Raw genomic sequence first — 72,089 nt, forward strand, 5'->3', positions numbered from 1 at the left:
CTTGTAACACACGAACTACTGAGAAAAATACAGCACCATTCATCTCATTGAAAGATATGTTTCTAATAAAATACGTTATAGGTTATATCAGGCTAACACTTTTATGGGTAAAAATGATAAACTTCAGAAAAAAATATAAAAATGATTATTTGAAGGCATTGGAAGGCAACCAACAGAAGGCAACTGAAATTGAAGGGATATTAATTCTTCAAAGAAGTGAAATGTATTAAGATTCATGTCATACAACTTTTCACCTGAGGGCACTTTGCAGTCTGCACTGTGGAAGGCATCTGGAACTCAATCAGAAAGCCATAGTCTTAACAGCTTGAGGAGTTAGAGGATGGAGTCTGGGGCTCCAAGAACAGCTGGAAATAGAAGAAGGAAATCCTGAAAAGGAGGGGGTCACAGTGGGAGACAGCTCTAAAATCTGTACATAAATTCTGCCCACATCATTGGTGATAAGGTCCGGAGATCCCCAGGCCGGCACAAGTACCCTCCACACCACCGCCACTCACCTTTTTTTTTTCTTTTGGCCCAGCACATTGGCCTGGCACGAGCACTCTCTGAAACTCCCCGCCCACCTTTTTTCTTTTCTTCCTTTGTTCTGCCTGAGGGTTTCTATTTTGCAGGTGCAGAGGGCTTGCCCTGAGCAAGAACAATAACAGGAAGCCAAAATGGTCGATGCAGTTTGCAGATGACAGAAGGGACACCATTTTCCTTGAAGGAGCATAACCAAACATTCTGCAGTTTAAGGCAAACATCACGAGTAGAACCTTCACCCTACCCTTCCCAGTGCGCCCTTAAAAATCCCCCTTCCATGTTGGTATGGGGCCAGTGTCTCCTTTATGCGCCTGACCCTTTCCTCCCTTGGAAAGAATAAACACTTTGCTTCTCTGGCCAGTGTGGGTAAATTCTTTTGCCCCCCTGTGTGTCACCCTGGCAATGGTCACCCTGACAAGTGGTTGATCCCTGAATTGGCATGCTTGGTGGAGACTCCAAAGAGCTAAGCAAAAAGCAACAGCTGGACTGCTGAAAGAAATGAGTAGAAATTTCAGTTTGAGTTGAACTCCTGTCAAGTTAACAGCTTACTAGAATAAATTAACATTCATTAGAGAATGATGACAGAATCTAGAGTCTACAACAAATCATCCAAAATATCCATTATGTGATTAAAAAAATTAAGACATATAAAGAAACAGGAAAAGCTGACCATAGTCAAGAGAAAAAGCAGTCAATATAAACTGACTTCAAGATAACCCACATGTAAGAATTAGCACTAAGGACTTTTAGGCAGTTATTATACACATCTGCAAGGATGTAAAAGAAAATATACTCTTAATAATTTCAAAGTTGAGATATCTCAAGAGTTATGGAAACTCTGAAAAAAGAACTGAAAATTACAAAATCTGAAATTAAAAAAAATATGCTGGTAGTCTTCTCAGCTGATTGGAAATGGCTGAAAAAAGTGTTGGTGAACTTAAAAGCAGATTAAGAGAAATTATACAATCTAAAGAACAGAAAAAAAGGAGTGACAAAATCAACTAAGCCCTACTTACCCTTGGGACAATATCAAAGAGTCTAACATACATGTAAGAGGAATTCCAAAAGACAAGGAAAAAGATAATGAGCCAGAAAAAAATATTTGAAGAAATAAAAGCTGAGGTGTTCTCCAAATTTGGTGGAAAACATAAACTTATAGATTCAAGAAGCTCAGCAAAAGATTTAGATAAAGAAAATCACACCAAGACACATCATGGTCAAACTCTTGAAAACCAAAGATAGAGACAACCTTAAAAGGGGCTAGAGAATAATCATGGTGAAATAAAGATAATTTCAGATAAATGAAAACTTAGAATTTATCACCAGCAGATGTACATTGCAAGAAATGTTCTTCACAGTGAAGGGAAATGCTACTAGATAGAAACTCAGATCTTCAAGGAGGAATGAAGAGTACTGGAAATGGTAAATACATGGCTAAATATAAAAGTTAATATATTGTTTCCTTTTCTTAATTTCTTTAAAAGGCATATTATTTAGGCAAAAATTACATGCTGAATAGAGGCACTTAAACATATATAGATCCATTAATTATGAGATGGATTACAGTTAATTATGAGAACTGTAACATACAGAATGAGGGCAAAATGGAAATACACTTTTGCAAGATTCTTACATTTTATGTCAAATGGTACTATATCAACTCTAAGTACACTGAGATAATTTAGTATGTTGTTCTGGTTTGCTAATGCTGCCGTTATGCAAAATACCAGAAATTGGCCTTTATAAAGGGTATTTATTAGGTTAAAAAGTTACAGTTCTGAGGCCACAGAATTGTCCAGATTAAGGCTTCAACAAGGGGATACCTTCACTGAAGAACGGCCGATGATGTCTGGAACACCTGTTAGCTGGGAAGGCTTATGGCTAGCATCTGCTGGTCCTTTGCTTCCAGGTTGTGTTTCAAAATGACTTTCTCCAGAATGTCTCTGGGCATCTGGGCTCCTCTATGTCCTTGCTTCTTTCTCCAGGACATTTCCCTCTAAGCATCTGGGGATCCTCTCTTAGCTTCTCTGGGTCAAACGCTGGGCTTCATCTCTTAGCTTAGCATCTTCAAACATCCTCCTATCTGCATCTCCAAGCATCTCCAAGTGTCTCTGTTGGCTCCAGCTCTGGAGCTCTCTTAAGGAGTCCAGTGAACTAATCAAGACCCATCCTGAATGAGCAAAGTCCTCACTTCCATGGAAATAATTCAATCTGAGGTTCCACAATAATCAACAGACTAATCAGTCTGACCCCACAAGATTGCATTAAAGAATACAGTTTTTCTGTGGGGCATAATTTATTCAAACTGGCACAGTTGTGTACTGCAAACTCTAGAGTAATTACTGAAAATTAATGTAAGGAGGTATAACAGAAAGCCAATGGAGGAATTAAGATGAAATATTAAGAAATATGGAATTAACCAAAAAGAAGGCTGGAAAGGAGGAACAGAGGAAAAAAACAAAAAAAAAAAAAAAAAAAAAGGATTAAATATATAGCATACAAATTGCAAAATGATATATTTAAATCCAACAGCATCAATAATTACATTAATAATAAGTGGGCTAAAAATTCTAATTAAAAGGCAGGTATTATCAGACTAGAATTTTTTTTTCTTTCAAAAATCAAGACCCAACCCTATGATATACACAAGTACAAGAAATAAATGCACTTTAAATATAAAGACACAAATAGGTTGAAAGGAAAAGGATGATAAAGGATTTACTATGCAAACAATAACCCTAAGAAAGCTGGAGTATTAATATCAGACCAAATTAGATGTCGAGCCAGGAGTATTGTGCTGGTTTCAATGTATTATGTCCCCCAGAAAAAGCCATGTTCCTTGATGCAATCTTGTGGGGCAGGCATTTTAGTGCTGATTAGACTGGAATCCTCTGAGTGTTTCCATGGAGATGTGACCCACCCAACTGTAGGTGATAACTCTGATGAGATAATTTCCATGGAGGTGTGGCCCCACCCATTCAGGGTGGGCCTTGATTACTGGAGCAGTATATAAGCTAAGACAGAAGGAGCCAGCTTGCTACAGCCAAGAGGGACACTTTGAAGAATGTTCTAGAACTGAGAGAGGAGCTTCAGCTTACAGAGACATTTTGGAGACGGCCTTTGACGGCAGACTTTTGCTCCGGAGAAGCTAAGAGAGGACAAACACCCCAAGAGCAACTGAGAGTAACATTTTGGAGAGAAGTGAAGCCTAGAGAGGAAAGTCCTGGGAGAAAGCCATTTTGAAACCAGAACTCTGGAGCAGACACCAGCCACATGCCTTCCCAGCTAACAGAGGTTTTCCGGACACTATTGGCCATCTCCAGTGAAGGTACCTGATTGTTGATGCGTTACCTTGGACACTTTATGGCCTTAAGACTGTAACTGATTAACCAAATAAACCCCCTTTTATAAAAGCCAATCCATTTCTGGTGTTTAGCATTTGGCAGCATTAGCAAACTAGAACAAGTATTAATAGAAGTTAAGAGGAAAATTTCATAATGAAAAAAGGGTCAATTTATCAGGGAGAAAATCTTAACTGAGTACACAAAAATCATAACTGTATGCACCTTACAACAACTTCAAAACTGAAGCAAAAGCTCACCAAACTGGAAAAAAAAAAAAAAAAGAAAGAAAAAGACAAATCCACAATCGATGGTTGGAGAAATCATAATACCCTGTCCTAGTATTGATTTTAGAAGAACTAGACAAAAAAAATTCATGAAGATAATAATAACGACTGAATTGATATTTTGAAAACATGACACTGAACTGCAGAATACATATTCTTTTTAAGTGCACATGGAAAGTTCACCAAGATAATAGATCATATGCTGGACCATAAAATATCTCAATAAATTGCAAAATATTGAAATCTTAGAGCCTGTTCTTTGACTACAAGGGAATTAAACTAGAAATAAATAAAATATCTAGAAAATCTCCTAAATATTTGCAAATTAAACAACACAATTCAATAACTTAAGGGCCAAAGAAGCAATCCTAAAAGAAAAATATTTTGAACTGAATGAAAATAAATGCACAATATATGAAAAACTGTGGAATGCAGATAAAGCAGTGCTTAAAGGATAACTCATAGCATTAAAATGCTAGTACAAAAATAAAGGTTGAGAATCAATAATGTAATCTTCTACTCTAACCAGCTTAAAAAAACAAAAGGAGGAAACGAAAACCCAAGTTAGTAATAAAGAGCAAAAATCAACGAGCCAGAAAACAGAAAATCAATAGGAATAAAAGCTGGAGTTTTGAAAAGATTAAAAACAAAGATAAACCTCTAGCTAGGATAGTTAAGAAAAAAGAGAAAATACAAACCACAAATATCAGAAATGTCTGAATAAATACAAGGTCCCTGTTCCATGTAGCGGGAGACTTGGAGGTGGGGGGGTGGACACAAATGTTTAATATTTCTACCGATAAACTCTATGAGAGGATGCGGGGAAGCCAAGAGAGACAGCGTTAGGTTTGGGCCGGAGGGGAGGGGGCGGGGCGGGAGACTCTGTGTTGGTAAATTACCTCTGGTACCCCCACCTCTCAAAGAGTGACACCACGCCTTCCCCGGACCTTGGAGGCAGGTGTCGGCCCCGCCACGCCACGCCACGCCCAGCCGCGCCCAGCCCACAGCCACCCTGGCCCTTCCGCGCAGGCGCGGGGGCGGTGCGGCGCTGAGGCGCGAGGCGGGGCGCTGCGTGGGGCGCTGCCTGAGGCGTCACGGGGCAACCGAGTGGCCCGTCCGGAGCTGTGGGGTTGTGCGCCTCTGAGGTGACGTCGACCCGCCGCGCCGTTCCCGTTTCCCCTTCCCGTTCCCCTGAGATGCCGAGCCCTGACCCGGGCCTTTTCCCTCCTTGAGCCAGTCCTAGCACTGAAGGGGCAGAGCGGAGCCATGGCGGAGCCCTCTGAGCCCGGCCGGCGGGCGTCCGCGGGCGACGGGAGCCCGGAGGAGGAGGGGGACGAGGAGCGGGAGCCGCTTCTGCCGCGGATCGCGTGGGCCCAGCCGCCGAAAGTCACCCCGGGGGGCGCCGTGAGGCTGCTGGAGGCTGCCGGGGAGGAGAACACGGCCTCCCCTCGCAGGGCCGGCGACGAGGAACTGCTGCTCTCGCCCGGGGACGCGTCCCGTTGCCCCTCCTGGAACCTGAACGTCTTCCCGGCCTCGCCCAACGGCCGCGACCATCTCTCGAATTCAGGTGCGACCCGGCCCTTCCCTCTTCCCCGCGTCGCCGCCGCCGCTCAGCTCCTCATCCAAGCCCTTCCCGGCGTCCCTGCTGCCGGCACTTGCGTGCACGGAGTGGCTTCCCGCTCTCGCCTTCTCAGTCCTAGGAGCCGTTCCCTGGCCATGCTTGGTCACTTTGCCTTTCTCTCTCTCTCCCGCGTTTACTCGCACCGTTTCCATGACGAGCCAGAGGGGTTGGGGGCTGTAGACTGTTTGACCCAAGGCCTCTGGTTGTCGTAAATCTCAGCGCCTTTTGGCCTCCCCCAAGAGTGAGCCTAAACTTTTGGAATCAGACACCGAGCAAAACTGAAAACTGTGAAGTGATCTGAGTTGTTTGTTGAAATCTGAACTCGGTTTTGGATTGAGATCCCTCAGCTCTCAAGAAAGTTCCCTGGGTTTTGAAATGTGCGAGGTGGATGACAGGAGAATACAGCAAGAATATCCAGCTACCACTGGGACACGTTTCAAAAACTTTTTGTTAAATGTTATTGTGACGTTAGCCAGAAGGGGCAGAGGCTGTTGAATTCCTGTACCTGTTACCTCTCTTGCAAAGTTTTTGTGTTTTTTTTCCTTTTTTGGGAGAGTCGCATCTGTTCTTCTGCTTAAAACACCTTTTCGACTATAAAGCTAATTGATAACTTCAGGTGAAAGAGAGGGTAATGGAAACGATGTGGAAAGTTAGAAAATTTTAGGACTGCTATTCCAGGCCTGGATATTTGTTGATGGGTTTTTCTTCGTTTGTTTTGTTTTGGGCGTGTGGAGTCGAATTAGGCTAATTTGATGGTAAAATAGAGTAGGCTTGAAAGTGTCTCAGCTAGAGAGGACACAAGCTTGTTTGTCAACTGGTGGTGATAATACCTAAGTTGTGGAGTTAACAGGGATTAAATGAGATAGATGGTGAGTGCTCTGTGCTTGGAGTATCACTCCATAGATGGCCACTTAAAAGCCATAGAAATGTAGTTATAATTAATTCATTTTGGTTTTTCTGGAGTTAGTAGACTTCACATGCCCTTCTACTAGTACACTAATGTGCCTTCTATAAATGAAAGGATTTTGGATAGAAGGAATCATTCAGATTCTGTTTGAACTTATGTTCAATAATATTCTAGATAAATAAAGATACACAAAGGGAGTAGTTTTTCCAGTTCTAGTGTTTCATGATTTTATAGCTTTAGCAAGCTGGTCTGATATTCTCTTTTGCTATCATTATAATGTTAGCTAATGAATGCATTGACAGTACATTTGGTAGAATAAGCAAGCAGAAAGTTGGAACCAGATCACAGATGACCCACATTCACCTAGTACATTGACAACTTGGGCATATATTACCTAGAACTAGTCTGTGAAGTAGTGTGGCTAGCTTGCCCTTTTTTTTACCAAAGTTACCTTATTGTTTGACTGGATTTTAAAAAGACCTGAAGCCTTGAAAATGACTTTGTTCTGTAAAACTGAGGCCTTTTGTAAACAAAAAACATTAAGGCTAGGAAAAGTAAAAGGGGAGATAGACCATAGTAGTTAGAATACAAATGGATTATTAAAAGAGAATTCCTACCTTCTTTGGTGGTCGAAATTTATATCAGTGTTTATAGTTTAGTAAGGTTTCTTTTTTTGTATATTTCATTAATTCCCCCAACAGCACAGCAAGATGTTACCCTCATCCTTGTGAGGATTGAAAATTTTTTAAAAACTAATGACTAGTTCATAGAACTTTGGAGATAAATTGTTTGCCCAAAGTCCAATATCCAGGAAGTGTTTAAGCCAGGACTTAGCCTTGTTCTTTATCTTTTTCATAACTTGAAATTTTTCCATTTTGCTGTAGATTCCTGATGTTAGGAGATAATTGTTACTTTTGATTATTTATTATGGAGGTTTTATTTTTAGTGGGATACCAAAATAGTGTTGACTTGTAAAAAACTTTTTAAAGAATTTCAAGCCAGCCTCCTGAACAGGCATAATTTAACTAGATTTAAATTTAGCTAGTTTTAATGAGTCTGTTAGATTGTTTTGCCTTTTCCATCCAATCTCCATGAAACCACCACTCTAGTTCCAAAAAATTCTTGCATTTAGATTAGTATAGCATCATTTTATGATGCTTTAAGTATTTTGTTTATGTAAGTAGGAGCTTTATGTACTTCAGCCAGTGGAAGAATGTCATATATTTGTCATCTTTGTTTTAACAAGGTATTTGACAAAGTCTAGAGCAAGCTAAATCATAGTGGTAATTCTTTGATCAATGTCAAAGTAGAAGGATTTGTGCCATTCCCTGTGTTAGTTATTTTAAGCAATGAAGTAACAGTAGTTATTCCCTACATAGCAGTTATGTGCTGGGTATAATTCTGTGTGTTCACTTATATTAATTCATAACTAACTATGAAATACTATTTCTAGTTCCATTTTAAGGAAGCACAAAGAGGTGAAGTGACTTTTCAAAGATACCAATGAATAGAAATCAAGAGGGCCTAATAGAAATACTGGAAGGCCTAACAATTAGAGAACAGTGTTAGAATCCACAAAAGAGTTACCAAACTAAAAGAAAATGTTTATTTGCAAGTCAGTTAATGATTCATGATGGCTTATAAATGTGTGAACAAAATAAAATCATTTAAAAGTAAGGAAGAAAGATGAGACAAATGGATACTAGGAGTAGCAAAATAAATGAGATGGAGGCTAGAATAAGAGAACACAAAGTGTATATCAGACACTCGCAGGCAGCCTACAAATTTGATTTTTAAGATTACTGAGCAGCCAACTTGAGGGAAACACAATCACTGTATCCACAAAGTTAAAACAAACTGGTTGTTAAAAAACACTGACAAAGGATAACTTGTGCATTCACTTGCAGAACAATAACTTTGTGATAAAATTTAGATGAATTCTGTAAGGGTATTTCTTATACTTCCAGAAGCCATTTCAGTAGAGGTATTTCTAGTGGGTGGTGCTTTCATTATTGCTTAATTGAGGTTCAAGACATTGATAACCTGGTTTAATTTAGATGAAGATATTAGACAATCCTCCATAACTGAGCCTTTGAAAGAGTGAGTAGCAGTGTATTGGAGATTATTCTTCCACCAGTGCCTGAAATAGAGCTATTCTTTGTTTTCTGTTTATTGCAGACACATCATTCATCAAATATTTGATTGCCTACTGGGTGCCCATGGAAATCAAGGCATTGGGGAAACAGTGGTGACCAGGTATCAAATGGATTCCCAGTCACCAGCCTTGTCCCCACATAGTTTTATAGCCTAATGGAGCAGACAGTCCAATAAAACAGTTAAAACAGACTGTATAAGTGCTTGGATAGGGAAATCTAAGAGTTCCATCAAGGCATAGAACCATGCCTTAGTTTAGGGGCCAGGGAAGATTTAGCAGAGGAAGTGGTGTCCTGACCTGAGGGATGAGTAATCACTGGAACACAGGAGGCAGGGTTCAGTTCAACGAATTTGTGAGCACCTACTTTTTTTTTTCCTTAAAAATATTCTGCTCAGTGAATGGGGAGAGATCATTTTGATTTATTTATTTAAAACTAGCACTTGGTTGGTTACCATATGTACTTATATACAACTAAATTGAAAAGTTAGGCAGTGGGTTCTCAATGCATTTCCTATTTTTACTTTCTAAAGAACTGTAGTAACTCTTTACAAGCTTGGTGCTTGGATAGTTCATCTATATTAACAGGCAGAAGGCAGAATATACAGGTAGTCATGGGTGGGTGGGTAGGTATGGTGCTGGGGGCTTATGAAGGTTCTTTTCTGATTGCTTCTCAATGAAATAGGGAGCTAGATCATCTGCTGAGAGAGAGTATGGAAAGAAGGTTATTGGGAGTTCAACAAGAGGAGAAGATGTGAGGTAGTTGCCACAGGAGTGTAGTATGAGTTCCTGGACAGCACAAAGAGCCCACCTGAGGTTTGTAGTGATGAATTTAAAATGACACCAGGCATTGTGGTTGTGTGTGTTTCTCTAGTCTAGTTCCCAGTTTGGCCGCCCTGTTGCAGAAAGAGTAGTGGACAGTTGTATTTAACCAGGGTTGAGGGATTTTGCCAGGTGATGGTGATGACTGGAGAGAGGAAGAGAATGATTCTATGATGATTGACCATAATTTAAGCTGGCCAAAGAGGGAAGTAAGGTTACAAAGGGAGTGAAGACCAGTGAATAACATGGTAGATCAGTGTTTTTGTAAGACCCAGTGGGATGGAAAAATTGGAGGGTTAAGAATTCTAGAGGGAGTAACCTGGAAAGATAGGAAGTGCTTGACATTGAAAGTGTGGGGAGTTAGTAGGTATTGGTAATGTCAAGATCTGAGGTATGACTATGATGTAGGCTGAAGTAGGATAGAGGACAAAACCCTTTGAGGAGAGGCTTTCAAAGAATGAGAGGCATTGGTGTGATTATTTCAGCAAATAGTGCAGTCTTTTTCCATGTGTCACTACTTGGATCTTAAAGAGAAATGGGGTTAGGAGAAAAATGGGAGGCTCAAAGCAGCCCAAACAATACTTGATTACATTTTTCTGTTCCTTAATTTCCTAATGCTAATAACTTCATCAAATATTACAGCTCCATACTATGAGCATTCTCATAGCTGGTCTTTCTTCCTCATATTTTATGTTAACATTGATTTTTCTTAATGCAGTAATTGGTGGTACTTCAGAGATGAATGCATTCTTGGATGATCCAGAATTTGCTGATGTTGTATTGAAAGCAGAGCAAGCAATAGAATTTGGAGTTTTTCCAGAAAGAATACCTCAGGGTTCAAGTGGAAGTTACTTTGTGAAGGATCCTAAGAGGGTAAGAATTTCACAGAACTACTAAATATAACAGAAATTTTGGAAAGTACTCATTTAAATTGAAGTCATTGTGAGTAACTGAGTGTATTTTCCTAATCTGATTGCACCCTCTTTTCAAAAGAAAGGTCAGTTTTTTTTACTAGCAGCACTCTACTGTTTAGAAATAGAGCTATTTATTTTAAGTCATAGTTAGTTATTCTGTTATTTAATATTTGGTTTGAGGCATTTATTAAAAACTCACATTCAGCTGTAGATTTATTGAGCTTATATTTATAAGTACTTACCTTACAGTAGCTTATAATTGTATTACCCAAGCAGAGTGGGCTTTTAAACTTTCAAAACTTATCTAATGTTGTTTTCAAAGTGCTTGATTTTTTCCAAAGGTATATCTTACCTTAGGAATATTTTTTCCAGCTTTATGCTGGGGGAAGGCAGCTGGGCAATCTAACTTTTGAAGGCAGTGGAATGTGACAAAGTGAAATGAATCAAAGTATTATTTTACAGCAGAAAAGAGTAGTTGTTATGGAACTTTGTTCTACTTAGTGTAGAATTTTTCAGAAGTCCTTGTTACCTTTTCTGAAACTTTCTGAATGATGCATAACCAACAGTCCTTTTTCAGGGGGAAGAAAGATTATAACTTCACTTTAATTTTTTGCAAAGGTTGAAGTTATATTTTAAAAATGATTTTAGAACATTGTCTTTTTTGAGAGCATATATGTAGGTAATACCAATCTTGCAGTCTTTATTACAAACTTCATTTCTTAATTTGTTCTTATAGAGTGTTTACTAGTGCCTCAGATTTTATTGCAAGATAGAACAATTATATACTTAAAATTATAAGATTTTTATCTCTTGTCTAAAGATAATTCAGCCTCTAGATTTAATGTGAATGTATTTTATTAGACCAGTAATAAAGATTACAGAGACTTTTAGATATCCGTAAGTAAATCTTTCTCTTATATTAAGAGAAGAGAATTTATTTTAAATTGGTTCATGAAAAAATTGGAAAAGGATTGGGATGGAAGAGTCTGACAGCATATCCATTGTATTTTGGAGATTGTCATTGGATTTATTAGTTCATTTAACAAATACTTGAATACCTATTATGTACCAGGTAATGTTCTGAGTACTGGAGATATAGCCCCAAGAAACAAAATCCCTGCTTTCTTAGAATGTACATTCTAGTGGGAGAAAATAAACAAATAAACATATAATTTTGATATTAATAAGCATTGAATAATAACACTGTTTGTTCTAGAGTAGTAGTTTTCAAACATTTTTAAATCAGTGGAACACTCTCTTACAAAGTCCAGTAATGTAAAACAGATGAAATCAGAGTTGATAAGCTCAAAGTAGAATGGAGTCTTGAGACCCTGCCCTCACTTCCTTCCCCTATGGCTTCTCACAGCACAATTTATAAGCCAGTGACCCAAAGGATTATTGAATAAGAAACTGTAAAAATGTGATAGGAACTAAATGTCTTAATATTTGGGTGTTATATCCAAATTTGTGGTGAGAAGCAGTAGACAAGGATTTATCAGAATGCAATTTATGGATCATTAATTGAAAGTTTAATACGATTTATATTCTTTTCCCTTATAGAAAATTATTGGTGTGTTTAAACCCAAATCAGAAGAGCCTTATGGTCAACTAAATCCAAAATGGACTAAATATGTTCATAAGGTCTGCTGCCCTTGCTGCTTTGGCAGAGGTTGCCTGCTTCCTAATCAGGGATACCTTTCCGAAGCTGGTGCCTATCTTGTGGATGAAAAGCTTCACCTGAGCATTGTACCTAAAACAAAGGTAAAAGGATCATTTGTTTTTAATCTTGCACTTAAAACTTTCAGCTGACTTACCTGTTAACATGACATTAATAATTCCTAATGACAGAGCCTAAAATTGAGTCCCCCCCCCCTTTTTTTTTGTAATCCTAGAGTCATGAGGGACTAGTAAATTGACACTAGTTTAGATCCACAGAAGTGTCCAAGGGAATGTCTGTTATTCATGCAAGGTCAAAAAATGGTAAAGGAAAGATCATCTAGAAAGGAAAAAAAGATCAGGGATCTAGAGATTCTAGTAAAGATAACTAATGTGCTCAAAAGACTAGTGTTTTCTTTTTAGCCTTCATAAATTTTTACTTAAAGACTTACTCAAAATGTTCATTCCTATTTCTGTATTTCAAAACTATTTCTTTTACTTACAAATTTTAGATTGCTTTTAGAACTCTCTCAAAAAGAAATTTGTGCTAGAAATTCCTTGGCCTTTAAATATTAGACTCTCTGGGCATTTATTATATAGGATTGAGCTTTACTCATTTGCAGCATTAGAGTGAGTTTTATGGTTTATATGAATAGAAATACCATAATGTAAATTCTGACCATTTTGCCACACTTTATGTTTCTAGGTGGTTCGGCTTGTCAGTGAAACATTTAACTACAGTGCAATTGACCGAGCAAAATCAAGAGGCAAAAAGTATGCTTTAGAGAAAGTGCCAAAAGTAGGTAGAAAATTTCATCGGATAGGACTCCCTCCTAAGGTAAGTTACTCTGATAAGCTTTATTTGGGGGGCATCTTGTTGAATCAGTACATATCTCCTGAGCTGCTTTGTGCTGTGGACTGTGGATATAATAGAAAAGAAAAAAGGTTTTTTTCATGTTCAAAGAGGTCATAGTACACAAGTAATTTCACTGTAAGATGATAAAGCTGTTAGGATGATAAATTCAGAGAGCTCTGAGAGGATGGAAGAGGGATGCCTTAACTCTGTTTAAAGGGCTAGGGAATGTTCCCAAGAAGAGGCTGCATCCAAGGCTTTATAAAGTAATGATTTAAAAGCGCAGGTCTAGAATCAGAGTTAGAATCCAATCCCAGCCTCTCTTTCAGTTAAGTAAGAGACTTATTCTCTAAGTTTCAGTTTCTATAAAATGATGATGATGATTAAAAAACTATCTCTAAGGGTTGTTGTGAGGATAAAATGAAGAAATTCATGTCAAGTACTTGGTAGTGCCTAGCACATACTGAAGGTTTAGTGAATGGTAGCTCTGTTCGCTACATATTAGATTTTGTTTTTTCTTATCAGTTTTTTTAAATAAATCTGAGAGATGATTAGCAGCTAGCTAGGCAAGGTGGGCGTTAATGGGAAAGCATTCTAGACAAATGATGTGCAAATTAGGAAAAGCTCTAGGCTTTGTTAAAAATACGTTTGACCTGCAATTTTGTGTTGTTGTTGCTATTCAGTAATATAGATAAGAGAATTTGCATAGAAATTCCTGGTTTAACTTTTTTTTTTTTAAATTATACTCCAAGTAGGCAGGATGTTTGAAATCTGTTTACAAGGTCTGTTATTCCTTGGGTAAGCTGAAGAAAGTGTGACTAAAGAAGGATATTATTATTTCCATATTTATGATTGCTAGTACTTAATTATAAGGTTTTAGAGAAAACCTTTAGGAAATCATTAACATTTCATGCCAGTAACAAAATATAAGAAATAAATTTTCTTTGTGGTGATTTGTTTGCATTTATGAGAGAGACTAGGTTACTCATAACTGTGTGTCATTGCTGCGTAAATTTGTATTTCCTTCCTTAATGAATAATTAAAATTTTTAATGTTAACATCTAGAATTTTAGTAATAGAAATGCCTTCTGAAATGGATGTATCTTCAAGGAAAGGATTTTAAAAAAAACACTATAGAGGTTATGATTAACTGATGAATCCTATAAAATTTTTGACAGTATCTTGATACCAAGGTCAAAGTATCCATTCCTTTTTTTTTAATAAAATTTTTTACTCTATTTTATGTTGTAAAAAGAATCTTGAAACTTTGTTCACTAAGACAAGATTGTACTATTAATAACCAGAATAGATGTAAAATTAGGCCTCTACAATTTAATTCATTTTAATGACTATTTTTAGAAAACAGCATTCCTAAGAGAATCACCTTGAGGGCACATGTTTATTTTCTTATTTAATTATCCTGAAATAGCAGCTGTGCTCCTTGAAAGTCTAGGATTGAGCATTTTTTTGTTTGCTATTTGTTCTTTATGTTATTATTTTAAATCAGTATATAAATTTCTTGATAAATGTGTATCTAAGTAAGTGCTAACTCTTCTGTTTTTCTTCTTGTATGTATATAATGTATTTCTGTGACGGTACTGCTGAGAAATTAAAAAATAATCCCTTTGTTCTAGTATTTTCTTTTCTAACTATAGTTCTTAAAATTATAGATTGGTTCCTTTCAGTTATTTGTTGAAGGTTACAAGGAGGCTGAATTTTGGCTCAGGAAATTTGAAGCTGATCCTTTGCCTGAGAATATTAGAAAACAATTTCAGTCACAGTTTGAAAGATTAGTTATTTTGGATTACATCATCAGAAATACAGGTATTGAAGTACTCTCATTTGTTCGCTCAAATCTTGCTAGGTTTCAAATTGTATTCAACTCTTGTTATCCAGTCAAAGACATAAAATTTTGATGCAGAAGTCTTGAGGCTGCTTTCTGTACCTGCCTTAGAAATCAGGTGAAGTACTGACCTTCTGGGCAGAATTAATCCTGTACTGTGGATTCTGACTCATAGCAGGCTTCTGTCCAGGTGATGGAGATCAGTTCCTATCTCCTAGGAGGGAATTTCCTAGCAGCAGGACAAAATCAGTTATTCTAAATATCTGCAGAATATGAATAATTTAATCTTAATTGTATAAAGTATTTTAGATGTTTATTTCTACGTTATGTAACTGTTAGTATGGTCTATAAATATAAATTGTCCTGCTGCTGGAAGGACATATTGATATAAATAGTACAAAATAGTGGTTCCAAAATGTGATTCCTTGGACTGGCTATGTCACTATTACATGGGAACTTGTTAAATATGCAACTTTTCAGACCCCTTGCCCCAGACCTGCTGAAGCAGAAGCTTTGTGTGTGTGGCCTAGCAAGCTATGGTTTAATAACAGGTTACTTGAGTGCATCAGATATTTCTTATGCTTTCTGAAGTGTGAGAAGTACTAGTTCAAAAAATATTTTCTCATTTATATTAGTTCTGAAAAAGCATTATATAATTATTTTCTAGATTTACCTTCTTAATGAATATGACTTTAGGTAATACTAAAATTAGTGTAAAGTTTCAGAGTGCTGTTATACTGACATTAGGTGAACTTACCTAGAAACTTGCCTGGAAATTAGGGGTAGATACTTTTTCTTCCTGAGGTGAAAAGAACTATCTTTGATTTTATTAGCTTTGATGAATAACTTTTGGACAATAATTATAACCTCCTCACAGGGTGGATATGAGGATTAAATGAATCAATACATGTTAAGCACCTACAACAGTGTCTGGCACAGAGTAAATGCTCAATAAGTATTAGCTAAGATTTGTGAGTTTTTTAATTTGTATGTGTTATATTGGATTCTTTAAATATGGTAAATATATGCCACAGAAAACCAATGAAGTTCTTGATAATCAAGATAATCTCCTAGGTAATCAAGATAATCCCCTAGATATTAAGCTGTAGTGTCCATAAAAATGAATTAATTAATAGGTTTGTTTGTTTGTTTTCAAAGACAGGGGAAATGATAATTGGTTAATCAAATATGAAAAGCAGAGTGGTGGAAAGAACATCAACAGTAAGGTAAGGGAATAAAATATACATGTGTGCACACAATCAAATTTTGTAACATCTTCTTTAAAAGAGGCCTTGAAATTTATTCTTCACCGTTTTCTCCTTCCTTTACTTAGATCCTTGGTTTATATCCCTTTTCCCCTTCTTTTTCTCATGCTTTTTCTTTCCTTCTCTTGTTTGATTGCATTTCTTGATCCTATTTTTTATTATCTCTGTGCAGCTTTATTTTTTATTTTGTGTTAAAATAAAAAAATCCTATCAGAACAGAATGTTTTAGCGTTTGGGAAATTTGTTGTAGAACCTTCAGATTTATTTTGCTTTTATGTAAGAAAGGCTTTTGTTATTTTTGGACAACATAGGTTTCATTTATTTGCTTTTTTTCTGAGTCTTAAGAATTCGATATTACCTCTATAAAATGGTAACTGTGTGCTTTACCTATGAATCATGTCCATTGAAATTTTTAAAAAGAACTTCTACTTATAAGAAGCTAGTTTTGATTTACATAGTAGATGTCAGAATTACAGACTATCAGAATTATAGATTTTTTAATTCATTACTGTCAACTCTGTATCCAAGTTCAAATTTTAGTTATTTACATCAACAATATTTTCAGAATAGTTTTACAAATTTAAAACAATCTAGAATCCTGTATTTTATGCATGATTGTTCCATAAACCTACAACTTCTCTAATAAAAAAAAATTCTAGACATTTGAGAAAATTTTAACTTATTTAAAAAAATAATAATTTCCCCAATATTTATAATCTGTATGTTCTCACTCAACACTTTTAAAAGTTTGTCCTTTTAAGTATTTATCAAAGAAATTTAAAAATATACATTTATAGTACTTAGCAATAAAAAAGAATAAATTGGACACACCATAACGGATGAATCTTAAAATCATGCTGAGTGAAGGAAGTACAAACAAAGGGAACAATAACATATGATTTCTTTTATATAAAAACTAGAAAATGCAAACTAATCTCCAGTGACAAGCAGATCAGTGGTTTCCTGGGAACGGGATGGATGGCTTCAAAGGAAACTATGAAACTTTTGAGTGGTGGTTTTATAGTTGTATACATCTGTGAAGACTCATCACATTGTACACTTTAATATGTGAACTTTATTATATGTAAATTATACCTCAATAAAGTAGTAGATAGAAAAAATAGAAATAAAAATAACTAGCAATTATAGCAGAATTGGGTTTAAAATACACTCATAAGTATACGTATTTATAGTAGCTCCTAAATTTGGTAAATCTTGAGCAATTAGATTTCTTGAAAACTTCATTCTTTTGCTGTTAGTATTTTGGGTGTTTTCATTAAGTGAGATAATTGATAAAAACAAAGAATGTGGCATATGTTCATGGGCCTTCATAGTAGTCCTTTTTTAATTTAAAAGCTACCTTTTTAAACTTTTGTTTTTTTTTAATAGACCACTTAATGACGGCAACTGTCTTTTGTCTTTAATACGAAATATCATATAGTTAATAAGTTATCTAGAACATTACTTTTTAAAGTGTTAATGCTATTCCCAAGTCTTCTTCCTCAAAGAAATAAAAAATGAGGCCATTACTCAGTTTATGCATAAAACCAAATTTTTTAGATTATAAAATTCTTACCAATTTTTATGACAGTCTCTTCATTTCCAGGGTGTATTCATTTTCTTTCTGCCAACTTTTAATTTTTGTAAGCTCTTTGGAATGAATCTCTTTAAACCTCAGTAATTATTGTAAATATTTTATCCTTTGGAAATAAATAAGTTTTTTTAATCAACATACCATTTTTCTCCCCCTTTAGGAAACAAACTGGATTGCTGATAAAGAATCGCTTATTAAAATAGCTGCAATTGATAATGGTCTAGCATTTCCTTTTAAACATCCTGATGAGTGGAGAACATGTAAGTATTTTAGAACCTTCTGATGGGAAGGGAACAATTTATGGGTATCAGAATACCAGAGGAAAAACTAGGTGAAGTATAATCATTCATTAAGGTATTATTTTAGGCAGCCGTCATGTGGAGATGTATACTACATGGGTCTTGTCCTCTATTATTTGCCTATCTTTGAATGACTTGTGTCTGGTTTTGATTTTTAGGCTTATATGCTTAGCCCTTTGTAAAATGAGTTTCGTAGCTTTCTAAGTTTTTAAATATATAATACATGGAAATTATTTTATTATTTTGATAGAACTGTAGTTTAAAGTTTTGGGTAGAATAAATTGTAAAACACTTTAGGCCTCACCCCCTTCCCTGCTTATTTTAGTGAGCTGTGCCTTATTAACTGCCTTACTAGTTTTTTCTGTGGTGTTGGTCAGATATGTTACATCTTGAACAACTTTTAGAAATTTTTATTTTCCTTGAAATTGTCCATGACATCTTGAGTTTTAGATTTATGGGTATAAAATTGTATGTAGAATTCTCTTATAATAAAAAAAAAAATTCTCTATGCATTTTAAGTTTTTAGGGGTAAAATGAAATGATGCCTGGAATTTGCCTTAAAATACTTTGGGGAAAAAAAAACAATAACCAGGGGGTTTAGATAAAGCAAATTTTGTAAAATTTGGTAATCATTGAATTAGCTTATGGGGAGTATAGGAGTTCATTTGTGTAATACATTTTAAAAATGTAAAAATACTTTCTATAATTATTCCCCCTTTTTAATTTCTTCTATTCCTTAGTGGACTTTTATATAGACTGCAAAAATTTAGCAACTTCTGACACCAGCTGCAGGTTACTACAATAACTTCAGACCCTTTTAACAGAACTCTTAAATACCCAGAGTTAGGCTGGACTCCACAGGTTAAGGCTGGTTCTCTACAAGATTGCTCTTCAGATGCAAGTTCTGGGACACAGGCCACTGACATTTCTGACCAACTGGCTGCAAATTCAGAGGTTCCCATCAACCACCTTGAGTTTGATAATTAACTGAAACAAACCACAGAATGCACTGAAAGCATTATACTTAAAATTATAGTTTTATTTCAGTGAAAAGGATACAAATAAGAAGCCAAAAGAAAAGACTAGTACGGCAAGGTCTGGGAGAGTCCCAGTTGCAAACCTCTTACATTGTCCTCTCTACATGGAATCAGAACACAACAGCCTCCCAACACATCCATGTATTTGAATCAGTCATGGAAAGTCACCTGAGCTTCAAATGTCTGGAGTTTAGGAGTTTCATTACAAGGCTTGATTGGTAGAATTATTGCCCACATGGCTCAACTCATTCTCCAGCTCCCTTCCCCTTCCGGAGGTCAGGGAGGTGGGCTGATATGGGCTGATATGATGTGGCTCAAAGCCTCAGTCACATGGTTGGTTTTCATAACGTGGCCAGCCCCTTACCCTAGTTCTACAAGTGTGGCTGACCCCACTCTGTGCCATCTGTTTAGCATAAACTATCAGGTGAAGTCCACCTGTCATGAATAACAAAAGGTACTTCTATACTAGGAAATTCCAAAGATTTAGAGATTTACTCCCAGGACTTAGTGATACTGAACAAAAGCTAGGTTCTCTGCCCTGTGCACGTAACAGCCAATATATTATACCGAGGTTTCAAAAAGAGAAAGTTTTTTGCTAAGCACAAAGCAGGAGATCAGATGGCCTATGGGCCCAAAAATCTGTCTCCCCTGAGTCTAAGAAGTTGAGTTTTTGTGGATTCAAAAAAGGGGAGTTGGAGTTGTTACCATTACAGTAGCAAGTATAAACAGGGCTGAGACTAGGCTAGAATAACCTTCACAATAGTAAGTATGAACAGGGCTGAGACTAGTTTCAGTAATTTAAGGTATTAACTTTTGGCTATTCTACAATATACTAGAAGGAAAAAAAATCTATATAGAGACTCAGTATTCATAATGATTTGTTAATTCTTAATTTCTTGGTTACAGTTCCTCCCTTTTGGGTTTCAGGGGGTAACTGGCATAGGAACAATCTGAAGGCTTTAAGTCTCTGAAAAATAAATTTAATAAGTGCATTGAAAATTATATTTTAAATAAAAAGAAATGTTATGATTAGGTGATCAATAACTATGTTATATTGGGGAAATAACTTTTTATAAATTTTACATAAAACCAGGGTGTTCCTTAGGGTTTTTAGGAATACTGTAAAGCATTATTTCTTTTCCCCCTTTAGATCACAAATCCGTTGCTAATCCCATGGTGTCAGGGAGGTACCCCTGGAAGTCATGTCCCACCGGTGGGGGGGAGGGGGAGAAAGTAATGATTTTATTTGCAGAGCTTAGCTTAGAAAAAGAGAGAGAAACAGAGACATTTGAGCAACACAGAGATTTTCAGGAGGTGACTCTTAGACATTATGTCATTACAGAAATAAATTTTCCTTTTATTAGGTAGGGCTCATATATTTTAGAGTAAATTAGGAGCCCCTATTGCTTGAGAGATAGTAGGAATTCCCCAAGTGGGGAAGTTTTATAGTTGTTCTGCAGTTCCTGAAGGGATCTTGCAAATACTTTTTCATTTTATGTTGAAAACACTGAAATACATCAGGGTATTACATCAACTTGTATAGAATACTATGATCTCATTTCATTTTCTAGGTTCCATGTCAAATAAAGGTGAATTAGGTTGTTCAAGTAAATTGACTATCAGGTTAAGTCAGATAATGTGCCATAGAAACTTTATGTTTTTGGAAAAACTTAAATCTTTTTTTCTTCAGTCTCTCATAGAAATTAAAGTTTTTAAAATACAGTTAATATCACCTTTTACCCTGTATTTTAATTCACCTTCTCAACTAGATAAGCCCTGTTCACTTTAATTGATTCTTTTTTTTAGCTTTTTAACAGTTTTTGTACGGATTTGTCTTTTTAGAATTAATGCTGCTTCTTAGTACCTTAGAGCTGAAGAACTTGAACTAAGTCTTAGGTGTCACACAGATGCCCAGAGTTCCAGGGAGCTGCCAGGTTATACACAAAGAGCAAAATGTCTCAGAATTTAGAAATAACAGTTAAAGCTCAGGAATAAATATGACTGCTGTCAGAGCTTACAGTCTAGGCCCTAATTTTCTTATAACTATTTTCTAAATGGAGCTCGTTCCAGAAATAAAAACATTTGACAATTGACCTACCTGTATTGGGATCATCAACCTCAAACTATAGCGGAAGTTTTGTCCTGTCTCACTTTTACACATTTACCAGGGTTATGTTAATTAACAGGTAGGACACAATTTATATACTTGCCTAGCTTCTCTTTAAAAATCTCTTTTTGTTGAAGATGAAGTTATGATTTATAGCTGACCACAAGTACTTTTAGAGAAGCATTAGAGTAAAATAGTGTAACTGACAAGGAAATTTGATTTCCATGATGTGTACCACTCTTCTAAGAATAATTAAAACCATGACTAACAACATTATACTGTTGTCTAGCATCTTGCAGATCGATATCAGGATATAACATGGACAGTAAGAACATTTCAAGTCTTTAGGAATTTTATACAATCTAAATATATGAGTAACATTTCATCCATACAAGTTTAACCAACAGAAGATTAGAAAATCCCTTTTAATTTTAATAACCATTCCCAAACACTTTTCATGTAATATGTTAAGCTGTTTTTAGCAACTCGCTTTTACAAGATGGAAGAATAAATCCTTTGCAGCAGTTTGTATTTAAAAGTGAGAAGGCTTGTCTTCTGAAATAAAGGATGAAAGGTCAGCATAAACATCAACAAGGGATATTACTCTGATGATGTAGAACCTTGGTGTTCTCGACAGAGTATAACTCAGATGGTTAAGAAAAGTATTTTATAACCTTTCTATTAAGAGCAGACCAACAATCTACATTATTTTAACAGAGAGAAAACTAAACTGCAGTTTTATATGGATATGCAGTTTGACACAAAAGCTCGTAAACAAAATATTATATATAAGCCTATCAAATTTTTGATCTGCATTGACTATGACAAAATTCACTTTCACAAACTCTACAACTTTCCATATATATTCAGGTCTTGTCTTATGTATTCCTGCCTCTTATTCCATGAAAACTAGCCCAAGCCACACTTCTTTTTTTTTTTTTTTTTTTTTTTTTTTTAATCATCATTTTATTGAGATATATTCACATACCACGCAGTCATACAAAACAAATTGTACTTTCGATTGTTTACACTACCATTACATAGTTGTACATTCATCACCTAAATCAATCCCTGACACCTTCATTAGCACACACACAAAAATAACAAGAATAATAATTAGAGTGAAAAAGAGCAATTGAAGTAAAAAAGAACACTGGGTACCTTTGTCTGTTTGTTTGCTTCCCCTACTTTTCTACACATCCATCCATAAACTAGACAAAGTGGAGTTTGGTCCTTATGGCTTTCCCAATCCCACTGTCACCCCTCATAAGCTACATTTTTATACAACTGTCTTCGAGATTCATGGGTTCTGGGTTGTAGTTTAATAGTTTCAGGTATCCACCACCAGCTACCCCAATTCTTTAGAACCTAAAAAAGGTTGTCTAAAGTGTGCGTAAGAGTGCCCACCAGAGTGATCTCTCGGCTCGTTTTGGAATCTCTCTGCCACTGAAGCTTATTTCATTTCCTTTCACATCCCCCTTTTGGTCAAGAAGATGTTCTCCATCCCACGATGCCGGGTCTACATTCCTCCCCGGGAGTCATATTCCACGTTGCCAGGGAGATTCACTTCCCTGGGTGTCTGATCCCACGTAGGGGGGAGGGCAGTGATTTCACCTTTCAAGTTGGCTTAGCCAGAGAGAGAGGGCCACATCTGAGCAACAAAGAGGCATTCAGGAGTAGACTCTTAGGCACACCAAGCCACACTTCTTAGACAAGCTTGTCAAATTCACTTCCACATAATTCTACAACTTTCCATATTCACTCAGACTTTGACTACACATTCACAAGGACAAAACTACACACCTTTTCTTAACAAAGCACACTCTGCATACTTTACAAATCCACATACCTTAAGTTACCAAAAAGATCTTTAATGCTGTCTTTAAGCATCCTACAAAACATAATTATTTTAAAAATAGTTTGTCAAAATAATAACTTAATTTCATTAAACACAAACTTACATTTTTCACCATCTTAAAGATCTAATAGACATAATGCTAACTTATTATATCGGTTAATTGTATAAATTGAGGGAGAACCAAATTTACCCAAGAAGAATAAAATTGTATTTGTTTGGTTCAAAAGTCATCATAAAAACAGGAATAGGACTAGATTTTGTCACTGCATTTTTGCAGCTGTGTTTGCCCTTTTTTTTCTATTGGAGGTTTAAAAAAATCTCTTTGTTTTCTTAGTATTTCTGAAATTGTAAATAACCTCAGAAGCATCAAACGCTGAAAAATATGCTACAATTGTTTAATTTGTCCCAAGCATAAATCCAGGAAAACTCTTCCATAGCACTCATGAATGTTTTCCTTTACTTACTGAAATTTGGCAATTAGATCTTCTTCAGTTACCCCTATCCTAAGGGTATTTATACTTTAATAATGATACGTTTATTGCAGTTACTGTTACAAAGGTATTCTTAGAAAAAAAATAATTTTAAATTGGGGAATTCTCTCAGAAAAGAAATGACCTGTTCCACAACATTTACTCTGTACCTACCATTTCTAATATCCAGGCCCAGTAGAAAGAATAATGAATTAAGCCCATGCTTCTCCCCCATCTTTCTGCACCCATCTCTTCCCCCATAGCTGGTTCATTCATATTTGACCAAGGTGTAAGAGGCCCCTGAGGGCAGGAATAGATGAAACAGAAAGAATGAGGTCTGCTGTGTTGAATCTGGTTTTAATAGTTTTAAATGAAGGCAATAGGATTTAAGACCCATAAGATGGCCTTAATATTGATGAGAGTTCTTATGCCCTTCTTTAAATTGTTTCCAATTATTAGATATATGTTGCCTAAAGATGTGACCCAGACAATTGAAAAAGTTTTTGCGTTTGCCAAGGCAGCCTTTGGGAAATCCCAGGGGGCAGTTTCTTTCCAATGTCCAGGTTTACAGTAATTAAAGTACTAATGCTTTGAACCCTAGTACCTAGAGGATTTTTTTTTTTCCTTTTTGGGACTCCAGGAGTACTAATTTATATATATTTTAGTGTATATATATGTGTGCGCATATATATGTGTGTGTTTTTTATCTTCAAGCAAATTGAAGAGAGCGCTGTAAGAATTTTTTGTTAATTTGCTATTTCCATCTGGAGGTATGAAAATATACATTGGACAAGAAGATAGAAACAAATAGAAAGTTAGACTCACAAAAAAACAGAAACACAGAAATATGCTTTTGAGAGAGACAAGTAAAGGATTGAATATACATCATTTCATCCCATTTCTACTCTCTTTTGTAGATCAACTCTTGAAGCTAGATTATGTTACAAAAATAAACTACTTTTTGTTTTTTTTGTAGGCTCATAACAAAAATCTTTCCAATGTTTCAAAATACAGCCCAAAGGGCTACATTCAGGAATGCTATTGGAATTAGAATTTCCCATTTTAAAGAATTTCAGTAATCAGTAACTAATTAGGAACACTTGAACAATTTAAGTGCAGTAACACACCAACTGACAATTTAAAGAGAAATGTAACACCCTCTCTCTCTCTCTCTCTCTCTCTCTCTCTCTCTCTCTCTCTCTTTCTCTCTTTCTCTCTCTCTATATATAAAACACACCAATTATTGAACAGAACACACCAATTAACAAACAGGCATTAAACTCTTAGTATATCTAAGTAACACACCAATTAACAGGTATCAAACATTTAATTCCATTATATACAATTAATTGTTGGATTACTTATTTTGCAAGAATAAACACAAAAACTCAGGTCAGGGCCTTGAACTCCATGCAGAATGGTACTCAGAAATCAGAGAGGTGTGGAGGTCAGAGCAAAGGGGGATTGTTCTGGAAGTGGGACCCAGGATCTTAAAACCCAGGTCCAGGGAACTCGAACCTCTGTATTAACTTCCCGATCTACTTTTACCTTGGTGACCCACTCACCCAATCAGATGTGGACCTGGAACTGGAAACTCTTTCTTTCTTTGAAGCTTTAAAGCTCCAAGAACCTGGAGTGCAGGCAGAGCAGGAAAAAACCCAGTCACCAAGCCTCTAGACTAAGAGTCTAGCAGCCAACGAAAGGCTCTGTTACCATGCTTACTTGTTCTGCCGGGGCAGTTGGACTTCTTACCTCTTAGGGACCTTGTCCCACTAGAGTTGCCAGATTGATACCAAACAAAAGTGGGGTTCTTAGCCACATACACATAATAGCTAATATATGACACTGGGGTTTCAAAGAGAGAAAGAGTTTATTGCTAAGCATCTAGCAGGAAATCAGATAGTCTGTCAGCCCTAAAATCTGTCTCCTCCAAGTCTAAAGAGTTCAGGGTTTTTATGGATTCAAACAAGGGGAGATGGAGTTATTACCATTACAATAGAATAAACAAGGCTGAGACTAGGCTAGAGTAACCATTACAGTAATAAGTATAAACAGGACTGAGACTAGATTCAGAAATCTCAGGTTATTAACTTTTGGTACAATATACTAGAAAGAAAAAACATTTATATAATGATTCAGTAATCGTAATCATTTGTTAATGGACAAAAACCAACCAAGTTCTTTATTATACTACAAATTTTTTCATCCTTAGACTTGCCAAAGGTTTATTGTTAAACATCGGCCTTTTTTTTTTTTTTTTTTTGCTTTTTTCAGAGACGGCTTTTGATTTTATTGACCAGGTTTCCAGTTTGTTTGTTTGATTTTCCTCTCATTAATTTGTGTTTTTTCATTATTCTGTTCTTCTATTATATTCATTCTATTTTGCTTTCTTATAAATGCATATTAGACTAAAATTTTTTCCCTTGGTTTCATTTTGGCTGAAGTACAGATTGGATAGGTGCTGCTCTGTTATTCAGCTTTGATATTTATACTTTCTGATTTCCTCTTCCACAGGAGTAGTTAGAAGTGTTTTGTGTGATTTTTAAATTTCTAAGTCAGATAATTTTGTGTCCATTTTTGTTACTTTCCAACTTCATTGTGTTGTCATCTGTGAGTGTGACCCATGTGAATTCTGCCTTTTAAAAATGTTAGTAATTCCTTTGTAATCTGAGGTATGGTCAATTTGAGGGACTGTGTTTTTTTCAAAAATGTGTTTGGGCACGAAGTTGTTTTCTCTCTCTGCTAATTAAAATTTGTTAGTTGTTAGTCAGATCATATCCTTGACATGTATTTTGACTACTTGATCTCTTAGTTTTTGAGAATATGTTTCCCACTGTGATTGTGGTTTTATTAATTTCTTGCATTTCTATACACTTTTTTGCTTTATATTTCATAAGTATAAAGGTCCATTTTTTTTCTCTCCTTGATGGTTTGTTCTTTTATCAGTGTGAAATATACCCTACCTATCCCATCCCAGTATTTTCTGCTTTTCTTATTTTATCTGTTGAAACACTACTACACTGTCTTTCTTTTTGTTAGCATTTACCTGGTGTTATTCTATACTTTTATTTGTAATCTCCATCTATCTTTTTGTTTTTGGTATGTGACTTATAAAAATCTAGCATTAGCTGGATTTTTTTTTTTTTAACCCAATCTGAGATTCTTTCAATAGGTGTCCTAGACTCTGTAGTTTAATTCTCAACAAACTAGATATGTTTAAACTTTTGCTGCCATCTTGTTTTATTATTTTTTTCTATTTACTATTCATTTAAACTTTTTCATTCTTTTCTATCTTTTGTTTGACTTACTTGAGATGTCTTTGTTCCATTTTATTTTTTCCTTCTAATAGTCTGAAACCTATATGCAAATTGGATGGGTTTTTTTTTTTTTTTTTTACTATCACATTGAAATTTTAATAGCAAACATTAAGATTATATAAACATTATATAAAAAAAACACAAATCGATATTGCCTGGGACCGTTGTCTCGTAATTCTTGAAAACACATAGGATTTGAAGTTGAAAGATGGGAGTACAGATTCAGGCTCAGACATTTAGAAACATTACTTCTTAATGAAGTCACATTATTTCTCACCTATTCAATTTCCTCATATATAGGTTAGAATGGTGATCAAGTGAGATAATGCCTGAAAATTTGCTCTATAACCAGGCTAGCACTATTAAAAATGTTGTTATTCTTATTGTAGCTCCTTCCAAAATCAAATGAGTTTCTGTCAGTAGAGGCTGTACCAAAGGCAATCACCAAATATATTCAGCATCTTTTGTCTCTTGTTATGCTTCAACTTGGACATTTCTTTGTTGTCTTTCTTTGTTATATAAAGCCATTGACTTAACCTGTTTATCTGTCATTCCAAACTCAAATGAGAGTGATTGATGATCTTGTGGTGTAGTGGGGCAGTTGTTTAACGTAAACTTTGCCCAGAGAGTGTCCATGAGTGATTTGCTGACTAATTTTTTCTTCGGATTTGCTGACAGCTTTCTTCCCTTGTTGCTCTTCCTCCTTCTTCCCATTTCTTCTCTCCCTTCCTTTCATCTTTACCATGTTTCCTGTTTGATTGTTCTGGATTTTGATTGCAAGATGTAACTGATTGTTTCTGTATAGCAAGATGTGAAGATTGAGTAGCACCTGAGCCTTTTTCATGTGTCATGTCTTGGAGAGGTTGCAGGTAGTCTGGATATTGTGCATCTTGGGCTAAAAATTGATGCATTGAATTCATGGTCTCCTCAAAGCTCATGTCATGGATGGTTCCCTCCAAAGGTGGATTTACATTGTGGTTGGAGACACTCCAGCAATTCAGTGAACTAGATGGGCCTGCATGACTTTTTGATTTTGTGACTTCATCATCAGCTTTGAGGCCATGCTGATTTAGGTCCATGACTGTTTTGCTTTGAGTCTTTTGTCCCAGATATTCTGCTTGAATCTTAGAGATAAAATCCTCACCACCAGATTGTTTTACCTAAGAAAAGTCCTGGTGGATTTTTTCTTTAATAACTGGTTTAATCCGTAATTCCATTACAAACTTAGCTTCACTTCAATATGTACTTTATATTTGTGCATTCAACAGTGCTCCAATTAGGAAATGATAGGAAATATCTGAGAATTACTATAAGATTTTTTTTTTAATCAGAAAAAGTACATTTCTAGGGTCCCTGAGTGTTTGATTTTTTTTGTTTTACCCATCTATGGCAGTTGATGTATCAGGAGCTTTTAACATATTAATCACTCTCTCTACCACAGAAAACTTCCTTCTCAGTGGCTTCTAGGATGCCATCCTTTTCTGGTTTCCTTCCATATCAGTGGCTCACAAATTGCATTTTAAATGTGAAGTTGAGTGCCTACAATACACCTAAGAAATTTTATCAGACGTGCATTAAAAGGGGAATTGGTATTGAGGATACGGTTTTTTTGTTTTTAACTTTTAATTTTGAACTACTTTCAGACTTATAGGACAGTTGCAAAAATAATACAAACCCCATACAGAGAACCCCATACAGAGAACTCCAGTGCATGCCTTCCACCCCACTATACCACATGCATCAATTTTAACATTTTGCTGCATTTGCCAATTTATTTTATCTAGCCATCAATCTGTCAGTTCCTCTGTCTTTTGACCCACCTGTCTAGCCATTTATCGATCCATTTTCTAAACACTTGAGTATAGGTTGTATACTTCATGCTCCTTGAACTCTTAATGCTCCCATGTACATTTCCTGATAACAAGGATATTCCCTTATGTAACCCTCCTAAATGCAGAAATTTAACATTGATATAAAGTGTATAGTCTATATTCCAGTTTTTTCATATGCTTCAAAAATGTCCTTTTGGGCCCCTTTCCTCATTTATTAGATCCTATCCAGGATCATTTATTGCATTTAGTTGTCATTGTCTCTTTAGTTGCTCATTCTTTTTTTTTAATTGTAGGAACATATGTACAACATAAACTTTCCCATTTCCACCACTGCCAAGTACATCATCCAGTGGGATCACTCATATTTACGCTGTTGAGATACCCTCACCAACTTGCATTACCAAAATTTTCCCATCTTCCCAAACAGAAATCCCACATACTATATGCATTGACTCCCCATACTCCCTGGCCTGCTCCTCCCCCACTACTGTTATTCTGATTTCTGATTCTGTGAGCTTGCATATCTCTGATATTTTATTTGTAGTTACCATGGTACTTAAATTTAATATTCTAAATCGGTAACACTCTTTGTTTGCTTAAACTTGTATTCGGAAGTATTCTGACAGAGCTTTTCTTGCATGCCAGGGGCTGACAAAAGGAAGGGGGGCACTTTGTCCAATCTTTGCAGATTAACCTGTGCAGGCTCTCTCCTTCAGAGATTATCCAATCAGTGGGTTTAGAAACTAGCTCCAGGCCAAAGTATAGGGGTCTCACTGATCTCTTTTGCACATCCCTCTTGTTTTGGACATGTACAGGAATTCCCCTGTTTATGTGGATAGAAATGTCTCCTCTTCCCTAGGTAACAGTGTCCTTGGTCTGGGCACTGCACTATATGTCTTACAGTCAGCAATCTGTTTCCTAAGGCTGGCACTCCACTGCTCTCCCACAGTGTTCTGTAGGACAGTTCGGTGAGCTGCTTTCTACACATGGGGGCTAGTTCTGGGATGGCTAGGCCCTCAGATCACCATCAGATGGACTGGGCCAGGCATACAAGGCTCCCAGCATATGCATGAGGTTTCCTTCCTCTGGAACTGGGGCTAGTGGTCTGCACTGGGAGTGTGGTGGGCTCCACAGTGAAGGGTGGGGCAGGGACCAACCAGGATACCATGAGATCCTACTGCTTTCCAGTAGCTTTTTTTTCAACTCAGCACTCACTCTGTTACTGCAATCCTTTAACTATTTTCTGCAGCTTTGAGAAATGTGTTTCTGGTTGTTCAAAGCTTCTGTTGGGGCACAGAGCCTTGGAGCATCTTACTCTACCATCTTGATTCGGGCGGGGCCAGAATATTGTTTTAAAACTGTCATCCTGATAGTTGAAGCCGTGGTGGTGTTTGCTATCACTCAGAGAAATTGTGGCAAACAAACACCACCACCTAGCCAAGTACATAATTACTCAGTCAACATTTAATGAATGCATACTGAATGAAAAAGAGAAAAGAACTAAGTATAGAATCTGGGTGAACAGTGACATTGAAAAGGGGAGGAGAAGCCAGCGAAAGAGACCGAGGTAATGGCTTAAAGATAGGAGGTAAACTTTAAGAGAGTGGTATCACCAAAGTCACAGAGAGAGGTCACCAAGGAGATAATGAAGAACAGTGCCACTTGGTACAAAGAGATTTAAGTAGCATGAGAATGGCAGTGGGTCTTTGAAGAGACTGTTAGGAGAGGCCTGGTATGGTCGTCTTCATGGATAGAGAGTGAATGGTGATAGTAGAAGCTTATCATGAGTTGAGGGTTAGTTACTGGAAGTAGAGAAATAGAATAAATACATTCCTTTTATGAAATTGGTCAGGGAAAGATAAAAGGGAAATTCAATTATAGCTTTAAGGAGATGTGGGCCAGAGGAAAGGCTTTCTTTGGTATGGACTGTGTACTTACAACAGTGCAAAAACAGGTAGACACAGGAAAAGTAAAAGGAATGAAGCTAAAGGCAGATTTCTTCCTCAGGACTTTGTAAATGGTAGGATCCACCAAAACTGAGCATAATCATTGGATGTACCCATAGTAGCTTTATGGATGATTGTATTGTCATAAAGCCTTATACTTCCTTGTGGGGATCTGAATATGCACCCTCTCTCTAGAAGATCCAACCACTTTACAAATCTTTCTTGTCCTGACACTGAATACAAATAGATTTGTCTTCTTGGGGGAAAATGAGTTGGTCCAGAGTCATTAGTCTTTCATCCCTCAAGCCATTCACCTATTGATCCTATTTAAAAATTTAGAATGTCTTTTGTATACAAATGAGTGATCAATTCCTGATGATTTGTAGCTGTGACAGGCAGGGAGATCTCAGCCACAATATTTCATATGGTGCTGTGAACAAACTCTAGGTATCCCTCAATTTCAAACCCAGAAACCGGAGATATTCAGATATATTTTTTAAGATAGGGCTGTTTGAAATAGACTATCCAAATTCTTTTTACAGAAACCAAATTGGTTCAGATAATACTCTGCTATGTTTTACCATCTGAATTGGTTATCCAGACTCTTGCTGTCCAAACTTGAGATTTGGATGGTTGTACTCTAATTATCTTCTTTCTTTCTTTTCCTTCTTTTGAGAGAACCTAGCAGTTGTATGAAAGAGCCAGGATAAATGTGAGTCTTATTAAACCATTTTTCCCCCGATTATAGAAGAATACTTTTTTCTGTTAGATCCATTTCACTGGGCTTGGCTTCCTCAAGCAAAAGTTCCATTTTCTGAAGAAATAAGAAACTTGATTCTACCAATTATTTCTGACATGAACTTCGTGCAAGATTTATGTGAAGATCTTTATGAACTTTTCAAGGTAACTAAATTTTTAGTTTTAATTATTGCAGAAAATGAAATCTTAAAATGAGAGATTTTCTTAGTAGAGCTAATTTGCAATTTACTGTTTCTTACATTGTTGCCTTGTAAAACCTGATACAACAAGGGAATTAGCAATTTTACTTTTCAGGAGCATACATTTGTGAAGTTACGTTTGACTATGAGTCTTCTTTGAAGTGAGGCTATGTTAAAATTTGAGAAGTTGCATTCTTCAAAGGTTGAATTTTTGCAGAGTTCCCCTGTAATTTATAATACATGTAACCTTCTGCTGGGGTATAAATAAATAAAACTATGTGATCATTCTGAGGGTATACCAAAAATGCTTCAGGTAAAAATACTGTTTTTCATGTTATTAGGAAATTTTTCTGATGACCTTATATGCTAGGTTGAAAGTTATTCTCAAATATTTGTTTCATAGATCTCAATATTTTAGACTTAGAAATGTTTTCTTTCTTTCTTTTCTTTTTGTAGACTGACAAAAGATTTGACAAGGCCACTTTTGAAAATCAGATGTCTGTGATGAGAGGTCAGGTAGGTCACCTTTTAATGATCATATTCATTAAGAAAAAAATCCCTTTGAAATAATTGTCAGTTTTTTTCTTTACTGTGACCCAGAGTTGCAACTCTCAATATTTCCTGCTATGCTGAACCAAAACAGCTCAAATTAGAAATGAAGTTGATTTAAACAGTGTCTTTCTCTGTGTTGTATTATAAAGTAGGTATTTTTGACCTTGTCGCCTATTGTTTATTTAGCCATTGTGTTTTCCCCTGCTTTGAATTCTCTGTCCCCATTTTGATAAACTATTTCTTTGAATATCTGTCTTTCTCCTCCTCAAATCCACTTGTTTGGAGTTTTAAATGCCAAGTTCTGTTGCAGTATATTATTTTCCTCCTAGACCCAAAACAGATTAAGAACCACTGCAGGTTAGACTGAATAGCTGGGGAACAGATCTTAGTGGATGAGGAGTCTAGAACCAGGGAGCCTAGCTTGGAGGCTTTTTTAGTAGTTCAGGCATGAATGAAGGTGTCAGATGATCAGGGATTATAATTATGTTGCTATTTGAGATCAGTTTTCAAGCATAGATAATTATACCCTAATTTTGACCTTTTTGCTTGAAACAAGTTAACCTGAAATACTTATATGCTCAATCTTCTGGAATTTTCTTATCCCATGAGGATATCTTTTTCTTAGAAATGCTATTTTTTAGAAATAAATAATAAAAGCCAAAATAATTTTTAAGCTTGCATTTTGCATTAAAGTTAACACATGAGGAATTCTAATTTAAATTTTAGAAAGCTTATCTGAAAAAGGTATAGCAAGTTTCCAGTACTGAGTTCTTTTACAAAGATACAGCAGCACTGTTTCTAGTTTATTTATATCCTGTCTCATTCACAAAGGAGTTGAAGTATTATAAAAATGCATATAATAAAATATAAAAATATAGGGTAAAGATCAGGGAAAATAAATAAAATGAAGATATCTTGGTTATAAGGTTGTACACATTTGTTTTCATTTGATTTTGAGCTTTCTGATAGCCAAAAAGAATCATATACCCTGGTCATTTATATGATTGAATAATTGTCTGATTTTAGCCATTTTTTAGCAAAGCTGTTCTTAAAAATCAGGTGATATTCTGAATTCTAACCTAAAACAACTCTTATGAAGGAAAATGAGGCTTAAAAAAAAACAAGCAGTAACCCATGTTCCAAGTAACAATGTTATTTCAACCAATTCCTTGATTGAGTCAAAATATTTGTGTTTCTGTTGTTTATAATTATCCCTTAAATCCTTCTCTCCTCAGTTTTGCCTACTAACTTAATGATTTGTACTTTGTACAACCAAGTCTTTGCCCTAGTTTGTAGTAGACCTTTTGGTTTTACATCGACAATCAGTGACATGCTGGAATTCTTCACATAAAGATGTGGATCAAAAGTAGTCTCATAAAGGCATTTCTTTTAAATTCTGAGACAGTAAAGTTTATGAAAGTTAAACTTCAGATTCTTCAGCACAGTCCACAAGACTTTTCATAATCTGGCTCCAACTATTTCACTTTGCCTCTATGTCTTGCCATTTTGCTGCTTTCCTTATATTTGGCAACTACTCTTCCTTCTCATTTCCCAGTGACGCCCTTGTGCAGCCATTGTATCTCCACATATTCCTTTCCTCTCTTTATCTGGAGAACAGTTTTTCCTTCAAGCTCCACCTCAAATCTTCCTAGGAGACTCCTGTCGCCAGGGAGTTCAGATTTCCACAGCATTCCATGGGAATACACTGGTGTCACATCCTACTCAGAAATGTGGTTTTAAAATCAGCTTATTGGACAATACTACTGAAAAATAGCTTAAAATCGACCATAAAGTCAAATGTTTGTAGTTTTATGTATATAGGAAAGTAATCCTCGTGCTCAGTAGAATTTGAGGACCTGTGAACACTTCAGAATTCTTTGACATAGCTGTCACATCCCTATCAAGCTATCAAATGGGGCACGGGTAGAGAATTCTGAAGTGTTTCTCCTTGTCTGCAGTGTTTACTCCATTCTATTTTTTAAAAATAATCCTCTGTCATTTAAACATATAATAATAGGTTTGTTCATTGAGAAATGAAAATGATAACAAGTTCTTTTTTCTTGTTATCCAAATATGGCCAACTTAGAAAATTTTAAGGGAAGAAACTGAAACATAAATACAATCACTAACTACTATTGCTAATAAAGGTTTGTTTCCCTGACATGCTAAATCCTCCATATCTTCCAGGATCTAAACCATCTAGTTTATACCAATCAAAATAGGAAGTTTATGAGTGTCGCTCTTTGCTTATCACTATTAAATAGTCTTTACAAGAATCAGTGAAATGCATAGCATGCATATATTAGGTATTTCAAATACCTGAAGGAGGAATCCTTATTTCTAAAGTACATAACAGAGGGAAATTTTTTCCCGATATGAAAGCAAAAAAGAAAATGAATTATTGAAATTTTATCTTAACAGAGAGTAGAATAAGCTATGTGCTTTTCAACTTTATTTGTATATTACTTAGAAATTCCAAGGGTATCTTTAAACATGAAATGTAGCATATTTTACTTTTCCTCATTTGTCTTTTCCTTTTTTAAGAATTACCTCTTAAATAAAACTTTATTTAAAAAGGCCTCCACCCCTAAATTCTCTAACCTATTCACTCTGCTTTATATGTTCCTATGGTACTTTCGCCTTTTAACACATTGTATTACTTACTTGTTCATGTTTACTGATTCCCTCCCCTGCTAAAATATAAGCTCTGTGTGGCCAGGGATTTTGTTTGCTAGTTTACTGTTGTAAAACAGAGTATAGCAGAGCACCTAAAACAGAGCCTAGCATATATTAGGCATGCAGTAAATTTACTTGTTGAATGAATGAATAAGACAGACTTTTTAGAACAGTATTTGTTTAGGTTCTATGTCAGATGGAATGTGTAGAACCATTTACTTTATTCAATTACTAGATTCATTGCTCCTGGACATAGATGCATTCAGAATATTTTAATGTTACCAACTGGCAAAAGTTGTTTAATTTTGTGTATTCATGTGTATGTGTAAACAAATATACATATTTATTTATTTATTACATTTACTCACATTACTATCTCTGTCCTGCAAAAAAAATAGTAGTTGTTAAAGTTGTTATAAAAATTTTGGTTAAAATAATGCCAGTTCAGAAATTTTTTTATCTTTTTTGAATTGGTGAAAATCTTCTTTCCACAGATCTTAAATCTTACTCAGGCACTGAGGGATGGAAAGAGTCCTGTTCAGCTGGTACAGATGCCTTGTGTGATTGTGGAACGCAGTCAAGGTGGAAGTCAGGGTCGGATTGTCCACCTAAGCAATTCCTTTACCCAGACTGTCCATTGCAGGAAGCCATTTTTTACCTCCTGGTAGCAGATGGAAGAGTGAGAGAAAGAAACTGTTATCGATTGGTTGGCATTATTCTGTTAAAACATTACAGTAATGTAAATCTACTGTAGAGAACACCATTTGCCAAAACGTCAAATAATTTGTCTTTAAAAGGTTATATTTTGAATCTTATCAAAAGTTTACAGTTTTTTGTCCAAATATTAAATTTCTATTTCAGGGAAGAGTGATATATCTCCTATATTGTATTTTTGTAGAAAATTTGTATTTTATGTTGTTGATGTTAGTTTAAAAAGGTCATTTCAGAGTACATGCTGGAATGACTGTAATTACTTTAGAATTCTAAGTAGAAAAATAAGGTATTTGTTGACTTTGAATACAATAATTTTTTTATATATTTTTTAAAGATTGATGTTCTTGTTATGTCTTCTTACATTATAAAAGGCCTTTGAGGGTACCTAAGTCTTAAACTGATCTTCTGTACTTTAATAGAGTAGTTACTAGAAAAACAGGTAAGAATAAAGCAATGTTGCCTTAATACAAAAAGCTGCTATTTTAGAACTTGAATAAGTACCCTAAAAGGGTCATGATTAGGGACCAGGAAATAATATTTTGGTTAAGTAACATGAGGCCATTTTCTTTTTTGTACTTTAGAATATTTCTACTGAATTATTTTGTTGTACTAGGAAGGAAATCAAGACACCCCTCCCCTCTTTTTTTTTTTTTTTTAACAGAAACACTCACTTGGGAGTTGAGGTAATATATAAAATTAAGATATTAAGGTATTTGGGAATTCCAAAATAGACAACATTAAAAATGCACTTTTTGTAGCTTGCATGGGATCAAGTACTTGATCAATTAGTACTTCAGAATACTAATCTTGATCAATTTAGTACTTCAGTTAGTGCACTTCATTGAAAAGTAAACCATACCCAAAATGTATATTGGATTGCATTTTGGGGTCCTAATACATAAGCTCTTAGTAATAATAATAATAGGGTACTTGAAATTGTAGTCAGCCTTAGATTGTCAATCCTATTAAAGGGAAGCGTGACAGATAACCTCAAAATCATTTATATTTGATTTTGAAACTTAATTTTGTACTTTGTTCTGAATATTAATATGTCTGACATTATGAGAATTTGTAGCACTTTTAACTCACTAAGTGATTTAAATTGAAATGAGCCCCTTTATGAAGATGTGATCTAGCAAGAGGAAACTTTGTTCTCTTCTGGCTCAGAACAAATAAAATCACCACCAGACTAACTTAGGCAATTTGTGGTCTTGGCCTTTTGTTTTTAAGCTTACTGTCTTGCAATTTAAAAAAAAAAATAAGTATTATTGTGTAAAGAGTATTTCCTGAAGGTTAAATTAGCATGGAAGACAGATCTGCAGCTCTCCCTCCCTTCACCTCTTCCTCTTGGTCTTCGTGGACATGATGAATAAATGAGAATACTGTTGCCTTAATGGAAGTTAATTGGACACCTGTGTTCTCCTACCTCCTCCCACTTCACATTATCTTAATTTCAAGATAATGGAGTATTGACTGGAAATTCAAAACTCAAACTGCTTTGTTTAGATAAATACTAGTAATTAAAATATGCCTAAAAGAAAAGTTAGTTGCTATGATGTGGGTTTGCTTTCATTAAACGGTTTTTTCAGTACTTTGAGAGTTGCTATGCTATATTAATTTTTATAACAGAAAACTTGGTAAATTGCTACTGTTTAATATCTTAAAATTTTAAAAGTGTGGAAATACTTTTAAATGGCTTGACCATGCCAGAAAAGTGAAGTTCAGATATTTAAGATATGATTACAAGTCAGAGTCCATTGGTTGTATTTTGTAAACGTTCACAAAGTTAATCTTTACTTAAACATTATGTTAAAATTTTCAACATTTATGGCTTCAAACATGATAGTTTGAAGGTAATAAAATCATTGTCTAAAGACTAGATTTTTCCTGAAGTGTGTATATTGACTGTTTAGAATGTGAACATGTTTATGTTTATAAATGATATCAACCCACCATTTCCTTCATATTTTAGTGGTATAGTTTAATCCTTTAACATTCCCAAAAGATATATTTAACTGGAACATTTATAATTGGAGACTTTTAAATTTTATTTAATTATATTCCTTATCCCCCCTCCCCAAATTCGTTAGCAGTTGAAGACTGAAGAGACATGGCTTGCAAACTTGAAAACAATTTGATTTACAATTTTTTAAAAAAAATTTAAGTACTGTACTATTTCTTGAAATTAAAACGTTATTTGGAAAACTATAATAACATGTTCTTTGATTAGATTACATCATAAATCCTTTTGCAGATACATGAAGAGACAGGTAGCATCTTATGTTTTTATAATAGTCTGCCTTCTGTCACAAAGTTGACTGGACAAAGATTCTAGGTGTTGCTACTCTGTTTCCCAGCCTCTCTTGCAGTAGTTTGGAGCCATGCGATTGAGGTCTTGTCTAGGAGATATGAGGACAAGTTATATATGTGACTTCCAGGCCTGGCAATAAAACTCACCGTCATGAGTGACCACTCTCTTGCCTTCCCATTTGGCTAATAAACAAAGACTTTGCGCAATGGAAGCAGTTAGGATACATGTGCCACTGTTTGGAGGAAAGCTATAGGAGAGCCTCCCAAATGCACTGGACCATGACATGAGAAGAAATAAAAGCTTGTAAATTTCCCCCAAGTCCCCAAGAGCAACTAATATAGCCAAAGAAAAAAAACAATGGGAGCAGTTTGGGCTAACCCATCAACAGCAGCAAGAGTCACATGGGAATGGCAGCTTTGGAAGAGCAAGCAGAGGGAAGATAAGGGTAACATCTGATAATTCTAAGAGCCAAAAAACTTAGAATTTGCCAATATGTACTTAGGCTCAAAAGGAGGCATCTCCAATATTGGTGGAAATTTGAACTGCTGGGTTTACAAACCACAATCAAAACTGGGAGAGGCCTGCCCAGCATCCAACTAGCAAAAGGGGCCTGAAGGATAGGTACCGGGGTGGTAGGGCCATCTGGCCTCAGAAATAGCCAGTGAGAGGACATAGGCCTGCACTGAGAAAAACTAGGAATAGAACACACATGGACAAGAGAAGGACTCTGGGGGTAAAGGAGAGAAGGTTCAGATACCATCGGTAGAGGCTGAATTCAGAAAGTACTGAAGAGGAGCTACACTGAAAACCATGTTATCTTAAGACTTTATAGCAACTGCAGACCAGAGCCCTACAACCACAAATCTAGGAAACCATCCTGGCCCACCCTCACTCCCTACACGGCTCTTCTAAAAATGTGGGAGGAAATAGAAAAACCTGTCTCACTTAAGCATGACTGTTTTACAATATGTTCTAAAAAAACAGGATAACAATCTGCATAATATACCCATAGAAGACAAAGATACCTCAGAAACATCTACAAAGCAGAGGAAAGCAGTAACTAATATTTAAAAACCTGCTGAAATGATTGAAACTAAGAACAGTGTAAAGTAAAAATTGGAAAAGCTCATAAATAGGAAGGGTAAGCAATAGGAGGAAATAAGAGCTGACAGTTCAGAGAAAATATGAATGTTAAAAACATGCTTCAGAAATAAACTAGAAAGAACATAAGAGTAAATAGACACATAGCCACAAAAACCTTACAGCAAACGTCATACTTAGTGTTGAAAAGTTTTAAGGCTTTCTCAATTAGTTCTCTATTGCTGCTGTGATAAATTACCCCAATCTGAGTGGTTTAAGAACACAAATCTATCATCTTACAGTTCTATAGTTCAGAAGTCCAAAATGGGCCTCACAAGGTTAACATCAAGTTGTCAGCAGGGCTGTGTTCCTTTTCTGGAGGATCTAGGGAAGAATCCTTTTCTTGGCCCTTTTCAATTGCTAGAGGCCTCCCACATTCCGTTTCACATGCCCCTGTCCCTCCATCTTCAAAGCCAGCAATATTGGATTGAGAACTTTGCACATTGCATCACTCTGAAGTCTTCTGCCTCACTTTTAAGGATCCTTTTGATTATATTGGACCTACCCAGATAATCTCCCTATTTTAAGATCTGTTGATAACAACCTTAATTCTACCTGCAACCTTCATCCCCCTTTGCCACGTAAAATATTAACAAATTCTGGGGATTAGGGTGTAGATATCTTTGGGTGCCATTGTTCTTTCTACCACATTTTGCCTCTGAGATCAGAAACATTACAAGGAAGCTATCACTGTTTTTATTCAGTATTGTAATGGAGAGCCTAACCAGTGCAATAAGGTAAGAAAGAGAAATAAAAGGTATCAGGATAGGAAAGGAAGAAATAAAACTGCCATTATTTACAGATGACATAATTACATATGTGGAAAATTCAAAGGATCTATAGATAAACTATTAGAATTAATAAGTGAATTTTGCAAGGTTTATATACCTCAACATTAGTTAGAAAAATTTAAAACAAAACAGATAACACAGATTCCTAGGAATAAGTCCAACCAAAGATGTGCAATGCTCTACACAAAATTATAAAACTATTAAGAAAAAGAATACAAATAAATGGATGGCAATGCTATGCTCATGTATTGAAAATATTAAGATCTCAGTTTTCCCAAATTTATCTGTAGATTCAACATAATCCCAATCAAATATCATCAGAAATTTTGTAGAAATTAGTTGGTTCTAAAATGCATGTGGAAATGTTTTGGCTTAGACAACTTTGACAAGAAGGACACAGTTTTAGGTCTTATGCCACCTGATTTTAAGACATTATAAAATTATATAGTAATGAAGACAGTATGATAATGATGTGAAGATAGACATGAAGTTTAATGGAACAGCAGTCAGTCCAGAAATAAACTCTCTATGTTCTATTCACCCTTACCTCATACATAGACCTAATTATAAAAGCTAAAACTTCTAGAAGAAAATGGGAAAATATTAAGCAACCTTGGGTTTGCAAAGATTTCTTAGACCACGAAAGGCACAAACTGTAAAAGAAAAAAATTGCTGTTCCAGTTTGCTAATGTTACTGTTATGCAAAATACCAGAAATGGATTGGCTTTTATATGGGGGGTTTATTTGGTTACAAGGCCATGAAAATGTCCAAATTAAGGCATCCACATGAGTATACCTTCACCAAAGGAAAGCCAATGGCGTCCAGAAAACCTCTGTTAGCTGGGAAGGCACATGGCTGGCATCTGCTTATCCCAGGGTGTCTTCCAGCTCCTCTCTGAACTCCTGTGCTTTCTTCAAAATGTTGCTCTTGGGGCATTTTGTCCTCTCTTAGCTTCTCCAGAGCAAACACTGGGCTACCATCCCCAAAGTGTCAGCAAAAGTCTGCTTTCAGCAGCTGTCTTCAAAATGTCCCTCTCAGCTGCTCTAAGGTCCTTCTGTTCGTGAGCTCTTTTATAGGACTCCAGTGATTAAATCAAGACCTGCCCTGAATGGGTGGGGCTCATATCTCCATGGAGATAATCCAATCAAACTTTTTGCTCATGGTTGATTGAGTCATGTCGCCATGGAAACGAAGGATTCCAATCTAATTGACACTAATACGTCTGCCCCCACAAGATTGCATTAAAGAATATGGCTTTTGGTGGGACATAATATATCCAAACTAGCACAATAACTAATTGGGGTTCATCAAAATCGAAAACTTTCTCTTCAATAGGCACTTTTAAGAAAAGGAAATTTTAGCCACAAACTGGGAGGAAATGTTTGCCAAACATATCTGATAAGGGATTGGGATTATGTTACATCTACAGGTAAATTTGGGGAAATCAACATCTTAATATTTTTTTCTTTCCTTTTTTTATTATGATAACTTGAATAACAGAATTTCTCATTTTAACCACTTTCAAGTACACAATTGTGTGGTATTATTTACATTCACAAGGTTGTGCTACTGTCACCATCATTGATTACCAAAACTCTTCCATCACCCCTAAGAGAAACTCTGCATCCATTAGCAGTAAGTCCATTTTCATTCCCCCATAATCCCTAGTAACATGTAGTCTACCTCCTGTCTATGAATTTGCATATTCTAGTTATTTCATGTGACTAAAATCCAATAGCTGCCCATGGTTCTTTTGTGTCTGTGCTGGTTTGAATCTATTTTGTACCCCACAAAAGCCATGTTCTTTTATTCCAATCTTGTGGGTGCAGACTGATTTTGTTTGGGATCTTTTGATTAGGATGTTTCCATGGGGAGGTGACCCACCCAATTGTAGGTGGGACCTTTTGATTAGGTTATTTTCATGGAGATGTGACCCCATCCATTGAAGATGGGTCTTAATTAATTTACTGGAGTCCTTAAGAGAGCCAACACAGACCCAAACACTTGGAGAAGCCAAGAGAGACAGTTTGGAGAGAAGCTAAGATATTTGTATTAGGATTCTCTAGGGAAATAGAACCAACAGGAGAAATCTGTACATACGATATTTATAAAAGTGTCTCATGCAACTGTGGAGATGCATGAGTCCAAATTTCATAGCACAGGCTGCAAGCTGGCAACTCCAATGAAGATCTTCAGTGAACTCCCCAGAAGAGGCTGGCTGGCTGAGGAAGAAGTGAAAGTTCTCTCTTCTCAAAAGACTTCAACTGGAGGTGGGGCAAGATGGCAGCATAGGGAAGCATGGAATTTAGCCTTCTAGAGCAACTAGTAAATAGCCAGGAACAACTAGTAAATAGTCTGAAACTGTTGGAGGGACATCCGTAGCCAGACACACATCATACACCAGACTGGAATGGGTGAAACGGCTGAGATTTCAGCATAAGATCTGTAAGTAAAGCCCCCAAACTGCAGAGGTGGGTGCCCCCTCCCCCATCCACCCACTGGCAAGGCAGGCTGAGTTGGAACACTTCCCTGTGGGAAAAAGGAGTCTCTACTAGGAGCAAGGGAAAGTAACTTAACCAAGCTCCAATGGTGGTTTTAATTAACAAATTTGGACTATTGAATACAAGCTATGAGCACAGATACCCTAGAGCAAGAAGGAAAGGAACCCTGAGGTTGCTCCCAGCAGAGAGGAGGTGGGGCTGACAGGAAAAACAAATAAACTGGCAAATAAAAACAGAGGCCTTTGGCTGAGCTCAGAATACTGGAAAAGGATTATATCCCAAGGAAAGGAGCACATAAAACTGGGTACTAACTCTGGCTCTTACCGGCAAAACTGGGGAACTGGGGACTGACTCTGAAAAGGGGATTTCTTTCTTTTTTCTTTTTTTTCTTTCATTCTAAGTAGTTATTAGAGAGAGCCTCAGGCATTTTCAAATCTCAGCTCTAACCCAGGCAAGGATAGAGTTAAGACAGTTAGACAAAGGAAGAAGTCAAGTAAAGGAGAGAATTCCCTAAAAGGTATATCTTCCCTAAGAAAAGGGTGGGGTGGAGCAGAGAAGAGGGTCTGCCCTCCCTCAGAGAATTCAGACCCCAGGCACTGGAGGTGGGGTGGGGGGGCTGGCAGAGCTTAAGCTTGGCTTCTGACTCACCCTCGATCCCTGGCAGGGACAGGCTCTGCTGAGAATTAAAGGCACCACACCTCTTTACACTGTTGGAGAGCTGCAGGCTGACAAGTGCCATCTGCTGGGCAGGATATGAACAGCACAGTCTAGAGACTTCACAGGAGGGTCTGACAACCTGCTAAGTCTTGGTCTCATCCTCAGGGAAACTTGATACTGATTAGACCCTCCTCCTGAGACCTGGGCCCATGTGGTCTGGGAAAATATGATTGGGTTAATTGAGGAAACCAGATGCCTAGACAACAAAAAATTACAAGTCACACTAGGAAAAATGAAGATTTGACCCAAAGAAACAAACTTACACTTCAAATGAGATACAGTAGTAGAAACAACTAAAGATGTTCAAACAAACATACTAAATCAATTCAAAAATCAAATCAATTTGAGGGAAGACATGGCAAAAGAGACAAAGGATATAAAGAAGTCTTTGGGCGAACACAAGGAAGAACCTGAAAGTTTGAAAAAACAATTGGCAGAAATTAAAAGAATGAAAGGCACAATAAAAGATGAAAAACACAATGGAGACATACAACAACAGATTTGAAGAGGCAGAAGAAAGGATTCATGATTTAGAAGACAGAACATTTGAAATCCTACACACAAAAGAACAGATGGGAGAAAGAATGGAAAAATATGAGCAGGGTTTCAGGGAATTGAAGGACAACATGAAGTACATGAATATTTGTGTCATGATTTTCCCAGAAGGAGAGAAGGGAAAGGGGACAGTAAGAATAATGGAGGAAATAATCACTGAAAATTTCATATTCCTTATGAAAGACATAAAATTACAGATCCAAGAAGCACAGTGTACCCCAAACAGAATAGATCCAAATAGACCTACTCCAAGATAACGTAATAATTAGATTATCAAATGTCAAAGACAAAGGGAGAATTCTGAATGCAGCAAGAGAAAAGTGATCTATCACATACAGGGGAAGCTCGATGAGACTGTGCAGATAATTCAGTAGAACCGTGGAGGCGAGAAGGCAGTGGTATGATATATTTAAGACACTGAAAGAGAAAAACTGCCCACCAAGAATTCTATATCCAGCAAAACTGTCCTTCAAAAAGAGGGAGAGTTTAAAATATTTTCAGACAGACACTGAGAGGGTTTGTGAACAAGATACCTGCTCTACAAGAAATACTAAGGGGAGCACTACAGGCAGATAGAAAAAGACAGGAGAGAGAGGTTTGGAGAAGAGGGTAGAAATGAAGACTATCGCTAAGGGTAAAAAGTGAGAGATAAATAAAAATAAAATAAGATATGACATATAAAATCCAAAAGACAAAATGGTAGACAGTAGACATTACGTTGAGTGAAATTAGCCAGAATCAAAAGGACAAATACTGTATGGTTGCACTAATATGAACTAACATTGATGAACAAATTTTGAGAGTTAAAGTTGAGAACACAGGTTAACAGGAGATACAAATAGGGTACAGATTGGGCATTTGATGCTGAAGGAGTACAAAATATTCAACAGGATTGATTGTAGAGATCCAGAAATCAATAGCACAATACTGTGTGATGGTAGCACAATATTGTAAGTATTCTGAACAAAGATGACTGTGAGTACAGTTGAAAGAGGAAGGCTAGGGGCGTGTATGACACCAGAAGGAAAGATAGAATATAAAGTCTGGGAATATATAACTTTGTGAAACCTAGAGTGGTCAATGATGGTGATTAAGTGTACAAATAGAAGAATGTTTTTACATGAGGGACAAGAAATGAATGTCAACATTGCAAGGTGTTGATAATTGGATGGTGTAAGGGAAAAAATACAATCAATGTGAACTAGAGTCTATAGTTAACAGTAACATTGTAATATGCTTCCATTAATTGTAACAAAGGCAATATACCAAAGTTAAATGGTGAACTGTGGTATATACATCCAATGGAATATTGAGCGATGGCGAGAGGGAATGAAGTTGTGAGGTATGCAACTGGGTGAATGGACCTTGAGGACAGTATGTTGAATGATATAAGCCGGAAACGAAAAGACACACAATTATAACACCTCACTAATATGGACCATATAATATAATGTGCAAACTCTTGAGAATTGAATCTGAGAGCATAGGTTATCGGGGAAGGCTTATTGTAAGTGTTCTTAGATTATAAACTCTTACAGCATTCATATCTATTCATGAGTTGTAACAGTTATTTCTAAATTCTGAGATGCTGAGCTCTTTGTGTATAACCTGGTTGGTCCATGTAACTTCAGGTGTCTGTGTGACATCTGAGATTCAGAACCAGAGTTTGGCAGCTATGAATGTCAACACTACCCCATACAGCAACTGTTAAGGGAGCCGAAAAAGAGATCAGGCTTCGATTAGAGATATGAATGGAATGGACCTGGTTAGGACTAATGTAAATCAGACTAAAAGGTAAAGGATTATATTTACTGTGTTTTATAACTTCAACTTCTTAGTAAATCCAAAGGAAGAGATGTTTATTTGTTGCAAAATCTTTATTTTCTGTAGCACACTATATAATTTAACCTGGATGTTCAGTTTGTTCAAACACCATAATTATGTGGAACCTTGGATAGGGAGTAAGATCTGGTTGGTTTGTATAGGTTAGCATGAAGCCCCAATAAATACCAGAGTAATTTGGGCAGAGAATAAAAAGTATTTTCAAAGCCCTTGAAGGACTGGGGAAAAATGTGGAAATATTAAACTTCCCCACCTGGGGAATTCCTGATACTCTCACAAGCATTGGGGTCTACCAGTTTAGAAGGCTGAGTCCTGGATCTTGGGGCTTGCTCTTGTGAAGTTTGTTACTGCAAATCTAACTTTGATTTACATAAATATGAAGTATTTTTGTATAGTTTTAAGATACTCTGAATATTCCAAGAATGAAACTACTTGTGTATATCAAGGGGAAATTATACTTTGTTTTGTTAGAAAAAAAATTGTTTATCATTGTGGGAAAAAACACATAACCAATAACGATACGGCTCGGGGTATCTCAATCCCCAATACAAACCATCTGTATCATCTGCATTGGTAGTGGTTACATTCATAATGATTTTATCTGTAGCAATTTCTGCTTAACAAACCACTCCAAAGCATAGTGGTTTCGTTCTCCGTCATTCATCTGTGGGTTAGCTGGTGGTGAGCGGATCTAGGCTGGGCTCAGCGGGGCAGCTCTGCTTCAAGCTGGGTTTGCTGGGGGTGGCTCCTTGCTTGGGTTGGGCTCAGGTCTGCCGCAGGTGTCACACTGTGGGGATCAGGCTGAAGAGGCAGCAGGTGCCTGGAGAAGCACTTCGCATGATACTGACAGAGGCACAAGTGAGCAAGCCCCATTGTGCAGTGTTCCAAGTAGTTTTCAGTCTTGAAAACATCCCAACTGGCCAAAGCACTCCACATCGCCAATCTCAAAATCAAGGGGTGAAAAAGTAAAAATACATATCTCCTCCTCATGGAGGTGGAGGGAAGGGAGTAAATATATATATCTTTTTCTGCAGATTTTATTGAGATAAAGTTACATACCATATATTCCATCCAAAATATACAATGTCTCACAGTATCATCACCTAGTTGTGTAATCATCATCACACTCAATTTTAGACTATTTTCATTGTTTCAAATATATCAGAAAGGAAAAAAAAAGAAAATGAAAGAGAAAACTCAAAATACCCCATATAGCCTTTATCCACCCCCTATTATTGACTCCTAGTATTGGTGTGGTACATGTTACTGTTGAAGAAAGAATATTAAGCTACTATTAACTATAGTCCATAGCTTGCAGTTGGTAATTTTCCCCCATATAGCTGAGAGTAAATGTTTTTGAGCAAAAATCTAATCCACCTCAGTGATTCTATATAAATATACTAATTTAGCTCTAATTTTAAAATTTCATAAATAAAGAAAAAATTTGGTTGAATTTTGTCTTACTGTTTTAAATCTAAATATATACTTATGTATTATAAGAAAGTACATGCATCTGACTAATTCATTATAACTTACAGTGTGGTCATGTCTGAACATTTACTTATGAAATACTCATTTTATTATAGGTAACTGTCCTTTTATTTTTTAATATTTTATATATATTTTATTTGAGGTTGGGCATTTTTAGGGAGCTTATGTTATATATGAATCTCATTTCAAGAGAGCAAGAGGGGCTTGCAAAGTATTTTTATTAAAAGAGGATACTGGGCCCATCAGGGTTGAAAACCACAGAAATAATCCAGTGTAGCTCAGTGTAGTGAGGGGCAGCAGAGTTGAGTCAGACAGACCTCCCTTTGAATCCTGCTCTTCCATTTACAAATTATGTAACTCCAGGTAAGTTGTTCAACAGCTCTGTGTCTTTCTCAGATGCAGTTTGGGCATAATAACACATATCTCTTCCAGGCTGCAGTAAGAATTAAATGAGATCACACGGGTGTCATGAGGGATCCTGGCAGGAAACAGATGGCACTCAAGTGGGGTAACTGAGAGGGGAGAGTGCTTGACTCGGGGGCTATTAAAGCAGGGAGCCAGTCCCACTGCTAGCTCTAAGGAGACAAGGGGAGAAAGCAGCTATCGGAACCCAGAGGAAGCAGTTCTACAGAAAGGGCAACACTACACTGGCCATGGCCTTCAATTTAGGGCACAGCAAACCACGGCAAGACCATAGGGAAGAAGCTGGAGGATAAACACGCCAGCCTCAGTCTCCTTCTGCCCTCAGATCTTTGTTTGGTCCCTGTCCACTATTGGTACGAGCAATCGAGGTAAGCAGCGGAGGTGCCTGCTGCTGCAAGTCCAGAAAGGTCGCCTCTCACAGCATGATGAAAGCACTTAGCAAAGTAGCTGGGGTAATAAGAACTTTATAAGCGGTGGCACTTTAGAAATAGCTGGGAAAAGAAGCACAGGAAACTCAAATAGCTTACCCCAAATTATTAGAACCACCAGCAGAATCTAGTTTGATCACGCCATTCAGTCAAAAGCTTTTTCTACTTCATTCCTCTCCAGATTACAATTTCTGCATCAACAGTGACAACTTGTCCCCAGACTTTTGAAACTTAAAGGCAATAACACCTGCCCTTAAAGCATATTAGGGGGAAGCTGACCCAGTAAATGAGCAGCATTTAGCTAGAGATTCAGGGAATTACGCACTTTGAACTCCTCACAGACAGTGCGGATAGCAAGCATGGTTAGATTTTAAATTGCTTGGAAACTATGCTAGGGCAGTTGTGACTGGTATATTGGTTTAAATGTAGTTCATGATCACCTTTAAGTGCTGCAATTTAAAACAAACAGTTTTAGGGTAGAAAAGCATTCTGGAGGCGGGGCAAGATGGCAGACTGGTGAGCTGTATGTTTTAGTTACTCCTCCAGGAAAGTAGGTAGAAAGCCAGGAACTGCGTGGACTGGACACCACAGAGCAATCTGACTTTGGGCATACTTCATACAACACTCATGAAAACGTGGAACTGCTGAAATCAGCGAAATCTGTAAGTTTTTGCGGCCAGGGGACCCGTGCCCCTCCCTGCCAGGCTCAGTCCCGGGGGAGGAGGGGCTGTCAGCTCCGGGAAGGAGAAGGGAGAACTGCAGTGGCAGCCCTTATCGGAAACTCATTCTACTGATTCAATCTCCAACCATAGATAGACTGAGACCAGACACCAGAGAATCTGAGAGCAGCCAGCCCAGCAGAGAGGAGACAGGCACAGAGAAAAAAAACAACACGAAAAACTCCAAAATAAAAGCGGAGGATTTTTGGAGTTCTGGTGAACATAGAAAGGGGAAGGGCCCTGAGGCACATATGCAAATCCCAAAGAAAAGCTGATCTCTCTGCCCTGTGGACCTTTCCTTAATGGCCCTGGTTGCTTTGTCTCTTAGCATTTCAATAACCCATTAGATCTCTGAGGAGGGCCCTTTTTTTTTTTTTTTTTTTTTTTTTTAAAACCTTTTTTCTTTTTCTAAAACAATTACTCTAAGAAGCCCAATACAGAAAGCTTCAAAGACTTGCAATTTGGGCAGGTCAAGTCAAGAGCAGAACTAGGAGAGCTCTGAGACAAAACGCAATAATCCAGTGGCTTAGAAAATTCGCTAAACACCACAACTTCCCAAGAAAAGGGGGGTGTCCGCTCACAGCCATCATCCTGGTGGACAGGAAACACTCCTGCCCATCGCCAGCCCCATAGCCCAGAACTGCCCCAGACAACCCAGTGTGACGGAAGTGCTTCAAATAACAGGCACACACCACAAAACTGGGCGTGGACATTAGCCTTCCCTGCAACCTCAGCTGATTGTCCCAGAGTTGGGAAGGTAGAGCAGTGTGAATTAACAAAGCCCCATTCAGCCATCATTTCAGCAGACTGGGAGCCTCCCTACACAGCCCAGCAGCCCAGAACTGCCCTGGGGGGACAGCACTCACCTGTGACATAGCACAGTCACCCCTCAACAGAGGACCCGGGGTGTATGGCCTGGAAGAGGGGCCCACTTGCAAGTCTCAGGAGCCATACGCCAATACCAAGGACTTGTGGGTCAGTGGCAGAGACAAACTGTGGCAGGACTGAACTAAAGGATTAGACTATTTCAGCAGCTTTAAAACTCTAGGATCACCAGGGAGATTTGATTGTTAGAGCCACCCCCCCCCTCGCTGACTGCCCAGAAACACGCCCCACATACAGGGCAGGCAACACCAACTACACACGCAAGCTTGGTACACCAATTGGACCCCACAAGACTCACTCCCCCACTCACCAAAAAGGCTAAGCAGGGGAGAACTGGCTTGTGGAGAACAGGTGGCTCGTGGACACCACTTGCTGGTTAGTTAGAGAAAGTGTACTCCACGAAGCTGTAGATCTGATAAATTAGAGATAAGGACTTCAATTGGTCTACAAATCCTAAAAGAACCCTATCAAGTTCAGCAAATGCCACGAGGCCAAAAACAACAGAAAATTATAAAGCATATGAAAAAACCAGACGATATGGATAACCCAAGCCCAAGCACCCAAATCAAGAGTTCAGAAGAGACACAGCACCTAGAGCAGCTACTCAAAGAACTAAAGATGAACAATGAGACCATAGTACGGGAGACAAAGGAAATCAAGAAGACCCTAAAAAAGCATAAAGAAGACATTGCAAGACTAAATAAAAAAATGGATGATCTTATGGAAATTAAAGAAACTGTTGACCAAATTAAAAACATTCTGGACACTCATAGTACAAGACTAGAGGAAGTTGAACAACGAATCAGTGACCTCGAAGATGACAGAATGGAAAATGAAAGCATAAAAGAAAGAATGGGGAAAAAAATTGAAAAAATCGAAATGGACCTCAGGGATATGATAGATAATATGAAACGTCCAAACATAAGACTCATTGGTGTCCCAGAAGGGGAAGAAAAGGGTAAAGGTCTAGGAAGAGTATTCAAAGAAATTGTTGGGGAAAACTTCCCAAATCTTCTAAACACCATAAATACACAAATCATAAATGCTCAGCGAACCCCAAATAGAATCAATCCAAATAAACCCACTCCAAGACATATACTGATCACACTGTCAAACACAGAAGAGAAGGAGCAAGTTCTGAAAGCAGCAAGAGAAAAGCAATTCACCACATACAAAGGAAACAGCATAAGATTAAGTAGTGACTACTCAGCAGCCACCATGGAGGCGAGAAGGCAGTGGCACGATATATTTAAAATTCTCAGTGACAAAAATTTCCAGCCAAGTATACTTTACCCAGCAAAGCTCTCCTTCAAATTTGAGGGAGAGCTTAAATTTTTCACAGACAAAGAAATGCTGAGAGAATTTGCTAACAAGAGACCTGCCCTACTGGAGATACTAAAGGGAGCCCTACAGACAGAGAAACAAAGAAAGGACAGAGAGACTTGGAGAAAGGTTCAGTACTAAAGAGATTCAGTATGGGTACAATAAAGGATATTAATAGAGAGAGGGGAAAAATATGACAAACAGAAACCAAAGGATAAGATGGCTGATTCAAGAAATGCCTTCACGGTTATAACGTTGAATGTAAATGGATTAAACTCCCCAATTAAAAGATATAGATTTGCAGAATGGATCAAAAAAAATGAACCAGCAATATGTTGCATACAAGAGACTCATCTTAGACACAGGGACACAAAGAAACTGAAAGTGAAAGGATGGAAAAAAATATTTCATGCAAGCTACAGCCAAAAGAAAGCAGGTGTAGCAATATTAATCTCAGATAAAATAGACTTCAAATGCAGGGATGTTCTGAGACACAAAGAAGGCCACTACCTACTAATTAAAGGGGCAATTCAGCAAGAAGAAATAACAATCGTAAATGTCTATGCACCCAATCAAGGTGCCACAAAATACATGAGAGAAACACTGGCAAAACTAAAGGAAGCAATTGATGTTTCCACGATAATTGTGGGAGACTTCAACACATCACTCTCTCCTATAGATAGATCAACCAGACAGAAGACCAATAAGGAAATTGAAAACCTAAACAATCTGATAAATGAATTAGATTTAACAGATATATACAGGACATTGCATCCCAAATCACCAGGATACACATACTTTTCTAGTGCTCATGGAACTTTCTCCAGAATAGATCATATGCTGGAACATAAAACAAGCCTCAATAAATTTAAAAAGATTGAAATTATTCGAAGCACATTCTCTGACCACAATGGAATACAATTAGAAGTCAATAACCATCAGAGACTTAGAAAATTCACAAATACCTGGAGGTCAAACAACACACTCCTAAACAATCAGTGGGTTAAAGAAGAAATAGCAAGAGAAATTGCTAAATATATAGAGACGAATGAAAATGAGAACACAACATACCAAAACCTATGGGATGCAGCAAAAGCAGTGCTAAGGGGGAAATTTATAGCACTAAACGCATATATTAAAAAGGAAGAAAGAGCCAAAATCAAAGAACTAATGGATCAACTGAAGAAGCTAGAAAATGAACAGCAAAGCAATCCTAAACCAAGTACAAGAAAAGAAATAACAAGGATTAAAGCAGAAATAAATGACATAGAGAACAAAAAAACAATAGAGAGGATAAATATCACCAAAAGTTGGTTCTTTGAGAAGATCAACAAGATTGACAAGCCCCTAGCTAGACTGACAAAATCAAAAAGAGAGAAGACCCATATAAACAAAATAATGAATGAAAAAGGTGACATAACTGCAGATCCTGAAGAAATTAAAAAAATTATAAGAGGATACTATGAACAACTGTATGGCAACAAACTGGATAATGTAGAGGAAATGGACAATTTCCTGGAAACATATGAACAACCTAGACTGACCAGAGAAGAAATAGAAGACCTCAAGCAACCCATCACAAGCAAAGAGACACAAGCAGTCATCAAAAAGCTTCCCACAAATAAATGCCCAGGGCCAGATGGCTTCACAGGGGAATTCTACCAAACTTTCCAGAAAGAACTGACACCAATCTTACTCAAACTCTTTCAAAACATTGAAGAAAATGGAACACTACCTATCTCATTCTATGAAGCTAACATCAATCTAATACCAAAACCAGGCAAAGATGCTACAAAAAAGGAAAACTACCGGCCAATCTCCCTAATGAATATAGATGCAAAAATCCTCAACAAAATACTTGCAAATCGAATCCAAAGACACATCAAAAAAATCATACACCATGACCAAGTGGGGTTTATTCCAGGCATTCAAGGATGGTTCAACATAAGAAAATCAATCAATGTATTGCAACACATTAACAAGTCAAAAGGGAAAAATCAATTGATCATCTCAATAGATGCTGAAAAAGCATTTGAGAAAATCCAACATCCCTTTTTGATAAAAACACTTCAAAAGGTAGGAATTGAAGGAAACTTCCTCAACATGATAAAGAGCATATATGAAAAACCCACAGCCAGCATAGTACTCAATGGTCAGAGACTGAAAGCCTTCCCTCTAAGATCAGGAACAAGACAAGGATGCCCGCTATCACCACTGTTATTCAACATTGTGCTGGAAGTGCTAGCCAGGGCAATCCGGCAAGACAAAGAAATAAAAGGCATCCAAATTGGAAAAGAAGAAGTAAAACTGTCATTGTTTGCAGAGGATATGATCTTATATCTAGAAAACCCTGAGAAATCGACGATACAGCTACTAGAGCTAATAAACAAATTTAGCAAAGTAGCGGGATACAAGGTTAATGCACATAAGTCAGTAATGTTTCTATATGCTAGAAATGAACAAACTGAAGAGACACTCAAGAAAAAGATACCATTTTCAATAGCAACTAAAAAAATCAAGTACCTAGGAATAAACTTAACCAAAGATGTAAAAGACCTATACAAAGAAAACTACATAACTCTACTAAAAGAAATAGAAGGGGACCTTAAAAGATGGAAAAATATTCCATGTTCATGGATAGGAAGACTAAATGTCATCAAGATGTCAATTCTACCCAAACTCATCTACAGATTCAATGCAATCCCAATCAAAATTCCAACAACCTACTTTGCAGACTTGGAAAAGCTAGTTATCAAATTTATTTGGAAAGGGAAGATGCCTCGAATTGCTAAAGACACTCTAAAAAAGAAAAACGAAGTGGGAGGACTTACACTCCCTGACTTTGAAGCTTATTATAAAGCCACAGTTGCCAAAACAGCATGGTACTGGCACAAAGATAGACATACAGATCAATGGAATCGAATTGAGAATTCGGAGATAGACCCTCAGATCTATGGCCGACTGATCTTTGATAAGGCCCCCAAAGTCACTGAACTGAGTCATAATGGTCTTTTCAACAAATGGGGCTGGGAGAGTTGGATATCCATATCCAAAAGAATGAAAGAGGACCCCTACCTCACCCCCTACACAAAAATTAACTCAAAATGGACCAAAGATCTCAATATAAAAGAAAGTACCATAAAACTCCTAGAATATAATGTAGGAAAACTTCTTCAAGACCTTGTATTAGGCGGCCACTTCCTAGACTTTACACCCAAAGCACAAGCAAAAAAAGAGAAAATAGATAAATGGGAACTCCTCAAGCTTAGAAGTTTCTGCACCTCAAAGGAATTTCTCAAAAAGGTAAAGAGGCAGCCAACTCAATGGGAAAAAATTTTTGGAAACCATGTATCTGACAAAAGACTGATATCTTGCATATATAAAGAAATCCTACAACTCAATGACAATAGTACAGTCAGCCCAATTATAAAATGGGCAAAAGATATGAAAAGACAGTTCTCTGAAGAGGAAATACAAATGGCCAAGAAACACATGAAAAAATGTTCAGCTTCACTAGCTATTAGAGAGATGCAAATTAAGACCACAATGAGATACCATCTAACACCGGTTAGAATGGCTGCCATTAAACAAACAGGAACCTACAAATGCTGGAGGGGATGTGGAGAAATTGGAACTCTTATTCATTGTTGGTGGTTCAGCCACTGTGTAGAATGGTTCAGCCACTCTGGAAGTCAGTCTGGCAGTTCCTTTAGAAAACTAGATATAGTGTTACCATTCCATCCAGCGATTGCACTTCTCGGTATATACCCGGAAGATCGGAAAGCAGTGACATGAACTGATATCTGCACGCCAATGTTCATAGCAGCATTATTCACAATTGCCAAGAGATGGAAACAACCCAAATGTCCTTCAACAGATGAGTGGATAAATAAAATGTGGTATATACACACGATGGAATACTACGCGGCAGTAAGAAGGAACGATGTTGTGAAACATATGACAACATGGATGAACCTTGAAGACATAATGCTGAGCGAAATAAGCCAGGCACAAAAAGAGAAATATTATATGCTACCACTAATGTGAACTTTGAAAAATGTAAAACAAATGGCTTATAATGTAGAATGTAGGGGAACTGGCAATAGAGAGCAATTAAGGAAGGGGGAACAATAATCCAAGAAGAACAGATAAGCTATTTAACGTTCTGGGGATGCCCAGGAATGACTATGGTCTGTTAATTTCTGATGGATATAGTAGGAGCAAGTTCACAGAAATGTTGCTATATTATGTAACTTTCTTGGGGTAAAGTAGGAACATGTTGGAAGTTAAGCAGTTATCTTAGGTTAGTTGTCTTTTTCTTACTCCCTTGTTACTTCAATTGCTCTTTTTCACTCTAATTATTATTCTTGTTATTTTTGTGTGTGTGCTAATGAAGGTGTCAGGGATTGATTTGGGTGATGAATGTACCACTATGTAATGGTACTGTAAACAATCGAAAGTACGATTTGTTTTGTATGACTGCGTGGTATGTGAATATGTCTCAATAAAATGAAGATAAAAAAAAAAAAAAAAAAGAAGGGAAAGTTAAAAAAAAATAAAGAAGAAAAACAAGGAAAAAAAGATGTAGTGCCCCCTTGAGGAGCCTGTGGAGAATGCAGGGGTATTGGCCTACCCCACCTCGATGGTTGCTAACATGACCACAGACACAGGGGACTGGTGGTTTGGTGGGTTGAGCCCTCTACCATAGGTTTTACCCTTGGGAAGACAGTTGCTGCAAAGGAGAGGCTAGGCCTCCCTATGGTTGTGCCTAAGAGCCTCCTCCCGAATGCCTCTTTGTTGCTCAGATGTGGCCCTCTCTCTCTGGCTAAGCCAACTTGAAAGGTGAAATCTCTGCCCTCCCCCCTACGTGGGATCAGACACCCAGGGGAGTGAATCTCCCTGGCAACGTGGAATAGGACTCCTGGGGAGGAATGTAGACCCGGCATTGTGGGACGGAGAACATCTTCTTGACCAAAAGGGGGATGTGAAAGGAAATGAAATAAGCTTCAGTAGCAGAGAGATTCCAAAAGGAGCCGAGAGGTCACTCTGGTGGGCACTCTTACGCACACTTTAGACAACCCTTTTTAGGTTCTAAAGAATTGGGGTAGCTGGTGGTGGATACCTGTAACTATCAAACTACAACCCAGAACCCATGAATCTCGAAGACAGTTGTATAAAAATGTAGCTTATGAGGGGTGACAATGGGATTGGGAAAGCCATAAGGACCACACTCCAGTTTGTCTAGTTTATGGATGGATGAGTAGAAAAATAGGGGAAGGAAACAAACAGACAAAGGTACCCAGTGTTCTTTTTTACTTCAATTGCTCTTTTTCACTCTAATTATTATTCTTGTTATTTTTGTGTGTGTGCTAATGAAGGTGTCAGGGATTGATTTTGGTGATGAATGTACAACTATGTAATGGTACTGTGAACAATCGAAAGTACGATTTGTTTTGTAAAAAAAAAAAAAAAAAAAAAAAAAAAAAAAAGAAAAGCATTCTGGGTTGTTCTCAAAGCCACACTGAGATAAAAGGCAGTCTTTTCCACCTTAACTGGGGGTCAGGCACAAGCATCTCTGAATCTGGTTAAACCAGTTCATTTTGCCACTGGGATTGGCCCTTAGATGTTTATTCAACTTTCTGACTCTTGAGCAAAGGCAAGGCTACCTGACTTTCTGCTGCTTCCCTAGAGTTTCAGAAGCCTATCTGTCAGAGTGATTTGTGTAACCAGAGTTTTTGGAGAGGGTAAGGCTCCTGGAGTCAAAAGAAAAATAAAACACATCTTTTGCTTACAGAGTAGATTAGCCACTGCTTTTTAAAATCACATGCTTTCAGTTTCCAGGTGTAAGAGAAAAACAAACAAACAAACAAACAAAAAACCATGGAGTGATCTACAGAGGCACAGTCACTGTCAGGTTAGCATTCTACCAGATGGAACTAGGTGTCAGGATTCAGAACAAATACCTTCTGAAATATCATTTCTTTTCCGCACAACCCCACATTAACTCTGCATGTGCTGTACAACAGAAAGCTTTAAAATAGCAGCATGATTTCAACTTCGTCACCATGCTCAAGAAAGAAGACATCCAAATCTAGGAATTTGTATGTGCACAGACTCCCTTTATGCAATAATCCAAACCCATAAATACATTGCATGCCTTATTTTATCAACATCTAAAACCAAAACTCCCAAAGTGCAATTAATACATACAGACAACTGTCTGGGTTGAAACCGAATACATAACTAACAGCATTTATACTGCATTTTCACAAAATATACCTTATTTTGTGCTTGGTACCGATGTCTGAAGTAACCATTAGCTCATGTAATTTATATGTGGAGAGAAAGCTTGTCTGGGAAATTGCAAGATTTGCCCCAGGACACAGAGCTACTAAGAGGAAGAACTAAGACTATACACAGGTTCCAAATCCCAAACTCTTTTAGTTAAAAGGGAATTTTAGCATGTTTTCCACTTACTAAAGATAAACAACATTAGAATATAAAATAAGTTTACAGTGTATTTTGAAATAACAGAAGTCAAATCTATTAACATTGTTTAGTGTTAGAATAAAAACTCTAAAGCTAAGGATGTATTTTCTCAGAGAGCTCGTGACATGGATTCTGAAACAAGTGAAAAACTTATTTACTGAATACAATGAAGCTGATTAGTAATTCAGTTTGTGTAGATAAGTGTATTTTTACTATATACTTTTACTGTTTGATCTTCATATGAAATGCACTACGTAAAAGCAAAATCGCTCCCATCAATGAATGAAAGATCACAAGATAAAAACTGTTCCATGTTTTGTACTTTGTTTCTAGATTTTATGCTCAATTAGCACCATTCATTCTTTTGATATTGTGACAGATTAGTAAATTTGCTTGATGAAAATCAAAACACATCGTTATCATTGTCATCAAAAAAGACAATTAAATATGAAAAACTCGTTGATACACAAGATGGATCAAGAATTAAGGAAGGTTTCAAAGTAATGGGAGGAAACCTCTAACAACACTCTCTGACTCCTCTGGACCCTCCTCCGTTACCAGGATGGATTCTTCAGTAAAAATTAAATATCTCTTCTCTAACTACTGATGCAAATGCAATACAAAGTACACAGTATCATCTATGAAACAGTCTTGCCAAAGGTATCTGACCTGAATCTATTCAAGCTTTTGCACCTGACTTCAAATTTCTAGGAAATACAGAGGATAGAGGATCAAGTTGAACATCAGAAGGAAATAATCACACAGATCTAAAATATAGGACATTCCAAAAGTGAATGCCATGGGGAAAAAGCGAAGGTTCTAGACTAAAAGTGACTAAAAAGATGGTACAAAAAATGCAATGTGTAAAAATTGATTGGATCTTGTCTTGAAAACCAGCTACAAAATATCTATTTTGTGCGTAACTGAAGAATTTTGAATATTTGCAAATATTCAAATATTGATATTTTCTACATGACTGGCCTGGGCTTCCTCAAAACATGGTGGACTCTGGGTAGTTGGACTTCTTCAGTGGCAGCTGACTTTCCAGGATGACAGTGGAGGCTGTGAGGCCTCTTAAAGATGAAGCCCAGAACTGCCATAGCTCCACTTTTACCACTCTATTCCTTTCCTTTGAAGTGTTTTCATCAAGAAAGGATGTTGAATTTTGTCAAATGTCTTTTTTGTATCCATCAAGATGATCATGTGGTTCTTCCACTTTGATTTATTGATGTGGTGTAGTATATTACTTGATTTTCTTGTGTTGAACCACTTGGTGATAGTGTATAATTCTTTTAATGTGCAGCTAGATTTGATATGTGAGTATTTTATTGAGGATTTTTGCATCTATATTCATTAAAGAGATTGGTCTATAATTTTTTTTTGTAGTATCTTTGTCTGACTTTGGTTTTAGGATGATGTTGACTTCAGAGAATGAGTTACGTAGCTTTCCTTCCTCTTCAATTTTTTTGAAGAGTTTGAGCAGGATTGGTATTAATTCTTTCTTGAATGCTTGGTAGAATTCACATGTGAAGCCATCTGGTCCTGGGCTTTTCTTTTTTGAGAGCTTTTTGATGACTGACTCAATCTCTTTACTTGTGATTGGTTTGTTGAGGTCGTCTATTTAAGTCAATGTTGGTTGTTCAAGCTTTTCTACGAAATTGTCCATTTTGTCAAAGTTGTATACTTCATTAGCATATAGTTGTTCATAGTATCCTCTCATTATCTCCTTTATTTCTGCTGGGTCAGTAGTTACGTCGCCTTTCCCATTTCTGATTGTGTTTATTTGGATCCTCTCTCTCTCTCTCTCTTTTTATTTCTTGTTAGCCTAGCTAAGCGTTCATAGATTTTATTGATTTTTCTCAGAGAACCAACTTCTGGTTTTGTTGGTTCTCTCTATTGTTTTCCTGTTCTCAGTTTCATTTATTTCTGCTCTAACCTGTGCTATTTCTTTCCTTCTGTTTGCTTTGTGGTTAGTTTGCTCTTCTTTCTCTAGTTCCTCCAGGTTAACAGTTAGTTCCTTGATTTTTGCTCTTTCTTCTCTTTTATTACAGGCATTTAGGGCAATACATTTCCCTCTCAGCACTGCCTTTGCTGCATCCCATAAGTTTTGATATGTTGTGTTTTCATTTTCATTTGCCTCGGAGTATTTACTAATTTCTCTTATAATTTCTTCCTTTACCCACTGATTGTCTAAGTGTGTGTTACTTAGCCTCCATAGATTTGTGAATTTTCTGTTATTCTGCCTGTTATTGACTTCAAACTTCATTCCATTATGATCTGCTTTGTATAATATCAATTTTTTTTTTAATTTGTTGAGACGTGCTTTGTGACCCAATGTGTGGTCTCTCCTAGAGAATGGTCCATGAGCACTTGAGAAAAATGTGTATCCTGCTGTTGTGGGACCTAGGGTTCTATAAATGTCTGTCAAGTCTAGTTCATTTATCATAGAATTCAACATCTCTGTTTCCTTATTGATCCTCTGTCTAGATGTTCTATCCATTGATAGTCTCCAACTATTATTGTAACAGTATCTTTTTTTCCCTTCAGTGTTATCAGTGTTTCCTTCATGTATTTTGGGGCACTCTGGCTTGATGCATAACTATTTATGATTGTTATGTTTTCTTGATGAATTGTCTCTTTTATTAATATATAGTGTCCTTCTTTGTCTCTGTTAATTGTTTTACATTTGAAGTCTGAATTGTCTGATATTAATATAGCTACTCCTGTTTTTATCTGGTTGTTGTTTGTGTGAAATATCTTTTTCCAACCATTCACTTTCAGCCTATTTTTGTCCTTTTGTCTAAAGTGAGTTTCTTGTAGACAGCATATACATGGTCATTGTTCTAGTTTGCTAATGCTGCCAGAATGCAAAACACCAGAGATGGATTGGCTTTTATAAAAGGGGGTTTATTTGGTTACACAGTTACAGTCTTAAGGCCATAAAGTGTCCAAGGTAATACATCAGCCATCAGGTACCTTCACTGGAGGATGGCCAATGGTGTCCGGAAAACCTCTGTTTGCTGGGAAGGCATGTGGCTGGTGTCTGCTCCAAAGTTCTGGTTTCAAAATGGCTTTCTCCCAGGATGTTCCTCTCTAGGCTGCAGTTCCTCAAAAATGTCACTCTTAGTTTCACTTGGAATATTTGTCCTCTCTTAGCTTCTCCGGAGCAAGAGTCTGCTTTAAATGGCCGTCTTCAAAATGTCTCTCATCGGCAGCTCCTGTGCTTTCTTCAAAGTGTCCCTCTTGGCTGTAGCTCCTCTTCAAAACATCACTCACAGCTGCACTGAGTTCCCTCTGCCCATCAGCTCATCTGTATGACTCCACTGATCAAGGCCCACCCTGAATGGGTGGAGCGACGCCTCCACAGAAATACATCATCAGAGTTATCACCTTTAGTTGGGTGGGGCGCATTTCCATGCAAATCTAATCAGCACCAAAATGTCTGCCCCACAAGGCTGCATCAAATAACATGGCTTTTTCTGAGGGACATAATACATTCAAACCAGCACAGTCATGTTTTTTAATCCATTCTGCCAGTCTCTGTCTTTTTATTGGGGGAGTTTAATCCATTAACATTTAGTGTTATTACTGTAAGGGCAGTACTTTCTTCTCCCATTTTGTCTTTTGGATTTTATATGTTATATCTTATTTTTTCTTTCTCCTTTTACCCTTCCTGTCTTTTCCTATCAGCCTGTAGCACTCCCTTTAGTATTTCTTGAAGCTCAGATCTCTTATTCACAAACTCTCTCAGTGTCTGTCTGTCTGAAATATTTTAATCTCTCCCTCATTTTTGAAAGACAGTTTTGCCAGATATAGAATTCTTAGTTGGAAGTTTTTCTCTTTCAGTATCTTAAATATATCATACCACTGCCTTCTCACCTCCATGGTTTCTGTGGAGAAATTTGTACATAGTTTTATCGAGCTTCCTTTGTTTATGATGGATAGCTTTTTTCTTGCTGCTTTCAAAATTCTCTCTTTGTCTTTGACATTGTACAGTCTGATCAGTAAGTGTCTTGAAGTAGGTCTATTGGGATCCATTCTGTTTGGGGTATGCTGCACTTCTTGAATCTGTAATTTTATGTCTTTCATAAGAGTTGGGAAATTTTCAGTGATTATTTCTTCTATCATTCTTTCTGCCCCTTTTCCCTTCTCTTCTCCTTCTGGGACACACATAACATGTATATTCTTGTACCTCATGTTGTCATTCAGTTCCCTAAGACCCTGCTCATACTTTTTCATTCTTTTCTCTATCTGTTCTTTTGTGTGTAGAATTTCAGATATCTTGTCTTCTAGTTCACTTATCCTTTCTTTGCCTCTTCAAATCTGGTGTTCTAAGTTTCTATTGTGTTTTTCATCTCTTCTATTGTGCCTTTCATTCCCATAAGTTCTGCTATTTGTTTTTTCATACTTTTGATTTCCTCCTTATGTTCGCCCAATGTCTTCTTTATATCCTTTATCTCTTTTGCCATATCTTCCCTCAACTCATTGATTTGACTTTTGATTTTAGGAGGATTGATTATTAATTAGTTGTTTCAATTCATGTATCTCAGTTGAAATGCTAGTTTTTTCCTTTGGCTTGTCCATATTTTTGTGTTTCCTAGTATGGCTCATTATTTTTTATTCCCTAGGCATCTGATTTTCTTGTTTCGTTTATTCTGGAGCTCATTTTCTCTCTTTTACCTAGTATTTTCTTGTTGGTTGGCTTTGTTCTCTATCCTTTGGCATTCTGTTTAACTTATTCTAGACCTCTAACATAGCTTCTGTTTAGTTGATCAGGATTTTTCACCTCTTGTTTTTCTGGTTCTTGCCCTGCCTCTATGTAACTTTTTGTGAGAGGGTCTTCTCAGATATGATAAACCCTAATCATATTTTCCCAGTCCAGACAGGCCCAGGTCTCAGGAGGAATGTATGGATTTTCTCTGAGAATGAGACCCTCCTGTGAAGCCTGTGGACTCTGTGCTTTTCCTATCCTGTCCAGCAGGTGGCTCTTGTCAGTCCACAGCTCCCCACTAGTGTAAAGAGTTGCCACAGTTGCCTCTAATTCTCCACAAGCCCAGTCCCTGACAGGGGCATGGCTGACTCAAGCTGGTTTTCATTTTTCAGTCCCTGGGTACTGAATTCTCTGAAAGAGGGCTGCCACTTGAGCTGGACCACACCCCCTCTTTTCTTGTGGATGTTATTTCCTTTAGGGAATTGTCTCCCCCACTAGACTCATTGCTTTGTCTCTCAGACCTATCTTAGCTCCACACTTGCCTGGGTCCAGGGGCCAATTGCAAATATCTGAGGCTTTCAGTAATGAGCTACTTGGAATAGTTATTTCAAAAAAAAAAGAAAAGAAAAAAAGAAAAGAATCCCTTTTCAAGGCATTTCCCCAGCCGCCAAGTTTTGTCAGTCCCAGTATGGACTATATAAAGATAAGCCCTTTAGGCTATTAACTCTTTCACATGAATAATTACTCTCAGATAACTTTAATTCTTAATTCCAGTCTTGCCCAGGGCAGTGCTAAAGCAGGAGCTCTGATGGGCTATTGAAAACTGAAAAAGATAAAGAGAGAGTCAGATAGGAAAAGAGAAAAAAAAAAAAAGAAAAAATACCCTTTTCAGAGTGGGGCGCCAGCTCCCTGGGTTTGGGAGCCAGAGCCTGAATTGTTATCCATTTCTATGTGCCCCTTTTTCTTGGAGCCCAGCCCTTTTCTGGTGTTCTGAACACCTCCAACTCCAAAAGTCTGTTTTTTCTTGATATTGATGCCAGCCCAACCTCTTGTCTGAGGGACAGATTCCTCTGGCTCCTTGCACGCCCACTCCTAGTTTATCTGTGCTTTGAGCTTTTATTCAGCAGTCTGAATTTGTTAATTAATTCTGCAATGGCCAGGTTGAGCCCCTTTCCTTGCTCCCAGCACAGATTGTTTCTTTTTCCCTTGGGGAACCAACTCCAAGATGTCTGCCTTGCCGCATGGGGAGGGGCACCAACCCTCTGGCCAGGAAAGCTTGCAGTTTTTTGCTGAGATCCTAGCTGTTCCACCCCTTCCACATTAGTGTATGATGCATGACCAGTCACAGAAGTGCCCAAAAACATGGCTGTTCCAGACAGTTCCTGGTTATTTACCAGCTGCCCTAGCAGAGTAACTAGATTCCATACCTCACCACTCTGCCATCTTGCCCCGCCCCCATCCAGGATAATTGATTTTAAGTTTGCTGAACAATCTTTCAAGGGAGGAGATAGGTCAAAAGTGCTGGCTTTAAATCCCAGTTCTGTCACTTACAAATGATGTTTTCATGTACCAGTTACTTAAACTCTTTGAGCCTTTATTTCATCTTCTAAAATATTGTCCTGATACTCATTACCTACCACCCATGTCTCTATGAGAATTAAATGAGAAAATAAATGAAGACTGCTTAGCACAGCACAATCAATATTATCTACTGTTAACTATTCATTTTAAGATAATCTCTAGTGCAGTGGATGTCAAACATTAACCTGCATCAAAATCATCTGGAGGGCTTTGAAGATGTGATCAATAAACATGAAACCATACTGGATTAGGAAGAAGCTGAGAAGACAAATGCCCCAAGAGCAACTAAGAGTGACATTTTTGAGGAACTGCAGCCTAGAGAGGAACATCCTGGGAGAAAGGCTTTTGGAAACCAGAACTCTGGAGCAGATGCCAGCCACACGCCTTCCCAGCTAACAGAGGTATTCTGGACACCATTGGCCATTCTCCAGTGAAGGTACCCAATTGCTGATGTGTTACCTTGGACACTTTATGGCCTTAAGACTGTAACTGTGTAACCAAATAAACCCCCTGTGCCAGTTTGAATGTATTATGTGCCCCCAAACACCATTATCTTTGATGTAATCTTGTACGGCAGACATTTTAGTGCTAATTAGATTGGAATCCTTTGAGTGTTTCTATGAAGATGTGACCCACCCAAATGTAGATGATAACTCTGAGGAGATAATTTCCATGGAGTGTGGCCCCGCCCATTCAGCATGGACCTTTATTACTGGAGCAGTATATAAGCTCAGACAGAAGGAGCGAGCTTGCCATAGCCAAGAGGGGCACTTTGAAGAAAGCACAGGTGCTGCAGATGAGAGACATTTTGAAGACAGCTGTTGAAAGCAGACTCTTGCTCTGGAGGAGCTAAGAGAGGACAAATACCCCAAGTGCAACTAAGAGTGATATTTTTGAGGAACTGCAGTCTAGAGAGGAATGTCCTGGGAGAAAGCCATTTTGAAACCAGAACTTCGGAGCAGACACCAGCCACATGCCTTCCCAGCTAACAGAGGTTTTCCAGACACCATTGGCCATCCTCCAGTAAAGGTACCCGATTGCTGATGTGTTACCTTGGACACTTTACGGCCTTAAGACTGTAACTGTGTAACCAAATAAACCCCCTTTTATAAAAGCCAATCCATCTCTGGTGTTTTGCATTCTGGCAGCATTAGCAAACTAGAACATCCCCTTTTATAAAAGGCAATCCATTTCTGGTGTTTTGAATTCTGTCAGCATTAGCAAACTGGACCACTTACAAACTTGTTTGGTTTCTAAAACAAGGGTAACTAATGCTCAAGAAAGAATACCACTAATGCTTTTCAGTAAATAACAAAGGAAAAGATTCATTCTCCATTGTTTTGCACAGTTGAGAATTGGCAGTAGAATCCTTCAGCAAGGAAAAAATCAGATTCACTACGTTTCTGGAAAGGAGTTTAATTTGGGAGGAAAAAATTGCCAGTTTATTGAGGGCATTTAAATAGGAGTGTACAGAGTCAAACAGCTATCATCAAGAGGATCACTGCCTTCCTAACACACACACACACACCAATTTGTACATGGTCCTAAATTCACTCTTGATTCTATAACTTTGGATAATTTACTTAGCTTCACTGAACTGCCACCTTCCTTTCTGAACTGGGGATAATAATTGTACCAACTTCATTAGAGTTCTGGAACAGATTTCTTTAAAGCATCAGGCCCCATATCTGACACAGATAGGCTCCCAATAAATAGGAGTTGTTTTTATTGTTCCATTCATGTCATTCCTATAATCTTAGGAATAGTATTTCATCATTTCAATAATGAGACCCATATGTCCCTAGAATTTATCTGGCTGTGACTATAAAAAACATCACTTTTCCTTTGATATCAAAATTACAGTGATCCAGAGCCTTCACCTGCTTGTATTAGCCAGGAAGTCTAGTTTTCCGCAGTCCCAGTCTATGGAGCCCACATTCAACTGGCATCACCAGTAAACCTATACCAGTTGTTAAAATATCAAAAAGCTTCTGTATTGGTTGGGGCACAGACCTTTCCCCAATCCACCCAACTTACCTCCTATGGTAGACAGACTTTGAGGTGGCCCCCATTATCCTGGTTCCTGGGGTTAACACCTTGTGTAGTCTCCTCCCATTGGGTGTGGGCAGTACTGTGTCTTGCTTCTTACCAATAGAGCATGGCAACAGTGCTAGGACATCACTCTGTGTTTATGTTAGGTTATGTGAGACTCTGTCTTGCTGGTAGGCTGGCTTTAGGGTCTCTCTCTCTTATTGTTTGTGGCTCTAAAGAAGCAAGCTTCCATGAATCCTACAGCTGCAAGGTAATGCATCCTGCCAACAACCCAAAGGAATTGGAAGCAGACACTTCCTCAGTTGAGATTTCAGATAAGAACCCAGCCCTGGTTGACACCTTGATTGCCATCTTGAAAACCCAGCTAAACTGTGCCCAGACACCTTACCCACAGAAACTGTGATATCATAAGTGCATGTTGTTTTAAGCCACTAAGTTTGCATTAGTTACACAACACAGAAAAGTAATACAAACCCCTAACCATACCACTTCAGCCACCTAGCCCATTCTCAGGGACCATTATCTCCACACTAAAAATTTCCTCTTGCTTTTTGGTTTTTAATTTCACTGCTCATTTCTCCCCTCACTTTGCAATGAAAATTTCAAACATGTAGCAAAGTTAATAGAATTGTACAGTGAATGCTTGTATCCTTACTACCTAGATTCAACTAACATTTTTTACTGTAAAATACACATAACATAAAACCATTTTAAACATTTATAAGTATACAATTCAGTGACATTAAGCTCATTGGCAATATTGTGTAAACTTCACAACTATTTCCAGAACACTTACAGCATCACAAAGAGAAATTTTGTACCCAGGAAGCTATAACTCCCACTCAGCTGTCTCCCAGCCTCTTGTGACTACTATTCAACTCCATGTTTCTATGAGTTTACCTATCCTAGATAATGCATATGAGTGGAATCATTCACTATCTGTCCTTTTATATCTGGCTTATTTCACTCCACATGATGTTTTCAGTGTTCATCCATGTTGTCATATGTATCAGAACTTTATTCCTTTTTACAGCAGAATGATATTCCATTGTATGTATATACTATTCTTTATCCATTCATCTGTTGATGGACACTTGAGTTATTTCCATCTTTTGGCTATTGTTAATAATGCCACTACAAAGATTGGTGTGAAAATATCTGTTCAAGTCTCAGCTTTCATGTATTTTGGATATATACCCAGAAGTGGAATTACCAGATCATATGGTAATTCTGTACTTAACTTTCTGAGGGAACATCAAATTGTTTCCCACCAACAATATAATAAGGTTCTTGTTTCTCTGCTTCTTTGACAATACTTCTTTTCCATATTTTTAGTAATGGTCATACTAGAGGGTGTGAAGGGTATCTCATGTGATTTTGATTTACATTTCATTAATGGTTAATGGTGTTGAACATCTCTTCATGTGTTTATTGACCATTTGTACATCTTCTTTGGAGAAATGTCTATTCAAGTCTTTGCTTGTTTTAAAACTGTATTACCTCTCTTTTTGTAGCTCAATGTATTTGTTTGTTTTCCTTTTTTTTTTAATTTCTTAGGATTTTACAGTGCTATGGGTTTTGACAAATGCATGATGTCATGTATTCACCATTGCAATATTATACAAAGTAGTTTCACCATGCTAAAAATGCCCTGTATACCCCTATTCATCCTTTTTCTCCTCCTCCCTGAAACCCTAGTACCCAATGATATTTTCATTGTCTTTGTAGTTCTGCTTTTTCCAGAATGTCATTTGGTTGTAATCATATAGTTTGTAGCATTTTCAGACTGGCTATTTCACTTAACAAAAATGCACTTCAGGTTACTCTATGTCTTTTTGGAGAAACATCCCATTTCTTTTAGTCACTGAATAATACTGTATTATATGGGTTACTTCAATTTGTCTATCCATTCACCTGTTGATGAGCATCTTGGTTGCATGTGCAGATTTTCATGGACAGTCATTGGTTTTTGACAATATGACTATAATGTGTCTCAGTGTGGATCTATTTGACTTTATCCTGCTTGGAGTTTGTTGGGATTCTTAGATGTTTATATTCATGTCTTACATCATATTTGGGACATTTGCAGCCATTATTTCTTCAAATACTTTTTCTGCTCCTTTCTCTCTCTTGTTCTTCTGGGTCTCCTATGGTGCATATGTTGATACATTTGATGTGTCCCACAGGTCCCTAAAGCGCTCTGTTCTTTCTATCCTTACTCTAGACAATTTCAGTTGTCTTATCTTCAAGTTTGCTTATCCTTTTTTCTGTATACTCAAATCTGCTGGTGAACCCTGCGGTGTTTTGAAGCTATATATACCCCAGAAAAAATGTGTTCTTAAATTTAGTCCATTCCCATGGATGTGAACTCACTGTAAGTAGGACATATTTAGGAGGCTGCTTCAGTTAAGGTGTGCCCTACCTCAATGAAAATGGGTCTTAATCCTATTACTAGAGACCTTTATAAAAGAATGAAATTCAGAGAAAGAGAGAGAAATCCACACAAGGCAAGAATGAAATTCAGAAAGAGAGAAAAGAATGGGAGGCAAGAAGCTGAACCCAGAAGAGAAAGGAGAGACCAGGGGATGCCACCATGTGCCTTGCCATGTGACAGGCTAAGGACCCCAGGATCACAAACTGCTAGCCACAGAATACCACAATATTTGAGGAGAAAGCATCACTTTGATGATGCCTTGATTTGTACTCTCTTTTAGCCTTAAAACTACAAGCTAATAAATTCTCATTGTGCAACTCAACCCATTCCATGGTATTTGCTTGAGCAGCCTAAGAAACTAAAAGAAACCCCTCTAGTCAGTTTTTTATTACAATATTATAATATTAAATGTTAAATGTGAATTATAATACTTTTGAACTACAGAATTTCTGTTTGGTTTCTTTTTATAATTTCAACCTTTTTATTTTGTTCAGGCAATTTTTTCCTAATTTCCTTTAATTCTTTGTCCCTGGTTCATTGCATACATTTAATACAGTTGATTTAATATCTTTTACTAATAGGTCCATGTTTTCCTGTTTCTTTGTATGTTTTATAATTTTTGAGAATTTGATAGTCTGAGTATTATGTTGTGAACACTCTGGAAATCTCATTCTACAACTCCTCAGGGATTGTTGATTTTTTGCTTGCTGAGCAGTCCATTTGTGACTTTTCCAAATTGTTTTTTCTCCCACACAAGGAAAGAAAATTAAAAATACCACGTGACCTATTCACAGTAAAAAAATAATTTGACAGAAACCATCTGTTCTGGTTTGCTAATGCTGCCAGAATGCAAAACGTCAGAAATGGATTGGCTTTTATAAAAGGGGGCGGTTATTTGGTTACACAGTTACAGTCTTAAGGCCATAAAGTGTCCAAGGTAACTCATCAACAATTGGGTACCTTCACTGGAGGATGGCCAATGGTGCCCGGAAAACCTCTGTTAGCTGGGAAGGCACATGGCTGGCATCTGCTCCAGAGTTCTGGTTTCCAAAAGGCTTTCTCCAAGGACACTCATCTCTAGGCTACAGCTCCTCAAAAATGTCACTCGTAGTTGCTCTTGGGGCGTTTTCCCTCTCTTGGCTTCTCTGGAGCAAAAGTCTGCTTTCAATGGCTGTCTTCAAACTCTCTCTCATCTGCAGCTACTCTCTCAGCTCCTGGGCATTCTTCAGAGTGTCCCTCTTGGTTGTAGCAAGCTTGCTCCTTCCATCTGAGTTTATATAGTGTTCCAGTAATTTAATACAGACCCACCCTGAATGGGTGGGGCAACACCCCGATGGATATTATCCAACCAAAGTTCTTGTCCACAGTTGACTGAATTAAATCTCCATGGAAACACCCAAAGGATTCCAAAATCTTATCAACACCAATATGTCTGCCCACACAAGACTGCATCAAAAATAATGTTGTTTTGGGAACATAATACATCGAACTGGCACATCATCCCTGAGGAAACTCATACATTGGAACTATTAGTTACATGTTAAATCAACTGTCCTAAATATGTTCAATGAACTAAAGGAAACCATGGCAAAGAACTAAAAATAATTAGGGAAGTATTGTCTAAACAACTTATATAAGTATCTGAGATTTTCTTGAGAGAAGAGGAATTGGAAGATTACCTCTTTTAGTTGAAGTGCAATGTTAATAAAACATATCTGATGAATTGTTATAATAGTATTTTAAAAACATAATAGAGATAATAGGCCCTTATCAAGTCACAGCTTTTCATCAAGTAGCACTCAAAACAGTTTTTTTAAACTTCTATCATGAGAATGAATAAATGTACAGAAAAATTGAAAGAACAGTATAATACCTTCCAATTAGATTGAACAATTAACATTTATTATATATGCTTTATTATATCTATCTGTATCTATCATCTATCCTGTTTTTTTTAGGCTAGCCACTGAAAATAAAGATGCAGATCCATGACTCATTATTTCTAGCAGGACTTTAGTAGATTCCTTAGAATTTTCTATGTACATGATCATGTTACCGATAAATATACATTTATTTCTTCCTTTCTAATCTCTTACCTCCTCATTTTCTTGCTTTATCACACTAGCTGGAACCCAGTAACATTTTGAATAGAAATGGAAAGAATCAACATCCTTGTCTTGTTCTTGATCTTAAGGGGAAATTATACAGTGTTTCATCATAAGGAATGATGTCAACTGTATTTTCTTCACAGGTTTTCTTTAAGAGCTTGAGGAAATTTTCCTATGAACCTAATATGCTGAGAGTTTTTATCATGAATGGATGTTGAATTTTGTTAAATGCTTTCTCTGTATCAAGTGAGATTGTATGTTGTGTTCTCTTTTTAGTCTGTTAATATAGTGATTTAACTGAATGGATTTCAAATTTTAAATCAGCCTAGGAGGAACTGAGGGAAGATGGTGGAGTATGAGTCTCCAAGAATCTGTCTCTCCACAATAATAGCTATTAAACAGGCAGGAACTGTCTGAATCAACTATTTCAAAATCCTGGAGTCCAGTAGAAGACTGCACAGCATCCAGGGAAGAGCAGAAGGTAGAGGCTGGTAAATTACAGCAAATATCAGTAAATTTCTCTCACCACACAAAAGTTACCGTCACCCATTCCCCACCCTCACAACAGGCAGCAGTAGGGTCCAGCCCACAACATAGCTTTCTGGTGCCAGAGAGAGACATAAAAACCCAACTCCCCAAGATCTGGGGTTGAGGGGCCCAGTTCAATAGCTGATTGCTTCTTATGTTTACCTACTTCAGATTGCTGCAGGTGTAGTTCTGAGAGTGGCCACTGTTCCAACCTACCCCAGACAAAGTTGGTGGGGCAGACTTAAAGACAGTTTGCTTTCTTGAAGCTGCAGAAGAGAGTTGAAGGGGTGCATTTGCTGGGCAGGTGCTGAGTCAAGAAAGCAAAACATTGGGAAGCTGTGGAAGAAGATCCCAGTGCTATTACTGGCCTCTCCTTCAGTACAAAAAAAGATGGAGTGATGGAGGGATATAGGAAAAGTGTATATGGATGCTATTGAAATCAAATTGGTATCAAATCAAATATAATTGTTATATATTTAGGATGTTAAATGTTAACCCATGATAACCATGAGGAAAATATATGAAAAATATATCCAGACAGAAATGAGAAGGGATTCAATATGTTATTCAATTGAATAAGAAGACATAACAATTATAAACATATGTACATTTAAGAGCAGCCTCCCAAAATATATGAAGCAAATACTAACAGATTTGAAAAGAGAAATAAATGGTTCTACATTAATAATAGGAGAATGTAATACACCACTTTCAATAATGGATGGAACATCTAGACAGATGGTCAATAAGGGAATAGAAGACTTAAATGATATTCTAAACAAACTAGACCTAATGGATATATAGAATACTAAACTCAATAACAAAAAGTATACAATTTTCTTGAGGGCACATGGATCATTCTCCAGGATAGACAACTTCTTAGGTCACAAAACAAGTCTCAATAAATGCAAAAATGGTGAAATCACACAGGGTATATTCTCTGACCACACTGGAATGAAGCTAGAAATCAATAACAGAGGAAGAAATCGAAAATTCATAAATATGTGGAAATTAAAAATTGTAATCTTAAACAACCAATGGACTAAAGAGGAAACCACAAGGGAAATGAGGAAATTTCTTGAGGCAAATGAAAAATGAAAATACAACACACCAAAACTTGTGGGAAGCAGAAAACGTAGTGCTGAGAGGCAAATTTATAGCTCTAAATTATTACATTAAAAAAGAAGAAAGACTTCAAATCAGAGACCTAATGTCAAAACTGGAATAAGTAGAAAAAGAAGAGCAAACTAAACTCAACATAAACATAAGGAAGGATATAGTGCATATGAGAGTGACCCTCCCCACCCTAGGTGGGGCATGACTCCCAGGGTGGTGCTGTGGGATTGAAAATGACTTCTGGACCTAAAGGGAGAAAAGAATTGAAACAAAATAAAGTTTCAGTTGCTAAGAGATTTCAAATAGAATCAAGAGGTCATTCTGGGGGTTACTCTTATACAAGCTTTAACCAGATATTGCAAATTACCACAATATGCCAACTCCCAACCAATGGCTCTATCT

General features: G+C 37.1%; 1 protein-coding gene and 1 long non-coding RNA gene across 3 annotated transcripts in view; one reads left to right on the top strand and one right to left on the bottom strand.

The window, feature by feature from the left end:
- Positions 1-769, bottom strand: part of LOC119528566 — a 3,580-nt gene extending 2,811 nt beyond the window's left edge. Inside the window, exons 1-2 of the long non-coding RNA XR_005215748.1 lie at positions 516-769; positions 255-365 (exon numbers count right to left, since the gene is read on the bottom strand). This is a non-coding gene — a long non-coding RNA (uncharacterized LOC119528566). The remainder of the gene's footprint in view (positions 1-254; positions 366-515) is intronic.
- Positions 770-5,256: 4,487 nt separating this feature from the next.
- PI4K2B (phosphatidylinositol 4-kinase type 2 beta) lies at positions 5,257-37,420 on the top strand. 2 transcript variants are annotated; one of them, XM_037829516.1, is made up of 10 exons: positions 5,257-5,735; positions 10,389-10,543; positions 12,145-12,345; positions 12,947-13,078; positions 14,764-14,917; positions 16,095-16,162; positions 17,956-18,055; positions 31,431-31,564; positions 32,056-32,115; positions 35,322-37,420. In XM_037829516.1, exons 1-10 carry the CDS (start codon positions 5,435-5,437, stop codon positions 35,493-35,495), a joined length of 1,479 nt encoding a protein of 492 aa, XP_037685444.1. In that variant the 5' UTR covers positions 5,257-5,434; the 3' UTR covers positions 35,496-37,420. The 2 variants fall into 2 exon arrangements, with proteins under 2 accessions (XP_037685444.1, XP_037685445.1); XM_037829517.1 differs by having other exon boundaries at positions 14,779-14,917.
- The last annotated feature ends 34,669 nt before the right edge of the window (positions 37,421-72,089 follow it).

The sequence above is a fragment of the Choloepus didactylus genome, chromosome 3 (genome assembly GCF_015220235.1).
Source record: "Choloepus didactylus isolate mChoDid1 chromosome 3, mChoDid1.pri, whole genome shotgun sequence".
In the NCBI taxonomy this organism is placed as follows: Eukaryota; Metazoa; Chordata; class Mammalia; order Pilosa; family Megalonychidae; genus Choloepus; species Choloepus didactylus.

Coding starts and splice junctions, on each gene's coding strand:
- PI4K2B (XM_037829516.1), top strand. CDS start 5,435: ATGGCGGAGCCCTCTGAGCCCGGCCGGCGGGCGTCCGCGGGCGACGGG. Junction 12,346..12,946: donor GCATTGTACCTAAAACAAAG/GTAAAAGGATCA, acceptor TTATGTTTCTAG/GTGGTTCGGCTTGTCAGTGA. Junction 18,056..31,430: donor TCCTGATGAGTGGAGAACAT/GTAAGTATTTTA, acceptor TTTTTCTGTTAG/ATCCATTTCACTGGGCTTGG.